Source organism: Miscanthus floridulus, chromosome 4, assembly GCF_019320115.1.
Source record: "Miscanthus floridulus cultivar M001 chromosome 4, ASM1932011v1, whole genome shotgun sequence".
NCBI classification, from domain to species: domain Eukaryota; kingdom Viridiplantae; phylum Streptophyta; class Magnoliopsida; order Poales; family Poaceae; genus Miscanthus; species Miscanthus floridulus.
The window spans coordinates 100,883,768-100,951,122 of record NC_089583.1 but is presented as its reverse complement, the minus strand read 5'-3'; the positions used below and the strand labels follow the sequence as shown (position 1 = coordinate 100,951,122).

Genomic DNA, 67,355 nt, shown 5'->3' with positions numbered 1-67,355 from the left:
TAAGGATCCCCCCATGTGCCTCTGAGGCATCAACAGTGTTTTGGGCGCCGGCATTTACCGTACCAGGCGAACATGGTAAAACCCCTTGCATGCCTCTCGGCATCAACAGTATGGCAGGCACCAACATCTGTCATATCAGAAGAAGAAGACGCAACCTCCCACGTGCATCTAACATTAAAGAGTATTGTGGGCGCCTACCATGATCTTGTACCCGTTGGCGTGGGCAACAAGACTTAGCAACATACGTACTCTCTCTCTCTCTCTCACTTGTAAAGCCATCCCTTCATCTATAAAAGGAGATGCGCTCTCTCCCAATAGATAGATCGATAAAGTTCACTAGTACACAACAATAGAACCACCAGGTTCAAACCACAAGCACATGCTCGAACACTTAGTACATAGCGGAGCTCCCGTCACTCTCGGCCCCTCAGACCAGAGTCCGACCGGACCTCTTGTACCCCCCATCTTTCTCCCTTTCGTTTGTAACCCCACTGCAAACTTTGAGCACCTGGGCTCAGGAATAAAGTCACCGACCGACTCAAACTGGACATAGGGCACGTTGCCTGAACCAGTATAAACCCTATGTCATTGAGTGCTAGGCCACACTCGATCACAACGTATGGTAAAACTACAAATATTTATGTGTCGGTCACTTTCTGCACTGACATTATATTTGGCCTTGGTAGGAATTGCTCACCAAATGAGGAGTATGTGACACTATAGTTTTATAACATTTTTACCAAAACAAATTCTCCAAGCACTTTGAATAGAAATGGTAGGACTTCTAAGTCAGAACTATACACACCTCACAACAACTTAGTCAACATGATTGTCCTATTAGAATATTTTCCCACAAGCATAAGTGTATGTATATGAAACAAATTTCATGCAAGCTTCTATCCTAAAAATGTTATGAACATGTCACTTTTCAAAATTGAATGAAGTGTGGTTTATAAATTTGCATGGAGGTGGAGCGACATTTGTTTTGCATTTTTAATTTGTTCAATGTTTTAAACTTCAAAATTTGGGAGAGTTGAGGGATTTGTTGCACAAACTATCATTGTAGAGGACGGAGTTAAGGGGTTCAGATGTGGTCTGGCTAAACTAGAAGTTCATCCAATTCTCTCTTGAGCCATTTGTCTTGTCCTTCTGCATGTTAGATTAGTCGATGTTTGTGCAACGTGTTGGTGGAAGATCTCTAATGTGTGTTCGTCATGCTTGAGAGATCTCCCCCACACTTATTGTTGTACCTTTGTATTCTTGAGTGCATTTACCGATAGCATATGTGAACAAGATTTTGAAGTAGCTGCAACGGTGGCTTGTATATGGTTCATTTTAGGTTATCACCAAGGCTGGGCCACTAGTGTGTGTGGACCACGGGCCTTAGTGATAGCAAAGGTCTAGGAGAGGAGAATGTTCTTTTCTTTCTTCTTTATATATATATATATATTTCAGCTTTCTCTTCTCTCCTCCTATCGTCTATATTTTTAGATCTCCCTTTTTTAGCAAGGCAGAGCTGACATCATTTTTTTCAACCAAGATGGTCTTTGGTGTGAATGGAACATGTGGCAAGGCATCCTCCCCCACACTTGGACTTTTGTGTAAAAGTCAAGTGTGTGAAGTTAGGGTCTCCTTAGTGTGTTCCATCATAAAAGAACTTCAATATGTATGATTGATGCAGCTCCCATGTTCTTTAGCATCATATATACCTTGTTCTTCTTGATCTCAACCTGAAAGGGTTAGCAACCAAGAATACCCGAAGGTGCATACTAACTTGACAATATGTTCTTGCTTTTATTAAAAAGGAAAGTTTTTTATGGTAATCATATATTTTTTCTATGATAATCCGGGGTATCTCCCGGTAGTGCTTGATTTATGGTCTTAAGCTTGACCGTGGGAACTTCATCTTGCAGCTATCAATGGTGGTATAGTTCCCAGCTTCACCACCAAACATTTAACATTAATGTTCAAGCTACAAGCTTAGTGCCACAGTGTTGCTATGAGATTTGCAATGTTTATGATAAACGAAAGCATCCACAACCATCCTCTTAAAAAGTTTGGAAACAAGGAGTGATGGGTGGTTGTCTTCCTTGTAGCAGTAAGCAGCACTAAGCACAACAAACTCTAGAGACTACAAACATGAGCATGAAATGTGAGAGGTCTTGAAAGAGAAACTTTTATGCTTCTTAGTCTCCAGAGTTGGTGCTTTAGAAAGGTCCATGGCATAAGAGTTTTCTTTTGTAAGAAGTATATCATGAGGAAACAATATTGAGTCTCGATCATTCTCGAGGACAACGGTTGGTTGGCCAGAGGGACATTGCTTAAGTTCGAGCGAGGGTGCTAGATGTTCTGTTTCACAAGAATGTGAAGCCAACGGGGAAATGAATTTCACCTCCTCGAACGAGTCATTGTTGGGATGCTGCTTCGCCATTGGACTTTTTGGGTAGGGGATAGGAGTAGCAACAATAGTTTCTCCCAACTTTTCATCAAGGCCCCATGGGAAGGTTTTTCTTGGATAAGATTTTCCAAAGGGTAGCCTATGAGAATATCAAACTCAAGGATGGCATAGATATGGAAGTCTATGAAAACCTCGATTTTGTCAATTATGACTAGCACGACCCTGGCGATCCCACAACACTAAAAAAATAGTCCAAAAGGACTTTTGAAGAGTTTATTGGTCGAAACTAGCGGCATGTTACCCACAAGGTTTTTCGCTCGGAATTCTGATATGATACTAGTTTCGACTGTGGGGTTGTGCATGGCTTCTATGTTTGTTCCCCTTAACGAACAAGGCATGGCCGTGGAAGGTAAAATAATCTGAATTGCTTTAGAAGAACGTTTCACTTCCATTAACCATTCCTTTGATGGTTCCGCTCTAGGGGAAACTTCCTTTGTGTGCTTTTCGTGCCATGATAACTTTGAGATATTGCCATAATCCTCGAATTTGATAAAGAACTTTGAAGGATGAATTACTCGTTCATTCGGTGTTTATGATTCGGGTGATGGCTCATGAGTCGAACCTAGGGATGGTATGTGTCTAGTTTTGACAGATGAGGACTCCTTAACACTCGACATGACTTTTTCCTAGAGGGGTTTGGTTCTTATGACGAAAGAAGTGTGTTTGTCTATGAAGTTTTTAAGGAATTCTACTTGTTCCATCATAGGTTTGTGTGTGAAACGACCTCTGGTAGTCATGTCTAGGCATATGTCTTCATCTATGTCAAGACCTGAACAAAAGAGACGCAACAATATGCCATCGGGTAAAGACAAGTCTGGGCTGGCATAAATTAACTTTGAGAACCTGGTCCAGGCTGCACCTATAGACTCCTTATTGTACTGCTCAAAGTCAAGGATTGCCCTTGATAGAGAGCCGATACGGGACATGGGGAAAAATGCAAGACAAAACTTGTCTTTAAGTTCATCCTAGTCCCTATTCGTACTTTCTATGACAAATGTGTACCATTGTTTTGCCTTCCCTGTGAGAGAGAAAGGAAACAATTTTCACCTTAGAGTTTCTTGTGTCATGCCCGAGATGCTCAGGCATGAACACATTTTCTCGAATTCTAGCAGGTGATGGCAAGGGCTTTCATTGTCATGCCCTGAGAAGGGTTGTGCCTAAACCATGGCTATCAAGCTAGGGTGGAGTTCACGGCCAGAATGAAGGGTTGGTTTTGGTGGTGGCTCACGGAACTCCCCTTTGAAGCAGAAGGATTTTGAATTTGAGTTTGCTTCATGGTGAAAAGATGAAAGAAAACTATTTTGTTTTTTATAAAAAATGAAAGATACAGATACGAGGACAAACTAGGTTCAAAGAAAATAGCAATTGTTCCTCGGCAATGGAGTTAGAAAGCTTGTTGGTATTTCTTAACGTCTATAGAATGAATTTGCAAGCATATGGAATTATCATTATAGCTTTCACCCAGAAGAATATAGGGTATCGTATTTCCACAGGGAATGGAGGTATTTCTTCTAGCTAATTCGTCCAAGGACAACACAATGATAGCTGATAAGGGTAGAGAAGGATTCCTATGGCTTAGGGTCTAAGGATAGATAAACTTTACTTATACTTGCTTACTTTGGGCACCGGATGGCACCTGGTCTGCCAAGTGATGCCGGCCTGTAGCTCTACGCCGTACCCGAACGTGGGGGATTACAAGGGATGCACAGAGCTATCACCACCTGCCGCCTACCCCTCAACCGTAGAGTATGAGGCAAACGAAGGTAGCCTCTAGCCTAGACACCACGTCTACGCTATCGACTACTACTCTAGCGTCGATTAGGGTTATCCGTCTTTATCAGGAGCCCTCTACTAGAGTATCCACCACGGGGACAGACGACGAACCCACAAACAAGTAGAAGTATAGCTTAACTAATCGAAAGACTTTTATAACCAAATGAACTATGAATACTTACTAAGATACCCGTTGAGGTACAAAGCACGTATCCGTAGAGGTACAAGCGAGGGAAGGTTACCAACAAGTCCGGCACTTCTTTCCCAAACTCTCCCTTACATCTCTCCCTACTCATTTGCTAGAGCTAGCTAGGGCCTAAGCCCATGGAGTGGGATGCTCTTGCTCTTGCTCTTGCTTTGCTCTTCTTTTGTGTGTGTTGTTGTGAATGGAGGGGGGTAGCTTCTTCTTATATAGTGCTCCATGGTCGGTTTGGCTGAGATAAATTAGGAACCCCCCCAAAACCAACCCTAGGCGCATTGATGGTACCACCAGAGGAGAGTGGGCCTGAGAGGCGGTGGTAGGGGTGCGGGTGGAGCTGCCCCGCGATCGCCTTCCTCTGGCCGTTTGCTACGTGGGCATGGACTTCTCCTGCGTTGGTGTTCTGCCCAGATACATCGGTTGTTTGGGCTTTTGGCATGATTCTCCTTATGTTTGGGCCCTAATTTGTCTAGTTGTGGGCCCCTCCCCCTTGGGCTCATGTCTGGTGTTTACAATGTTGTATTTCTCGTACACTGTAGATACATTTTCCATGTTATTCCGACATATCCTCCTTCAAATGATGAATCACCAAAACTTGTGGAAACTGTTAGTTCTAAAGCCCTATTTTTAGGTTTGGTGTCCATTCGAGTGGATTTTATGCTAGTGTTGGCGGTTAAAAGTAGGAGTTAAGGACCACCAACGGTAGCGGTCGAGGTCCTCCACGAGGATGAGCGATCGTAGGGTGGTGTCCAGAAGCAGGGCATAGAGGTCGTCGCAGTCGCCGCAGGATAGGTTGATCTCGTAGATGTCGTATCCCAGGAACCTCGCCATCGCGTCGGTGAACATGGACTTGCCCGTGCCGGGAGAGCCGTAGAGCAGGTAGCTTTTGCGCCAGACGCGGCCGAGGCGGTGGTAGTACACGTGGCCCTTGAGGAAGCTCTCTAGGTCGACGCGGATGCGGGCCTTGAGGTTCGGTTCCCCATCGCCACCGTGTCGAGCGTGGCCGAGTCGGTGAAGGGCGCGGATGTCCACCGCAATCGGCGGCTCCGCCGGCGCCGACATTGGTGTAGAGCCGTAGCTCGTGGCACCGTGCCTCCATCTCGTCGGCGATGGACTCGAGGTGTTGCAGGTAGGGCCACAACATGCGTGTCTAGATGTGGCGGCGCACATGCAGCACGAGGCGATTGGCGCTGGCGTTGGTCCACGCGAGGCGCGCGTCGAGGAAGGTGTCCCGCGCCGTGTGGCCTGGCCCCAGCTGTAGCGCGAAGTCGTTGCTCTTGGCCGCCGCCGACAGCACGCAGGCGGCGCCCGTCGCGTCGCGCGCGTGCAGCGTGGCCTGCTGCGCCGATGCCCGGCACGTGAGCATTCCCAGGAAGAGCAGGAGGAGGAGGAGGAGGGTAAGCTTGTGAAGGAAAAAGAAATATAGGCGGATTTTTACAAATATAAACATAAAACGAAGGGATATGGACTCTTTATGCACCACTGATCAAGATTTTGGACCAAAAAATACACTTTCAAACATGATGGATCAAATCGACACCGCCTCATAAGTTAGTGGACTATCCATGCATTTTATGCAAAATGTTACTGAAAATAATTTATTGAGACGGACTAAGACCGGCCGACAATATTAGTAGTGGACATACCAGTCCTTATGATCACGTCAGCAACTAACTTCTCGCCAACATCAAGCAAAGATTAGAATTACAAAATTTTATGTGTCGTCAATAAAAAAAAGTCATGAAGCTCGATATTTAACGGTAGCAACACATGGATAGCATGAAAATTAAAGTTACGGTATATTTTTATACTTAACAATTGGAGAAAAAAATATATGAAGGTTATATTTTAATTCTGTATAAGCTAGGACATTGTTGTATTTTTTCTAACAGTAACTTATAGATTTTAAAATAAACTATAGATTTAAAATTTTGTAGAAAGAGTAAGAAAACATAAATATATATGCACCATTTTCGTCATCGTCTCGCATGAACATTTAATAGTTTTTTCTCTCGTTGCAATACACGGGCATGTTTGCTAGTATTTAATGAAAGTTAAGTATGATTAACTTCTCGAAAAATAAGAACGACGGTTAAAAAGGACGAAGTGGTACTAAGTTTCCACTCTATTTTTAAATAAATTAATTTATAGAGCTATCTTATTTTTTATTTAATCGATTTTATAAAAAAGTGATATGATATCAAATTATTATCACTAGATGCACAACAAAATATATTTTGTAATATATTTATTTGATGTCATAAATAATACGGTAATGACTTTGTTTTTGTCGTGCGTGCACTTGTCAACACGCACGCACGCTCCTTCCGCCGTCGATTGATCAGGCGTGGCCTGGTTTTGGCGTTTTTCACCCAACCGCAAAGCCTGGCTCACTAGTCATAGAGAGAGGAGAGAGATCTGTCCAATTGGGACTCGCGCATCTCTCTTCGCCTCCGACACGACCGCTTCGTCTTCGCTTCATCGTTTTCGTCTCTCACCGAGCATATTTCGCCCGCGGCGACTGCAGTTCCCCGAGGCGACTCGAGGATTGCACTGCAGTTTCCGCTGGCGACCTAGATCTAGGCGGAACACAGGGGCCGCCATGCTCACCTGTAAGTTGGATCCACCCCGACGCTTGCACCGCACGCGATTCGATTTGGATTTGTTGCCTGCCTAACTCAAAGCTCTTCCGATTCCATGGTTCGCTGGGTGCGCCGTCCACTGAAGGTAGCCTAGGCAGCGATGCGGCGGTGGACACGCCGGTGCGTTAGCCGTTTCCAAATAATATACTTTTTTTTTCTACAAGTTCAGTGAAAATATAAAAAGGTTACTTAAAATAATTTATTCAGACGGGCAGAGACCGGACGACAGTATAGCTAGACCTGCGCCTCCGGGTCCTTCGCCGCTGTCATGGGAATGTCCCTGGCGTCCGCTGCCGGCAGCAGCTGCAGCTCCAGCGGCAAGCAGTTCGAGTTCGAGGAGGCCACCGTGGATGCCATCCATCTGGGCTTCAAGAACGGCAGCCTCACGTCGACGGCGCTCGTCCGGTTCTACCTGGACCAGATCGCCCGCCTCAACCCGCTGCTCCACGCCGTCATCGAGGTCAACCCGGAGGACGCGCTCGAGCAGGCGGCGCGCGCCGACGCGGAGCGCTCGGCCTCCCGCGGCCGCTGCGCCGTCGGCCTCCACGGCATCCCCGTCCTGCTCAAGGACAACATCGCCACGCGCGACCGGCTCAACACCACGGCCGGCTCCCTGGCGCTGCTCGGCTCCGTGGTCAGGCGCGACGCCGGCGTGGTGACCCGCCTCCGCCGCGCCGGCGCCGTCATCCTCGGCAAGGCCAACCCCTCCGAGTGGTCCAACTTCCGCCCCGTCAATTCCGGCTGGAGCGCCCGCGGCGGCCAGACGCTGGTATTGTTATCGTTCAAAACTTCCCATCGATCTACAGTATATAGTGATCTGCTCTATGCGTGAAATTACAGAATCCATATGTTCTATCGGCAAGCCCGTGCGGGTCGAGCGCCGGGCCTGGCGTTGCGGCGGCAGCCAACATGGCAGCAGTGACACTGGGATCGGAGACGGACGGCTCCATCCTCTGTCCATCGTCGCGCAACTCTGTGGTTGGGATCAAACCAACTGTCGGGTTAACTAGCCGATCTGGTGTCATCCCCATCATGCCTCTTCAAGACACGATTGGGTAAGGTCGTGAGGAACAGAAATACGCACCGTGTTGGCTGCCAGAGGGCAGCTTGGCCAACAGGCCGCTTGGATTGTATTGCAAAAATGACTTAGAGATACAAAGATGCTAACCACTGCATATATAGGCAAGTGGTGTACCTACTCCTTAGCATATTCTAACTGTATAAAGCAGATGCTATGATTCCTACTTGGTTGCCAAGGCACCATGATCAACTTGGTTGCCAAGGAAACACATTACAGAGAATAGTAAATATCTTATAGCAGGTAACATGAAAAACAAGAACACTAGGCTAACTACTGACAATTCTCCCCTTTAGCCTTGTGGTCCTTGGAAGTGATATGCTTGAGCCCAATTCTTCCCCTCATCTCTTCAAATTTTGATCTTCCAAGAGACTTGGTTAGAATGTCAGCCAGCTGATTAGTGGTGGATATGTGATCAGCCTTGATACTTCCATCTTCCAAGCAGTTTCTAATGAAATGGTACTTGATTCTGATGTGTTTACTGCGCTCATGAAAGACTGGATTCTTGGCTAGAGCAAGTGCAGACTTACTGTCAACCTTCAGTTCAACCACTTCCACATTCCTTCCAAGGAGGTCTGCTAGCAACCTGGATAGCCAAATAGCTTGTTTTGCAGCTGTGGTAGTGGCAATGTACTCAGCTTCACAACTAGATAGAGCTACCACCTTCTGCTTCACAGACTGCCAGCATACAAGATTGCTTCCCAGGAAGAACAGAGTGCCACTAGTGCTTTTGCTGGTGTCAATGTCCCCAGCCAAGTCACTGTCACAGTATCCAACAAACCTTGCTCTCCCTGGAGCTTTAGTGTAGTGAAGTCCGAATTCCAGAGTACCAGCCACATATCTCAGGATGCGCTTGATGGCAGCTTGGTGCTCTGCTGTTGGTCTTTCCATGAACCGACTGACAAAGCCAACTGAGAAGGCTAAGTCAGGTCTTGTGTGGACCAAGTATCGCAGGCTGCCCACCAATCTTCTGTATTGGGTAGGATCAACTTCTTCAGCCGTGCTCTGCCTGCTCAACCTCAGCCGCTCCTCCATTGGTGTATGGGCAGGGTTGCAGGCATCCATGCCTCCTAGCTCAAGGATCCTCTTGGCATAATGGGTCTGCCTCAGAGTGATCCCAGCTGAATCTTGATGTACTTCGACTCCCAGGTAGAAAGACAGAAGGCCGAGGTCGCTCATGTCGAAGACCTTCTTCATCTGAGCCTTGAAACCTTCTATGGCTTGAGTGCTGGCACCGGTGATGATCAAATCATCAACATAGACACCGATCAGCAGCAGCTCCTCCCCTGTTCCTCGCCTGTACATCGCAGCTTCATGGTCGCTTTGCTGGAAACCCATCTCCTTGAGGGTGGCATCCAGCTTGGCGTTCCAAGCTCGAGGAGCCTGCCGCAGGCCATACAGAGCCTTGCGCAGACGGTACACCATCTTCTCCTTCCCGGCGACGGTGAAGCCAGACGGCTGCTTCACATACACCTCCTCCTTGAGGTCGCCGTTGAGGAAAGCAGATTTGACGTCCATGTGGTGGACGCGCCATCCTTCTTGGGCTGCCAGCGCGAGGAGAACTCGGACGGATTCCATGCGCGCCACGGGAGCAAACGCGTCGTCGAAGTCGATCCCTTCCTGCTGGACGAAGCCCCGCGCCACCAAACGCGCCTTGTACTTGGTCACTGCGCCCCGCTCGTCCTTCTTGAGCTTGTAGACCCACTTCAGAGTGATGGGCCGATGACCGGGAGGAAGCTCCACAAGTTCCCAAGTGCAGTTCTGCTCAACTGCCTTGATCTCCTGCTCCATGGCGGCCTGCCAGGCAGGATCGCCTTCAGCCTCCGTGAAGTTGGCTGGCTCGCCGGCGTGCGTGAGATGAAGCTCGGCGAAGAGACGTGAAGCCGGCAGCGGTGTGGGTGCGTCCCCGATGATGTTGGGCATGGTACGGTACCGCAGCTGCTCGCCACCGTAGGAGGCATCAAGGCGATCGTCGTCGTCCTCGAGCGGTGATGCGAACTCAACTGGGTCCGCCTGCTCTGTTTCTGCTGCTGGTGAAGCAGAGGAAGCTGGTGAAGCAGAGGAAGCTTGTGGATCATGCTCCCCTGGAGCTGGTGACGGCGTGTGCGGCGGGGCTCCGTCTGTGTCGACTCCCCAGAACTCGATGTCGAAGTCACTGGAGGCGGAAGCAGACGTCCCGGCGGCCGAATTGGACCAATTCCAGCCGCGCCCTTCATCAAACACCACGTCGCGGCTCACCTTCACGCGTCCCGTCACCGGATCGAGGACCCGATAGGCCTTGGCGCCCTCGGCGTAGCCGATGAAGACCCCAGCCTTGCCGCGGTCGTCGAGCTTGCGCAGGTGTCCGAGCTCCCTTGTGTAGGCGACGCAGCCGAATGTACGCAGGTAGCTCACCGCCGGCGCTCGTCCATGCCAGGCTTCATGGGGGGTCTTGCCTTGCAAGCTTCTTGTCGGCGCGCGGTTGAGCAGATGCACCGCCGTCATTACCGCCTCCCCCCAGAATTTGGCCGGCATGGACCTCTGCTTCAGAAGCGCGCGCGCGGTCGCCACGACCGTCTGATTGCGCCGTTCCACAACACCGTTTTGCTGCGGTGAGTGTGGTGCAGAGTAGTGCCGCTTGACTCCTTCGGCGGCGAAGTACTGCGCCAGCTCGCCGACGGTGAACTCTCCTCCATTGTCGGTCCGCAGTACCTTGAGCTCACGGCCAGTCTCCTTCTCTGCTTCGGCCTTCACCCGCTTCACGGCATCCGCAGCAGCATCCTTGGTCGGCAGAAGCACCGCCCACATGAAGCGGGTGGCGTCGTCCACCATCAGCAAGAAGTAGCGGCGCCCTCCTGGCGTCGCCGGCGTCACCGGCCCACATAGGTCGCCGTGGACGAGGTCCAAGGGCGCCTGCGCGCGGTACTGCGCCTGCTGCGGAAATGGCTTGCGGCGGAGCTTGGTAGTGACGCAGGTGTCGCAGACTTGCTCCGCATGCTTGATCACCGGCATCCCCCTCACCATCTCCTTCTTGCCGAGCTGGTGCAGCGCCTCGAAGCTGAGATGCCCGTAGCGCTCATGCCACCTCCATGACTCGTCCTCTTTCGTGGCGGCAAGACATACCGGCCGCGCGGCCTCCAAGTGCAGGACGTACAGCCGACTGGGCCCGCGATGTACCTTGGCGAGAAGACGACTACGCCGGTCCCAGATACGGAGCACTCCATGATCAATCTCCACCCTGGAGCCTCCTTCGTCGAGCTGCCCCAAACTCATGATCGAGTTCCGGAGCGCTGGGATGTAGAAGACGCCGTGGAGGACGCGCTGATCTCCGTTTTTGGCCTGGAAGACGATGGAGCCGGTCCCCTTGATTTCCACTCGAGACGAGTCGCCGAACCGCACCGTGCCGCGCGCCGTGGTGTCGAGCTCGGCGAAGAGCTCCCGGCGGCCGGTCATGTGATGCGTGGCCCCGCTGTCGAGGTACCATCCGTCGAGCGCCTCCTCGTTGGCGCTGGTGTTGAGGAAGACTCGCGCGCGCGGCTCGTTGATGTCGAGGGAGACCGTGGCCTTGGAGCAGACGGCTTCGTCCTTCTCGTCAAGCTTGAGGAAGCCGTGGGCGAAAAACAGAGCACCATCATCGTCCTCTGCTTCTGCGACGTGAGCAGCACCGCCACGCCCTCCACCGCGCCTTCCTCCTCGATCACCTCCAACACGGTAGCCTCCTCCGCGTTGGTTGCCACCGCCACCACCGCGGTCACCACCACCACGGCGCGGCTGGCGGCAGTCGCGCGCCCAGTGGCCGCGATCACCACAGTTGAGGCAGGTGTCGTCGTTTACCCCGCGATCGTCGCCACCGCGATTTCCCTTCCCGCGCTGCTTCTTGCCGCCGCGTGGACGACGTCGTGGTTCCTTGCCCGACGCGGAAACGGCAGCCTCCTCCTTCTCCTTGGCTCGCCACTGCTCCTTTGTCAGCAGCAGTCCACCGATGGCGGCCGGTTCCGCGTCCAACGCCTCCATGTCGTCCACCGTCTTCAAGCGTCCAGATACCTCCTCGATGGTGAGGTCCTGGAAGTCCAGAAGCGTCTCGATGGCGATCCGGAGCTGAGCGTACTTTGGCGGCACGGCGCGCAGGAGTCTCTCCACCGCGCGCTCTTCATCGATGTCGTTGTCGCCGTGGAGAAGAAGCTGCTGCTTCAGGGCCATCAAGCGAAGGGTGAAGTCCTCGATCTGCTCTCCTGGACGAAAGGCGAGCTTCTCCCAGTCGCTGCGGAGTCGCTGGAGCGTGGCGCGGCGCACTCGATCGACTCCGATTCGCGCGGCGGCGATGGAGTCCCAGGCCTCCTTGGCCGATCCCTTCTCGGACAGCGGCATCTGCATCTCCTGTGGTACGGCGGCGATGATCGCCTCCACCGTGCGCCTGTCCTCATGGTATGGCAGGTCCTGGTACTCGATCGCATCCCAGAGTTGCCGCGCCTGGAGCTTCAGCTTCATGATCGAGGCCCACTCATGGTAATTTGTCTTGTTGAGCATCGGCCAGGTGGAACTTGCGCCAGAGTCCTTGTACACGGTCTGGATCACCGGCGAGCGGCCCCTGGCCCGTCCGCGGCGGCGATCCTGATCCCGATCGGGCGACCGCGTCTGCCTGCGCTCGCGCTCCGGACTCCTCCGCGGAAACGGGCGGCGATCACGCGGCGGATCCTCCTCCACCAACTCTCGACGCAGAGCCGCGGCCGTGGCGGCTGCGTTCCGAGCTGCTGCTGCTGCGGCCTCCGCGGCCTGCTGCGCCTGCGCGGCTGCGGCCTCTGCCGCGGCCAGACGCTGCGCCCGGTGCTCGGCGGCGGCGGCTGCTGCTGCTGCTCTCTCTGCGGAGGTGGCCATGCTCTTCCCTATCTCTCAACCGGCTCTAGATACCAATTGTTGGCTGCCAGAGGGCAGCTTGGCCAACAGGCCGCTTGGATTGTATTGCAAAAATGACTTAGAGATACAAAGATGCTAACCACTGCATATATAGGCAAGTGGTGTACCTACTCCTTAGCATATTCTAACTGCATAAAGCAGATGCTATGATTCCTACTTGGTTGCCAAGGCACCATGATCAACTTGGTTGCCAAGGAAACACATTACAGAGAATAGTAAATATCTTATAGCAGGTAACATGAAAAACAAGAACACTAGGCTAACTACTGACACACCGGTTATATATTTGTGAACTCAAAAGTGCTGCTTTGGACACACACACAACTTAGTGTCGGCTGAAAAGTATCATCGACTAATTTGTTGCGAGAGGAAAAACACCGTTCCTTTGCTGAAAAAGTACGGTTCATAAGAGAAGCGAACATGGCCTGTTAAGCTTGAAGCACTGATTTCTAGTTCAATGCAGAATTGTATATATGTAATAAGTTGTAAACAATAACGGTAATTTGACTTGTGTTTGTCATTGCAGACCAATGTGTCGGACAGTATCCGATGCCGTCTATGTGTTGGACGTCATCGTCGGGTATGATGAGTTTGATGCCGAAGCCACCGGAGCGGCGTCCAAGTACATCCCGCAAGGGGGTTACACACAGTTCCTGAGGATCCATGGATTGAGGGGTAAGAGAATCGGTGTCCCTGATGTGTTTTTTGAAGGATACGATGACATGCAAATGGCGGTTTATGAGAAGCATCTCGATACAATGAGGTACTCCTTCCAGCTGTGTTAATACATGGCGGTGTCTCGCAGCAAAACTATACTAACAATAGGCCAACTGTTAATACTCTATTGATTAACTTCGTCTACTCTTCTTGGAAGGCAACAAGGCACTGTCGTGATCAAGGATCTTGACATTGCAACAAATTTCACTGACCTATATGAGCAAGAGACTCTGCTCATGGCTGCAGAGTTCAAGTTAAGCATCAATGCTTATTTGTCAGACCTACTGCACTCTCCAGTCCGCTCCCTCGCACAAGTCATAGCATTCAACGAAGCGCATCCTGTAGAGGTAAACCAAATACTATTTCCGCCTTCCACTTTACAGAATCAACATGAGCGATTCCAGTTAATTTTCAAGATATATATGATCAGATGATGCTATTTCCTGTTGTGTTGGTGTTGCAGGAGAGACTCAAAGATTTTGGGCAGCCAGACCTGATTGCCGCGGAGAAAACCAATGGCATTGGCACCAGGGAGAGAGCTGCCATCCAGCGGCTCAAGGAGATATCCACCAATGGGTTGGAGAAGCTGATGAAGGAACACCAGCTGGATGCAATCGTGGCGCCCAACAGCGACGCCTCCTCTGTTCTCGCCGTCGGGGGCCATCCGGGCATCGCCGTGCCGGCGGGGTACGACGGGCAGGGAGTCCCCTTTGCGATATGCTTTGGTGGGCTCAAGGGCTACGAGCCAAGGTTGATTGAGATCGCTTATGCGTTCGAGCAAGCTACAAAAGTCAGAAGACCGCCTAGTTTCAAGAGGTAGGTAACTAGCATGATGACACGCCATAAGGAATTTAACGAAAATAATTTCAATGGAAATAAGCACCTTAAAACTCTTTGGGGTGTTATTATTTGAGGAATCGCTTGGTATATAATAGAATGGTTTATTGTGAGACCATCTCATATTTCTTTGTTGGATAAAAGCATCTATCACTATTAAGAGATAGCTAACTAGCATGATGGCACGTCATAAGGAATTTAATGGAAATAATTCCAGTGCAAATAAGCACCTTGAAAAACTTTTTGGAATGTTTTTATGTGAGCAATCACTTGATATACAAAAGAATGATTCATTGTGAGACCATCTCATAACTTTTGGTTGGATAAACCCATATATCGTCATTAAGGCAATCATGTGCATGTCAGAGATGAAGTGACCATGGATAGGCACATTTCATTCTCCAAACCAAAACATACAAGTAGTACGAAGGCAATGGTGCCAGTGGTGGAGCCAGGAATTTGCGGCTGGGTATGCCACATGTATAAAATTTCGAAGCAAGACGATAAGTTATAATGGCCAAAACAAATCCATAATAATAACCAAAGTACAAGTTCGAAACATAGATAAATCATCATTCCGCATTGGCACAAGTTGGGGAGCTTCACCATCATTCTGTGCTGGCACAAGTGCTAACGGCATATCGCTCCATTACTCTCAATCTCAACAGAATGAGCATTTGGTGTGGATGTGGAGGGTTTTTTCCCTTTGCCTTTGCCTCTGCAGCTTTCTCCCACAATGCAACACCCTTCTTCTTCATCTACATTACAAAAATTAAGAATACAACCAAGAGAATTAGAAAAAGATATTTTCATTAGCTCACTGAACCACTGAGGAGTGGATCTAGGCTCAGGGGTGTTCTGCATCTTCTCTGCTCACCTTGTTTGAAGTCGCCGAGCGCCGAGGCCAAGGGTGAGGGCCCCGGTCGCCGGAAGGTGCTACAGAAGGGGCGCCGCTGCCGCCAGTGGCCGGCTCCTTCGCACTGGGACCTGGGAGGAGGCAACCGCAGCAGGGGAAAGGGCAGGGCCGCAGGGGGCGACCGGGAGAGCCGACGAGGTGGAGGGCAGAGGGCGAGTCGACCGGAGTGGGGGAGGTGGTGAGGTGCTGCCCGACGGCGCCGGTCGTCGGAGTGTGGGAGGTGCTCCATGCTCATGCTGCGGCCAGGCGATGGAGTCACGCAAAATATATTATGGGCTTCCTTCGTGGGCCGCAGGAAATGGCTGTTCTATTGGGCCTACGAGGGAATGTAATAAGATACGTATAAGCATGCGTATTAGTGTGTATATATACATATTAATTTTGTCTCCCAAATCTTGGGTATGCCTTGGCATACAGGGGCATACCCCTGCCGCCGCCCATGAATGGTGCCGATGGAACAATCAATTTCTCAAACCAAATGCCCCATTAATATATATTGTTACATATAATTTCTTCTGTGCTATTGAATAAACTTTAAATCCTTGACATGCCACTCTGTCGAGGCATCATGCTCCACCTGTTATAAAAAAAACTTGATGTTTTCGTTTTGTCCTAAATCAAATTTTCTCTAAATTTATAGAGAAAATTATATATATTTATGACACAAAATAGGAATCCAACAATAATTATTTTGTATAAACTTGATCAAACTTTAGATGACTTAAGACAAAACTTGAACATAAGTGGCATGTAAGAAAATTTCTATTCTTATTATCTTGGTGCCTCACCAAAATAAGAACCGTGAGCTAAAAATGTCTCCGTTTCACTTTAACGGAAAAGTATCGCTTTGCATCTTCAATCGAAGATGCATCAGACAAATAACAAACGCTAACAGAATACAACTCAAACTTCAAGTGGTTTGGCATTATCGACGAATTTTATGAAAGAAATTCCATCCATACGAGGTCTTATTTGGATGTAGTTAGATTCGCATCAATCCATATATGTTGGGGTGAATTAGAGTGGAACTTGAACTAAATTTCACCCTAACACATGTGGATTGAAAGTGAATCCGATAACATCCAAAATAAAGCATGAGGTGGAAACTTGCATGTTCGTTGGCTCCGGCGATCTGCATGGAACAACCATCGTATCCTTTTGGTCCTCTCCTAGTTGCAACAATGCATAAAACCGGAGGTATTGCCAGTTTGCCACCCGGGGCCTCCCTCTCCCCGAATAATACCTGTACATAAGGTTTTCTTTTTTCTTTTGTTTTGTTGAAGTTGTCAAGCACAGTACCGCTCTGGCTCCTAACATTGTTGCCGCTATGCAAATTCCACTGGTCAAACATGTCTAGCATATTGTTTGTCATGTAATTTCAAAATTAACTTGGACGACATGCCAAAGAAACTTAGCTACAGACAGCAGAATTGAATTGTTTCGTTGCAACTATAAAAGCAGCAAGTTTTGTATATATTCTAGTCCCTTCTACAAAGGTTAGCTTCAATAAGAACCACTCTTCGTTTTAACCACCTTGAAATTACGTAGGTCTAATTTTTTTTAAGTACTTCGCGTTTAACGGCCCAACTAAACAGAAAGCCCAAAGACTGGCCTGTTTAACCATCCAGGAGCTGAGCTCCCTGAGTCTGCCGAGAAGCTGATGCTGCCGGCCCATTTCCGTTTGTTCTGATCCCGACGCATTCCAGCTGAGCGGCTGAGCGCCGGTCCGCCCGTTCCCGAGTCCCCGTCACCCAGCGCGGGCTGCGCAGCAGCACCGCCGGGTGCCCGGGCTGCCGCCTGCCGGCGACCAGCGGCCCTGCGCAGTGCGCCAGTGCCTGCCGGCGGGCGGCGCCGCAGTTGCAGCTTTGCCTCTGCGGCTCGCCTTCTCTGCATTCTCGTGGATGGAAGACAAAAAAGAATGGAGGTTGCATTGGGAGACAGTACGATTGGTCAAGCTTTCTTTTCCGTTTGCGCCGCGGGCGGCGTGCCTTTCTCCCTGTCTCCATCCCGCTCCCGCCGTGCGCCCCCCATCGCGGGCCTACGTACGCCCGGTCTACGCACCCGGCGCCATCCTGGTCTGGTCGGTGGAGTTAGGTCCGTGGACGCGGTCCACTGAACGGCCAACGCTCCGACCTAACCACATCACACTCCTTCCATAATTTCATCCTTCCGGTGGTGGCGGCCAGATGCGAGTCCAAATTCCTCCTATTTTCTCTCCTCCCCCGTCCCGTTCTCGTCCGCGTAATTCCTCTCTGTCGCCTACCAAAAGCGGAGCAACCGAGGCAAGGAAAAGGGGTGGGCGAGGAAAAGCGATTTGGCTTCTCTTCCAGTTCCGGATTCATCGTAAGGTGAGGTACCCTGTGCCTAGAATATGCATTCTAGTCTCTCTTTTTTTCTGCGATTGCTGGCTGGGGATACTTCCTACTGGGTTGCGGCCTCCTATGGTATATCTGATCCGAGGGCGGATTTAATTACTGGAAATCCTGGTGCGATTCTGGGGCGAAGAGCGGTGCCCGTGGTTGCTGTGGTAATCTTTGGCGAGCCGCATGTTTGGGTAGTATAAGTTCTAATCCTGCTGTAAGATTTGGAAGAAGGGATAGAGGAGGATGGATGAGACCGTGAAGCTAATCAAATGGGAGGAATCCAATGGTGCGGTTCGAGTAACGCATGCTATGTTATTGAATGGACAGTATGACTGTAAGAGAGTAAACTGGACAGGAATTTTACATTCTAGATGATACAATTTACTTTAGTGGATGTAGGAGAAGACCTGTAAAATGCTTGGCTGATTGTGTCTTTGCTTCCCTCTTTATGGTCTGCTGAAACAGTGAAATATTCTATTGTTTCAGCCACTTACGCTTGAGGTCCGCTGCTCCTTTGCAATTTTTGGCTACCTTATGAATAACAGTCTCTCTCTCTTTTCAGAAACAAATGACGGCAATGGATATCTGAAGCATGAAAAGACAAACCATCTCACTCTTTTAAACAGTTCGGTTAGCACACTTAATGGCTGAGGTGTTTGCATGACATTCTCTTTGAGCTTATATGGGGTAGGTGCCAAAAAAGAAAGATTTATTATCATCTTATGACACCACAAATATATTATTTTTTGCAATGCAAATATAATTAATATATGAAGCGCTTGAATTCCATCTTTTGAGCGATTCCCGCCTCAAGCATATCTGATGTTTAATTTATGCAGAGCAGTGGCTGTATTGGTAATTTAAGCAAATCTCAGTCACTTCCAGATTCTAAACTGAAACAACCCTTAAGAAAGAAATCTCAGGATTCATCTACTGGAAACAGAAGACGATGGCAATCGGGTCTAGAAGCAATGGAAAAGAATGTTAGCATATCAGTTTCTCTTGAGGGGAATATCTCGTCTATTCCCAACTCGATAGTAAACGATTCTAAAACGTCAATGGAAAATGGGGTAGATACGTCATTTATCAACCATGGTATGATTTCATTTTGAAATCTTGGTATCTTGAGTTGTTGTATTTAATGAGTTATATCTGTGATTGGATGCTTACAACATAAGTAGATTGAGAATGGTAGTTTGATTGTAAGGTAAATATGATTGTAGTTGTTTCATCCATTAGATTTTATAGCATCTTTGATATGCAGTTAATTGTGCTTGTACCAACACCAAAGTCGTACCCAAATTTTTTTATTGTTTTGAACAAGAACTGTACATATAGGCTTGTTCTTGGAATGATAAAGAAAATCACATTGGTAAAGGGGCTCATTCAGTAATCAGTACTGGTGTCATGTTAAAGTCAGTTTACAGAACATTGTTTCTTTCTCTCTTACTATCTGCAAGGGAAAGCTTTTTGTTAGCATGAACTTCTGTGGTCAGTTATTCAGACAATAACACATATGTTATAGCTAATAGACTAGTCATATAGTACCATTTTGTGGGGGATATGGATGAATGAATAGGATTTGATGCCAGAGAGTCATTTGTAACCAATTATAAACTTTGGTTCTGCAGCTGCTGAAGCATGGGCTGAGATGAGAAGACAATGGGTTGGACATCAGGCAGAAGTTCCAAGAAAGTCCCCTCGAGAGCCAGTGATAAGGTTCCTGTCCTCTTTCATTTGCCTGAATCATAGTTTTCTGTGGGACACGATATATGGAATTTAAGAATCTGTAGAGAACTAGTCTCATTGCCTTGGCTAGGTGTTTGGTAAACTAGCTAGTTTACAGATCCTGGGAAATTTCTAATTATTTGTTAAATTTCTGCATTACCCTTAATAACCTAGATAGTCCTTATGTTGAGCGCCTGATGCACTAACAAGCCGTCAGGAGCTTCCAGCAAATAAGTGATGTTAGTTCACACTGAAGAAAGCTTTATTGTTTCATGATAGTTAGATAGCTTCTTGGTTCATGGTAGGCTGCGAGCTATATTTGTTAGAGATCGGTTAGCTTCCATTCTCAACTCCACTATGTCTATTACATCGCAGTTGGTCCACAACATATGATGATCTCTTGTCGACAAGTGAGCGTTTTCCACAGCGAATCCCACTATCTGTAAGATCCCTGAGTTCAAGCTTTCCTGCTATTGGTCATTTATGTTATCAGCTTCTGACTTGCAGAACTCTTGTAGGAGATGGTCGATTTTTTGGTCGACATATGGCACGAAGAAGGGCTCTATGATTAGCTGACCTCTGGCTTTCCGCCTTACTTTTAGAATGCGATCAACTTCTTTCCCACAAAAGTTGTAATCTTCTGAAGAAATGAAAAAAATACATAGTCGCTGAATTCGTTTCAACATTTGAAATTAAAAAAAAAACTGTTATTTGAAAAGGTTCTACACTACAGTGGTTGGTATATTTGGTGATGAGTTGCCAGCGGTTTCTTCACGTTGAGAGACTCGATGATTCCTGAATGAACGGTTGCTTAAGGGGAAGGGCATTTTCTCTAATACCATACATGTGAAGTTATTGACTAGGTTCTTGTTGGGATCCCTCGGGCTAACAACTAGTTAAACTTTAGTCCTTAAGGATCTAAACAGGAGGGCTAATGAATGGGCTAAAGTTTAGCCAAAGCTCAAACTAGTTGTTAGAGCTATCAGAGGCTAAAGTTCGAGCACTATGTAAAAAAAAGTCGTCTGTACCCCCAACCCTATCCTCCAGCACGCCATGTCTCCTCTCTCCCGCAGCCACTAGAGTTCGCGAGAAAAAACATGATTCCTTCTCGCTTGGCGCCGTCGCCGAGGAGTAGGTCGGCCATCCGGGAGCGTCGCCCATGGTGGGGCTGCTGGCTTGGGGGTGCGGAGGCTACCGACCGTGGCAGGCGCGGGGCCACTAGTCGCCGGCGCGGAGCAGCAGGGCCACACGGTCACAGGCACCTGGGCGCTGGCGTGGGGGGCGACCAACCGCGGCGCAGGAGGCACTAGTTGCTGGGCTCGCGTCTAGCCGCTGGGCGCAGGCTCCAGATGCTACGCGCCGTTGGACTGCCATTGACATCGACGAGCTAGGAAACGGGATCTGGGGCATAAATGTATTGAGGTGGTACTCCTTGTTAGCCCTTGGATTACAATAGGATTGGGTTATCACTAGTCCGCTAATCACTGGTCTTAGTCCATCCAAACATGCCCTAGTTAATGTCTGAGACCCCTAGAGTTTTATCAACATTGGTTATCTACTAATCGAGCCCCCTCCCCCAAAGGAGGAGGTATTATTGCAGTCAGGGGTGGACGTAGGGACTCGTTGGAGTGGGACTCCCTTCTCCTCTCCTCTTCCACTTCTTTCTCCTTTCTTCTCCTCATCTATGGCTACAAAATTTAGAGAGGACTTTAAGGGGCTACTTGGACAATATGGAGGTAAGGAGGGCTGGAACCCCCCCCCCCCCCCCCCCCCCCCCCCATGTATGTGCAGGGATGGACTAAGACCACCTTCTATTAATCGCAAAGATGTACCCTTACATGGCTGTCACTATTTGCTTTCCTCTGCTGCTTCTTTTTCCTCTTATCCTCCTTCGCTTTCCTCTGCCGCTCGGCCTCGGCGCGGTTGGCCGCCATCACTAACGGATCCTTCGGCAGTTGGGCCGGGTGATCCATAAAGATGAGTCTTTTCGGCTAATCCCCCTATCTCAATATCAGCATCAAGGGGGCGGGAGTTCAATTAAAAAGGAGGCACGGGGAAAGAGAACTTACGAAGTCAATATACCCCGGTTCTGACCGCATTAGGGGATGCGCCGGCACCGGATACACAAAATCAAGAACGACGCCGGCATCATCCCGCGAAGGTTCCATCACCTTCTTGATGCGCTGCGCCACTTCGAAGGGGGAGAGTGCTCCCTCGACGAGTGTCGTCCCATCAAGCACCACCTCGGGCGCCATCATGTGTAGGGGAAGCGCGCGCCTCATCAGCGGCGCCACTCTTCGCATGTGGTAGGCACCAATGATCCCCGACCCCATCACGCCCCTCTCCTTTAGGATGCGGATGGTGGCGAGGTGGTCCTGGATCCTCTTCTTATCTTTCTTCGGCACCCCCACTTCCTCCATGAGTCCGGGACCTCTTCGATGAGGCGTGCGATAAACTCTGGCAAGGGAGCGGTTGCGTCGTTCCTAACATAGAACCAATGCGAATGCCACCCCTTGTTGGAGGTTGACAGACGCATCGACGGGTACTTGTTGACCCGGTTGTTGCGGAGCTGGATGCCGGCGCATCCCATTGGCACGTTCAACTCTTGCCTCTTCTCCCGCTTCTTCAGGAGGGTGACGGCGAAGAAATACCACCACAGGTCGAAGTGGGGACTAATACCCAAGAACCCCTCACATAGGACGACGAACGCCATAATGTGCTAGATCCCATTGGGAGTAAGGTGTTGTAGCTCCACCTTGTAGTAATGCAGCAACCTCCGAAGAAACTTGTGGGGGGTGGCGAATCCCCGCTCATGGAAGTGAGCGAAGAACACAACATGGCCTTCGGACGGTGACAGTGCGTCCTCATTGCCGGGCAGCCGCCACTCCTCGGCGGTGGTCCGTGCGCAAAGAAGGCCGCAACGAACGAGGCCCTCCAGGCGATGGAGGGTGACATCGGATCTACACCACGGCTCCATTGGACGATTGGGGTGGGTGGATGTGAACTTGACGGTGGCAGAGATACGGATGCAAGAGGCTTAGGCGATTGACGGCGGAGGCTGTAGATGCAAAGGTAAGGAGGCAATGTATGAAACCCTAGAGGTGAACCCCTTGGTTTTATAGGGGTGAAGGATGCGAGGAAGGCAACCGTCTTCCTAGATCTTCGTGCCTGCCACGATACGCCACAACGTCCCGTCGTGAGATATGCGCCCGCAATCCCTATCCTTTCCCTCCAAAGACGCGTCGGATGTTTCGCCTTCCTAGGCGGACCAGGACTCTTTACCAACAAAAAAGATATGGGTCAAAAAGCGTTCCTCCAGCCTGCCTGGGCCCAGGAGTTCGAGGGCTGACCCATCAACGGTTTCGATGATCATCCCAAGGCAGCCTTACGACGAAGGATGGGCCCACGAGCGGCCAAAACCTAGGCACATGAGTGCCACAAGCATCTCGACCCATGATTGAGTCTCAGCCAGGTTGACTCTTGCCAGATCCCCGCGAACGGGATACCGGGACTCCAATCGAACTATCTAGTTATCAAAACACCAAATCTCACAGCCATACCCGCGAAGGGTCTGAATTACTCCTCGAGCGATTCTATCCGAATCACCCGAGGGCTCAGGAGCTACACCCAACGGGTGCGCTCGCGCACACCCTCTAGCAAACCAAAATACCCCTAGGCGATTCTATCTAAATCACCCGGGGGCTCGGGGGCTACACCCTCTGGCAAGTCAAATCACCCCTGGGTGATTCTATTCGAATCACTCGGGGGCTCAGGGGCTACTGTCGGGGACCAAATACTGGGGTACCCAAAGAGGAGGAGCTAATAACCATCAAATATTGATGCTTCCGAACAGACAAGAACACAACTACACTTCTTGCCCAAATGACTGAAGGTTGGCTCCGTCTCGCCCGACCCCTGAGGGCTGGCTCCGCCTCGCTCGACTCCTGAAGGCTGGACTCCGCCTCGCTCGATGTCTGGGGGTAGACTCCGCCTCGCGCCGATGACTGGGGGCTGGCTCTGCCTCGCCCGACGTCGGAGGGCTGGCTTGGCCTCGCCCGACGTCTGAGGGCTGGCTCGGCCTCGCCCGACGTCTGAGGGCTGGCTCGGCCTCGCCCGACGTCTAGGGGCAGGCTCCACCTCACCCGACGTCCGAGGGCTGGCTCCGTCTCGCCCAACATCCAGGGGCTAGGCTCCGCCTCGCTCGATGTCCAGGGGTAAACTCCGCCTCGCCTGACGTTTGGGGGCAAACTCCGCCTCGCCCGATGTCTGAGGGCAAACTTCGCCTTGCCCGACATCTGGGGGCAGACTCCGCCTCGCTCGACGTCTATGCGCTATTCCTTCATAACTACGCGTGCAGATAAGGTGGGGCACTCAAGTCAACCGTAATACCGAGGACCATACCCTGCACGTCTGTAGGAAAGTATCATCGGGATATGATCAGACGGGTGCTTTAAGCCCTTCCAGGCATGTCAGAGCCCAAACAGTATTGTGGCGCGCCGACATTTGTCCTACAGTGTTATGGACGCCGGCATTTAGCCTCGGACACAAATCCTGATGGAAACATACGACAACCACTACGGTCTAGGAGGAAACCCATGTCATCTATAGTACCAACCATGGGGCTTCTACGCCGTCTGCTCCCCGTAGGGTCACGACTCGGCACCTTGGTGCGTCGCGCCGTCCGCCGGGGCGAGATGGGACGTGACCACTTGCTGAACGAAGCCAGAGCACGGCCCTATCAGGATCACCGAACGTGCTATCCCTAGCACCGTCTGCCGTGTCAGCTGGGCAGGCTCAAAGGAAAAGAAAGACCCGACACCTTCGAAGGACCTTCTTTACCTCTGGTTTTTCTTTTTCTCACATTTGTAATCCCTACTCCCCTTGATCTATAAAAGGAAGAGCAAGGTACCCCACTAAGGGGACGAATCGATTCCTCACACATCGCACCACATAGCTAAGCAGCATCCAAGCTCTTAGCATCCGTTCGACCTTTCTATCAGAGACTTAGGACCTGTCCCTCTCTCACCTATTTGTGCCCCCTATTACGAACCTTTCAATGCTAATAACACGAGCAACAACTGCAAACTGAACGTAGAGGCATTCTGCCCGAACTAATATAAACCTTGTGTCTTTTAGCACACCATCCGAATCCAACGCACAATAAATACAAATTACTCGTTGGTATTTACTCGAAACACCGACATCTTGTTTGGTGATACTCCTCCTCAAGAGCTTATCTGGAGGAGCTGGACAAAAAAACAAGCTCCTCTAAAGGAGCTGGAGAGGAGCTAAAAAGGGACAAATCTCCCGCCGCAAGGTGTTGTTTTTCATTAAAAGTAGCTTTAGACTTACACCACTTAATCGAGCTGCTCTAATATGTACTCGGAAAAATTGTTGGGACACACTGTGACCATAACCTAGTGAAGCATTTTAGGGGGTGTTTGGTTTCACGAACTAAATTTTAGTCCCTGTCACATCGAATGTTTAACACTAATTTGGAATATTAAATATAGACTAATTACAAAACTAACAGCATAAATTGAGGCTAATTTGCGAGGCGAATCTATTAAGCCTAATTAGTCCATGATTTGACAACGTGGTGCTACAGTAAATATGTGCTAATGATGGGTTAATTAGGCTTAATAGATTCATCTCGTAAATTAGTCTCCGTCTGTGTAATTAGTTTTATAATTAACTCATGTTTAGTCCTTCTAATTAACATCTAAACGTTCGATGTGACTGAGACTCAACTTTAGTCTCTATAACCAAACAATAATTTATTTTATGTAAGGATGGTAATGGGGATGTACCCGGGTATCGTCGGAACGTTCTCTTCCCCGCTACGGAGAATTCATCCCGTTCCTGTCCTCGTTAACTGTCTCAGGTATAGATTCTTATCCATCCCCGTACTCGTCGGGCATCGGTCGGGTAACAGATACCCGACGGGTACTGCATACCCGATAAATAAGGACACTTGGGGTCGCAGCTTTGCAATTGGAGACGTTTCTTTTTCATCCGGGTATAAATATCGGAGTCTCGGAGATGCCGATGAGAAGGAGTGAGGTTGCGAGGAGAACGAGCAAAGGTGACAGAGAGACCGAACTGAGGAAACGAGGGGCACGAGCGCTCGTGAGGCAGGCGTGCTTGTGCTGCTGGCGGAGATGGTGAGGAAAAATTAAACTATGGTTCCTAGAACACACAAACTATATATATGATTATTCAGATTTGAGCCAAAATACATATGTTGAGCTTCTTTGGGCCTAATACTGACAGCTCAAATAGTCGGGTTCCCCAACGGGTAACGGGGACTGGTAAATAAGGAACGTTCCCGTATCCACTATACCCGTCGGGAATGGATTCTTGTCCATTTAGATACCCGCAGGTAAAGATATGATTCTATCCCCGTTCTCTAATAGATCAAATACCCATCGGGTATCGGGCCGTTGCCACCTTTAATTTTATGCGAATGTTGAGGCTAGGGCAGCACCCATCGAAAATGGTCTAATTGATTCGATACAATTACAACCGATGTCAATTTTTTTAATCTCCGATGTTAGTTGACTAGTTGTTATAGGCTACAATCATTCAAATCCAAAATGAAAAAAATAAGAACATATCTTCAGCCCGTGTAAAGTATGTGCAGCCGTGATCTCCCAAAGTCGATACGTAGTTTAGAAGTACTCTAACCTACTAGAAGGCAACGCCGTTTCACGGTTCTTCGTCATCGCTTTCTCCTCCCCCGTCTCTTCTCCCGCGTGAAGCTTCGTCTTGGAACCGAGTGTGGATTCGCTTCCGATCTGTCCCCGGGCCGCCGGCGCTGATGGAGAAGGTGAAGAACATGCTCAAGCCGCGGCCGACGCCGCAGCAGCAGCTGCGCGAGTGGCAGCGCCGCCTCCGCAACGAGTGCCGCGTCCTCGACCGCCAGATCCGAGGTCCTACTCCTCCCCCGAACGCGCCCGCATCTCCTTCCCTTCTCTTTCCCCCACTTCTCCTTCCCCCGGTCACCAAGGGGACTGGTGATCAGGCTCACGTGGGCGGGGACTAGGTGCGATTGGGACGGCTAGGGGTTTTCAAGGATGGGTGGCCGGGTGTTGCTTGGTGCTCTGGTTTGCCCCAGAAATGGCCAAGGCGGTGACGCGATTAGCCGAGCGGTTATTCCGATCGTGGGGGCTGGGCGCCAAACCCTTAACCCTTACCTGTAAGTAATTTTGGCCCCGTTCGCTGATTTGAAGAGAGGAACACTGTTCGGCTGATTTGGTGAACAGTAAATTATGAGGGGGAGCAGCCGGCTGGTCTGGAACTTTCAGACCAGCGAGTCTGGTTTGGGTATGAATTGTTCTTACTTCGTTCTCTTTGTTTTTGCAGATGTGCAGAAGGAGGAGAAGAATGTGGAGAAAGCCATCAGGGAGGCTGCCAAGCGCAATGACATGGGATCTGCAAAGGTACGGTTAGTTTAATCTTCTTGTTTTCTGTATAAGTGTTCCTCTCTGCTTGCTATCTTGTAGCATGGATCGTTGGGATTCTGAGAGTAGCATAGTTTGTCAAGGTCAATCTAGGAGCAATGTAGATACGAATCAAATTGATCTGCCACTAAACCTAAGGTTTTAGAATTGATGTTTATTTCCTTGTGTAATGTGGATTGAGTGCTATTACATGAGCGAAAAAAACCTTACAGGTTGTCTTAGTGCAGGAATATTAAACATGTTAGGAGGAGCGATTGCACTGAAAAAAAAATACAATATCATAACCTTTGCACACCTCTTACGGATTCAATATGCTGATGCTGTACATATGATATACTGTAGCTCTTAGTATAAAGCTTCATACCTGGCAATCTAATATAATATGCATGGTTTTCTCACCACAAAGAGAGCGAATGTGAAATTGTGAATATGTTTTTCTTTAAAAAAAATTATACAGGTTGCGGATGATTGTATTTTTTCTCTATTTCTTACCTTTATTGTGTCGTGTGGTTATCTTACCTTCAAATGGAACATGCTACATTAAATCTGTATCCAATCATAGAAATAATGGAAAACATCAATATATGTTTAATCTCATATTTGACTCTGCGTTAATATGCCAGCCAAATATAATTTCTTCTGATCTTTGATTTGTTCATCATCAGAAAGAAATGCAAACTATAGTACTATACAAATAGTTACTAACGTTAGATCTCAATTTTTTTTTTTAACTTTCATGTCCCTAAATAGTTGCCTTACATGTTACTTAGAAATGTAATTGGTGGTGGTGGCAGTAAGTTGTCGGTGTTTTATTTCTCAAGAATGTCGTTGATTTACCAACTATCTCAGAGCTGGGGCATTACAATAGCAGAGAACAAAGAAAGCATACTCATGCCACTTGAAAACATGTTCCGAAGTACTGAGAGATTGTAAGTAGTTAGGGATTGAAGTGTGTCAAACTATAAGACAACGGTAGATTGCTTGTCCACCAAGTCATCATGGTGGTGCTGGTTGCTCTCAGGACTGTAGAATTAAGCACAAACCACTTGAAGTTGTAAAAATGAGTTAGAAACTATTCCCAGCAGCAATACTGTTGTCCCAGTTTTCACGAAAAAATCGTTATAAGCAGCAAAGCCGCATACTGGGGGCCAAAAAGGTCACTATGTGTGGTTATCTTGAACACCTTGTTAGTTGTTACAGTGTTACAGAGAATTCGTTGGTTCATGACTTCATGAACACAAATCTCATTCACATGTACCAGCATCTGTATGTTTTGTTCCTTCACATAGCAGGTTTCAAGTTTCAACAACAGACATATACAATGTCAATTTTCATCACTGATCTTATCTGTCAAAATAAGGCCAATAGTTTGGTGTACTATTGATGTTATGACATATTTTTCATGCCAGGCTCTTGCTAAGGAACTTGTGAGATCAAGACGTGCTGTTAATCGTCTTTATGAAAACAAGGCTCAACTAAATTCAGTATCAATGCACCTTGGAGAAATTGTTGGTATGACTTTTTTTATGAGCTTTTGTGTTGGTTTGGTGTCTGATGTTGTCCATGAAAGTGTCCTTTTTAATTTCTGGAAGAGTGATTCTGTTAGTTAATTTTCAAAGGCATGCCCTTCTACTTTATTGGGGATAAGTAATGCAGTATCAATATTTAATCAATACATCTCCCAACTAAAATTTCTTTTGTGCACAGCTTATCTTTTGCCACCAGGCATATCATCCCAGAGTGTTTTTAAACATTCTTTGTGTGATTGCAGCACCTATAAAATGAAATCACATGGTATGCCATTTGAATTTGGGTGTGTGCTAAGTTCGTTTTGCTGCAATTGCCCTGCAAACTTACAGATCAAGCAGGACCTATAAATTAACAAAGTCACAATTGGCAGCACTAAAGAATTGAGCTGCATCCTATTTAATTTCATTGTTTCCTTTGGGCTAGGGGGTGGTGCTCTCACTTTATGCTTTCCATTTCCTTGTTTTACAAACTAGTCATCTCCGCGAATGCAATTTTCAGCAACTGCAAGAACAGTGGGTCATCTGTCCAAAAGCACTGAAGTGATGAAAATTGTTAACAATCTAATGAAAGCTCCTGAGTTGGCTACCACGATGCAAGAATTTAGCAAAGAAATGACCAAGGTAATCTTTTGCATTTCTTCTTTCTTGTTCAAAGATTTAAATTCTTTAGTGGTGATAACTGAAACTAACATTTTAATGTTCTGACTCCAGGCAGGTGTGATGGAAGAGATGGTGAATGAGGCAGTTGATTCAGCTTTGGACTCTGAGGACATGGAGGAGGAAATCGAAGAGGAGGTTGACAAGGTTCTTGCCTCAGTAGCAGGGGAGACTGCCTCCCAGCTACCAGATGCTGCCAGGACACAGAAGATACATGAGGCTTCAACAAGCAGGGTTCCAGAAGAGGTAACTACCTCTCCCCTTAACTATGATTGCATGTATGTGAACATTGAACGGTGCAAAGGAGAAATGTATGCCTTTCAAGAAAGGCCTGGTTTAGTTCCCAAAAAAATTTCACCCCAAACTATCACATCGAATCTTGCGGCACATGCATGGAGTATTAAATATAGACGAAAAAAAACTAATTGCACAGTTTGGTTGGAAATCGCGAGACGAATGTTTTAAGACTAATTAGTCCATGATTAGCCATAAGTGCTACAGTAACTAACATGCGCTAATGATGGATTAATTAGGCTTAATAAATTCGTCTCGCAGTTTCCAGGCGAGCTATGTAATTAGTGTTTTTTATTAGTATCCGAAAACCCCTTCCGACATCCCCGAAACATCCGATGTGACATCCAGAATTTTTCATTTCGCGAACTAAACACAGCCAAACTATTGGATGGAAAGTGGATTTTGGGAAATAAAGATGCCATTGACTGCTGTATGTTCAGGGTGGAAACTGGAAACAATTTAAGTATTTTTACTCTTGATAGTATGTTTGGTCACAGGCGATTGATGTGGCTGTTTGAGTTTATTTTCGTCGTGGATTCTATGACTGGTTGTAATAACATTCCTCTCCCTTTATTTGTTTTGCAGAGACAAGCTGTTGCAGAGGGCGCTGATGACGACGAGGAAGACCTAGAAGAGATCAGGGCACGGCTTGCAAAAGTGAGGTCGTAATTCATATACATCTCTGAGCCTTCTAACCTGGGGAGCCCATGGCTCATGAAACATGGTGCCCAAACCCGTGTATTGTGAATTGAGTTGATAGCAGTGCAGTTTTTCTTTTAACCCTCGAGTCGACCATATATGAACTGGCAGTGTATTGTTGTATAGTAAGCAACGCGATGTGAGCGGCATGGAATATCAGAATATGGATAGCGACATGTCTCTGATTTGATGAAGGGATGTAAGATTTATTAGCAGGAAAAGAAAGGGCTGGATAACGGCGTTTGCAGTTGAACAATTGCGTGTCCCATCGTTAGTCCTTCGTTAGCAATGTCACGTGTAAGAAAACTGGGCACACACTGGAGCTAAGGCTCTGCGCTGTTGCTGGTTTCAACTTCCAACTGAACTCGTGCGCTAGTGACTTGTTTTGGTTTCAACTTCCGGTGCTCGTGCTCTCCGCCCACCGCCTCCCTCGCGCGGAACCCAGGTCGCCGCCGCCGCCGCAGCCACGCAAGGCGACCGTGCCGATCCGCCGAGCCCACGCCTGCGGATCTCGCCTGCTAGTCTAGTCCGCCGCCTAGATCTCAGCTCCTCGTCGCCGCTGCTCCCCGTCGTGCGCGCACCAGCTTTCTTCTCCTGCGGCGGCGGCCTCGGCCTCGGCCTCGGCGTGCGGACGAGAGTTTTTTTTAGAACGCGGACGGGAGGTGAGAACGCAGAATGGTCGTTTTCGTTTCCCAGGGCCTGGCTCAGAGGTGCTTTAAACCCCGTGCGGGGCTGGCTCTGGGGTTGGGCCAGGCAAATAACAGGTCTGGCTGGACCCCTGGGCGGCTGGGCCAGACAATCAAGGCCCTCAACGTCTGGGTAGGTTCTCCTCAACGTCGGGAGGTATACCTGACGCTAACACGACTGGCGGCAACCTACCCTCTTTTTGGTTCTCAAAGAAACCACTGGTATCTGACAGGTGAACCCCGTACAACGCGAAAAATCTATCTGACATGTGGACCCAGCACAGCGAGAAAAAAAATCTAGTCTACCCTACCCTATAATACACCAGTTCGAATAAATCTATAGTCACACAACAAATGTCTACTCCACAGTCATGATCTATGCTATATCTACACCTATGAATACACCCAGAAAATATAACACATCAAAACAGATACACCAGATTATCTCTTAGCCATTCTCTCTCATTACTCATCCAAATTCGACGGCTCATGTTTAGGGTGTCTGTCCTCCCGCGGACCTCCCAGGGCGTGGCGCTCCCTGCTCGCATGCGCCCAACGCAAGCCGCCCTTCCATTCCATCGCTCCGCCCCACCATCGCCCTTCGGGCTTTTTGGAATTCGACCATCATGAAAAGTGGGCTTCGGTGATTTGCCATCCCACGACGGGGTTTCACTAGCTTGCCATTATGAAACACGACCAACTCGCTAGAATGCCATTCGATGAGTTTGGAACCCTTTTCTTCCTCTTTTGCCCCTGTCCCTTACTGTGCAGGTGAAGCTGAGCCGCGTCACGGCCAAGGACGAAGCCGAGGACGCGAAGCCGGCGTCCAAGCATCGCCGCCGTCGCGCCAGGGCCAGCGCCGGTGGCGGCGGCGGCGGAGAGCGCAAGGAATCATCCGAGCGGTCACTCGCCAAGGTACGTCGGGCCCCTCCATGGTCCCATCAATCCAGGTCATGCGCCAGACGGAGGAGGAGGTGGGGCCGGAGGCAGGCCCGTCCTCGGGCCCCAGCGCCAAGCACGCCGACACGCCGTCCGACGCCGACCTCGACGCGGAGCTGGAGGCGCTCCTGCCACACGGGGCGTTGGTCGCCCGCCGAGCCGTCCGGCAATGGAGCCCCGCGCTTCAGAGCATCGCCGAAGGGTGAGGGCGCCAGCTCGAGCGTTCGGTCGCGGTCGGTGAGCAGTCGAAGCTCCGTGCAAAGTCTGTAGTCTATTTTTTTGCGAGCTGAATCATCATCATGGACAGCGGCCGGACGACGTATATGGTTCGATTTGACGTAGTTTTCGAACACCAGACAGACTTTCCTAATAAACGAAGCACATGCAGTAGTCGTCGATTCAAATCGAGATGCCATAATGCAGCTACACGATGTTTGAAATAATCGATGGAATGGGTCAATGGGAGCCTGCATTTTTTGCGTTCTTTGAAACCTGAATTCTGAATGCCCCTGAATCGTCCCTGTCGGCTGGGCCGTCCGGCGTCCAACTCTCTGTCGTTGCATCGCAGAAAGCGATCCGAGCCTCTCGACTCTGCGTACAGCGTACTATTGGTACTACTCCTATCCTGAACTCGAATACACGTGCCGCACGGAGCCATAGACCTCATGATTTCCCCGGAGGACGAACCGACGAACCCGAGCGAGCCCAGGCCCCGTGCAGCGAGCACTCCCCTCAACGCCTGCACTGCACTGGGCACAGGCGCACAGCACAGCATCCGCAAGCAACGATGCGCACGGCCGCGCCGAGATGCCGGATGGCGGATGCCCAGACGGTGGTGGCGTCCGCACCGCAGTGGTGGCGTCAGTACCGCAAGCAACGATGATCTAACTGCACAGTAAGGGACGGGGGCAAAAGAGGAAGAAAAGGGTTTCAAACTCATCGGATGACATTCTAGCGAGTGGGTCGTGAAGCCCCATTGCGGAATGGCAAATCACCGAAGCCCACTTTCCATATGGTCGAATTCCAAAAAGCCCTCGCCCTTCCATTGCTACCGCCGCGATTGACGCTGGCCGACGAGCCCTGCGCTGCGCGGGACCTGGGACGCACCATGGCGGCCCTAGACGACCTCCACCTCTCCGGCCTCAATGCCACCCACTTCCTCACCGTGCTGCGGTAGCCGTCAAGTCCGTCCACGCCTTCAACAGGGCAATGCTCGACTCGATGCGGTCACCGTGGGCGGAGAGGCGGCGGGTGGAGGTTTCCTGCATCAGCGCGGTCGACACCAAGCCAGAGAACCTCGTCGGGCTGCACCTCCACTCGGACGAGCAGTGCGCGTGGTGGTGCCGCAGGTGGATGCAGTTGGTCAAGTGCGTGTGGCCGTGGAGATGGTCGCCGCCACCGTCGCGCATTGGCAGCGGCTCGCGGTTGGGAGCCACTGCCGCGGGCATTGCACTGGTTCCGTGGTTCGTACTCTCCCTTCCCCTATCAGAAATAGGATTTAAAAATATAATATATACTGCGATTTCATCTGTGCGGTGTTTCTAATAGGTTAGTTCAGCTTCTTTGACTAAAATCAGGTTGTATTACTACTTAAACATGATACTGAAAATTAAAGATGTGGACCGAATCTTTTGTTGCTTTGGCAGGAGAAATTAACTGATGAAACATTCGTAGTTTCTATTGTATGTATTGTGCAGGATGGAAGGCCAATCCAGTTGAGTTTGTTTTTGCTATTCAATCAGAGTCTGCACAGTCTTCTCACAGTACCTGGGACACTTACCCCCACTACTGAACTTTGATATATTGCCACTACTGAACTTTGATATAGTTTGCAGAAAATGGGAAAAACGAATGAAACTATTATACAAGTTGGAAGAGTTGGAGGCCTGAGTGTTTCTGCTAGCAGTAAGGTTTAAACACACAACCATGTAGTCGGGAACCTTAGCTGGATGCTTGGATTCATTGCTGCAAATAATTACTTTGTTGGGAAGTTGTCGTGTTGTCACTTCACTAGCTAACATGATAAGCTTCAGAGGAGCTGGAGGCTGTAGATTGACATGCTGTAGCATGATAAGCTTCAGAGGAGCTGGAGGTTGTATATTAATATGCTTCAGTAGAGGAGGGAGTAGGAGCTTCTTGATTAAATTTCCAGCTTGCTCTCTTGCTGCAGAAAGGCACATTGATTCCAATACGACAATTCTGGATGTCCAGGGCGTGGTATGTCACTGAAGATTTAGTCTTTCATGATGCTTCTCTTCATGAAACTTTTAGTTGATGAGAGCTAATTTGATATGTATTCCTTATAGGGGTTGAAAAATTTCAGCAAAACTGCACGCGAATTAATTCACCGACTACAGAAAATTGACAATGATAACTGCACGTGAATTTGATATGTTGCTGTTTTTTCTTTCTTGCTTGGAATATTGTGTTAATCTGAATACCAAATGTTTATGATGCTACGTAATTAAGAAAACAAATCCTAAAATAATGGATGCTTATGATTATTGTTTTATTTGTAACAAAATCTCAGGGAATTGCCAGAATTTCTTGGTGGCACTTGTACCTGTCCTAAATACGGAGGTTGCCTTAAGGCTGAAAGGGACCATGGAAGGACCCAAACATACTTAAGTCATGTATACTGCTTCTGAGGTCAAACAGCCCAGGATAGATAAAAACGAGGATTGGAAGGAATGGATTCCCAACGATGATTCGTTTTACTCATTGCTTGTCTTCACGAGAGGTAGCACAATACTGCATGGTCTTATTTCATTAGTTTGTGAATTTATGTTTCCTTCGTCCGTTGATTTATTGCTTAGTTTTATGAATAGTTTTATGATTTATTTTTTCTAGATGTCACCGTAGCGTTAGCACGGGCAATATACTATAAACTTGAAGAGGAGGGAGTAGGAGCTTCTTGATTAAATTTCCAGCTTGCTCTCTTGCTGCAGAAAGGCACATTGATTCCAATACGACAATTCTGGATGTCCAGGGCGTGGTATGTCACGGAAGATTTAGTCTTTCATGATGCTTCTCTTCATGAAACTTTTAGTTGATGAGAGCTAATTTGATATGTATGCCTTATAGGGGTTGAAAAATTTCAGCAAAACTGCACGCGAATTAATTCACCGACTACAGAAAATTGACAATGATAACTGCACGCGAATTTGATATGTTGCTGTTTTTTCTTTCTTGCTTGGAATATTGTGTTAATCTGAATACCAAATGTTTATGATGCTACGTAATTAAGAAAACAAATCCTAAAATAATGGATGCTTATGATTATTGTTTTATTTGTAACAAAATCTCAGGGAATTGCTAGAATTTCTTGGTGGCACTTGTACCTGTCCTAAATACGGAGGTTGCCTTAAGGCTGAAAGGGACCATGGAAGGACCCAAACGTACTTAAGTCATGTATACTGCTTCTGAGGTCAAACAGCCCAGGATAGACAAAAACGAGGATTGGAAGGAATGGATTCCCAACGATGATTCGTTTTACTCATTGCTTGTCTTCACAAGAGGTAGCACAATACTGCATGGTCTTATTTCATTAGTTTGTGAATTTATGTTTCTTTCATCCGTTGATTTATTGCTTAGTTTTATGAATAGTTTTATGATTTATTTTTTCTAGATGCCACCATAGCATTAGCACGGGCAATATACTATAAGCTTGAAGAATCCAACTTTCCCGGTTCAATGCAAAAGGTCCCTTCCTCCAATTCGACCTCGTTGGACAGCGAGGATGCTGCAATAACTCCTTGTATCTCGGGCATTTCTGCATGTGCTTGGTACGACAAGTGGGGACCGAGGTTGACCCAGAGTCCATTGTAACACCTCTGGTGTTACGAGCTCGCTAAGCACTGAGATTATGGTCGGAGAGATAGATCTATAAATATAGTGAGTTAGTTACTTAAATGTCTATATGTGTTAATGAAAATTCTAACGCGAAGAGTAGAATAAGTAGTTCTAAACATTGGCACGGAAGCAATTTTTATAAACAAAAATACAATACGACTTTTGTTTAGGTAAATAAATGTTGTTCAATAGTATTTTTGATAGCTCAAGGATTAAAGTTGAAATTTAATTCCAACCTCTGGAACTAAAATGATAAGTCTGAAAACCTAATGACGATGCCATTTTGGCATTTAAATTTTGATTAAATTTCTTAAACACTAGATTCGTGTTTTTGCACTATTGGTTGTACCAAAGTGAGTACATGAGCATGGTGTAGGTCGAAGTCGTGTTGGAGATCACGTTGCTCTCGTAAAAAATGCCTAAACTTCGTTAAAGCATTGAAGTTAGTTCATAGTTAGTTGATCCTAAAGTACTTGTATTCTTTGAGCATTGAAGTTAGTATATACTGCTCGCACCCTATGGTCATTTATCTATCCAAGTATCAGTTTTGCCACCATTTATGTTATTATTGTGCCAACTACTTGAGTTTAACATGTTATTTTGCAACCTAGAGTCATTTTATTCAGTATCCGTACTCATCTCTACCTGTGATACAATTACATACTCTGTATCTGTTAAACAACCACACATATAGGATCTCTATGTGTTATTGATATGCCCATAATGCATCTATATGTGCTTCATCATTTACAACAGTAAGAACTAAGTGGCTGATGATGAGATTTTTTAAATCTGAAGGGGTAAATTTATTAAATCTAATTCTTTGCTGAATGGGTGTATGGGTTTGTGTTTGTTTGTCGGTGTTGAGGTGGCGCGGCCCGGATAGGGCGGCGCACGGTGTGGCTGGTCAGAGTTGCCAGCGCTGGAGGTGTTTCGAGCGAGGAGCGAGGAGGATGCGGCGCCGCAGATCATCAGGGGCTTGGCAATGTAATTGGCTACAAAGTTTTAGTGGAGTTGCAATGTAATTGTTGAAAAAGGAAAGAATTGGAATGAAAAAGTTGGCTAAAAAGTTTGAGGTTATCGGTTTGTGAAATATTTTTCATGTAGCAAGGCATGGGTATTTTTTTTTGTCTTTGAAAAAATTTAAGTTTTGTCAACTCATAATTTAGTTGTTTTAGTTTGTATGTCTGACACAAGGCAACGACGGTGGTAATGATGGCGACAGGGCCATGAGTTTTTTAATCCCCGCTGATGTTAGAGTTTTGAAATTTTGGGGAAAAATTCTAATCCGAGATGAAATTCCCCTCTGAGATGGCTTTATACATGTGAAAGTTTAGACAATATAAATAATAGATATTAATATGTATACATGTGAATTATTTATTTTGGTATTTAACTTTGTATTGTTTCAAAAGATTATATAAATTAATAATAATGATATTATTTGTTATTTGGTTGTTTTCATGTGCATCACTGAAATTAAGTCGTGGCGTTAGTATGGGCACTGTACTAGTAGTGTACTAATGCGGCGGTTGACTCTTCTCGCGCTAACCTCTCTCTGAAGGCACAACGAGTCTACCTGTGTACTCCGTAGTTGTGTTCATCACCTCCACACTCTCCGCCCTCGCTGCTGATTAACCGATTCACTTCCCCCACGGCCCACGCCAGGCCACCTGTCGCCGGATCGGCCATGCGGCCCGCCGGCCAGCTACTCCTCCCGCTGCTCCTCCTGGCCGCCGCCGCCGTCGCCGTCGCAAGCGGCGGTTCGTGGGAGGATGGCCACGGGAGCATCCTCCGCCTCCCCTCCTCCTCCTCCTCCCCGCGGCGGTTCCCCCGCTCCGCCGCCGTCGACCTGATCCGCGCGCTCAACCTCCACCCCGTCGACGCCTCCCCGCCGCTCTCCACCGCCGGCGTCGAGGGCGCCCTCGCCCCCGCGGGGACCCTCGTCGAGAGGCCCATCCGCCTCGCGTCCTTCGCGGACGCTGGCGACGCCGGCACGTCGGTGGAGGACCTCGGCCACCACGCGGGGTACTACCGCCTCCCCAACACCCATGATGCCAGGTGAGCGAGCTTCCCCGTCTCCACCTCCTCCTCCTCCTCCTTTCTGCGGCGATATCTGCCAGGACCATCCCTTGTTGACGCAGCGACCCATGTCGCTTTGCTCGCGCTCGTCCCGTGTAGGATGTTCTACTTCTTCTTCGAGTCGAGGGGCCAGAAGGACGACCCCGTGGTGATCTGGCTCACGGGCGGGCCCGGCTGCAGCAGCGAGCTCGCGCTCTTCTACGAAAACGGCCCCTTCAACATAGCAGACAACTTGTCGCTCGTCTGGAATGATTTTGGTTGGGACAAGGTACATATCGTTCCCCGGTCCGCCGACGTTTTTTTGTTCTAAATCAGGGTCTGAAAGAGTTCAGAACTTCAGATGTGTTCCTGTATGCTTTCTCTTTGGAAGCTCCGTGTAACATTGCTTCTGTTCGTGTGTTGGCTGGCCTCCGCAGGCATCGAATCTTATCTATGTTGACCAGCCCACCGGAACTGGGTTTAGCTACAGCTCGGATTCGCGTGACACTCGCCACAATGAAGCTACTATTAGCAATGATCTATATGACTTCCTGCAGGTAATGTTTATCTACCCTGTTCTGGACATGATGCATCCAGTTATATTTACGCCCCCCCCCCCCCCCCCCCCCCCCCCCCCCCCCCCCCCCCCCCCCCCCCAACCCCAAGTTGCCATATGCGCGTTAGTTATGTGGCTAAATATGGTAGAAGTTTGTCAGCTTCTGTTAAGATATTAGTGACATGGATTGCAATGGTACCTTGTACATGTGCTGTGTGCCTAGACCAAAAATAACGTAGAGTTCCTATAGCAAGAAGGCATGGAGTTTATTTGAACCATTGAACCAGAGTGTGAATCCTTAACTTTAGCAGCAATCTAGAAGGAATGTGTCTTTTTGGCATTCTTATCATGATTTTGCTTTCTTGCTTCCAATCATGTGATACTGGCAGGCCTTTTTTGCTGAGCACCCAAAGTATGCTAAAAATGATTTCTTCATAACCGGGGAATCATATGCTGGGCATTACATTCCTGCCTTTGCAAGTCGTGTGCACCAGGGAAACAAGAACAATGAGGGCATTCACATTAACTTGAAGGTTTTAGTTTTTCTCTTTCTTGATTGAAGTACTATGCTTTTTTCTTTGTTGAAAGACATTATGTGATGGTGTGATCCTCCTCGCTTTATATGATTTACAGGGTTTTGCGATTGGCAACGGGCTAACAGATCCAGCAATACAGTACAAGGCATACCCTGATTACGCGTTGGATATGGGATTAATTACAAAAACACAATTTAACAGGATCAATAAAATAATTCCAACTTGTGAATTAGCTGTCAAGCTTTGTGGTAAGTCCTGCTTCAATGTGTGTAAATCTCTTCTAGTATTATTAAATTTTGCTTCTTGGCCTTGCAGAATTATCAACAGTCGTCAATGTTTCTTCAGCAATTAGTTCTTAGCATTGTCGCATATTTGCTCATTGGTCCCAGTTTTTTTTTCTTTAAAAGGAAAACTTCTGCTCCCACCCTGATGCCTTATAATATGAGTTGATGAAACCTAATTCCATCTTTTGCAGGTACCTCTGGAACTGTATCTTGCCTTGCTGCGTACTTTGTCTGCAATACAATATTCAGTGCCATCAGGATAATCATAGGCAGTAAAAATGTAGGGCCCAAAATACAGATCTATTTTTGGCACCATGTTTTGGAACCTTCTAATCAGTGCTCATCTTGGCTTTGCAGTATTATGACATCAGGAAACCATGCATTGGAAGCCTGTGCTATGATTTCAACAATTTGGAGAAATTTCTCAATCTCAAATCTGTTAGAGAGAGCCTAGGAGTTGGAGATATAGAGTTCGTTTCATGCAGCCCAACTGTCTATGAGGCCATGTTATTAGATTGGATGAGGAACCTTGAAGTTGGAATCCCTGAACTCCTTGAGAGCGACATCAAAGTGTTGATTTATGCTGGAGAGTATGACCTCATATGTAACTGGCTTGGTTAGTATCTTGCAACTTATTAATAATAAACACTGGTACCCTATGCTTGCTATTTCATACAACACTGGGTCTTACTCGACACAGATAATCGTGAATTCACCATAACTTTTTCCATCCAAGGCTTATTATTTGCTCCTTCATGATTAGGTTTTGTGTGAGTTATTTACTAGGAAGTTGGTAGCATGAGTATGTGTACACAAACTGGTGGTATTGTTATCTCAGAGAAGGATAGTTTTGGATGGATAACAGTAGGAAGACAATACTGCTGATGCTGACCATCTATTCTTCCCCATTACTGTGTTTTTGTATATTGTATTCTTGCTTTGCCTGATGTGTACATAATCTTGTCTCGATTTGAGCAGGGAACTCAAGGTGGGTAAACTCTATGGAATGGTCTGGAAAGGAAGCTTTTGTCTCCTCATCTGAGAAGCCCTTCACAGTTGATGGGAAAGAAGCTGGCGTTCTAAAGAGCCATGGTCCTTTGAGTTTCTTGAAGGTTAGATCTGTACTATGCACAAAAGTGCAGCTCCCTCTGGATAATAACAGTCTTCAATTCTAAGATCAGGATCTTTTCACGAAATCTTTAGTCCATAAAACCACACATGGAAACATGGAAATCATAGAAATACAAGAAACTGAATGTACGTGACAATTGGTTTGATGGTACTGCCGTACTGCCATACTTTGCTATCCTCACGGGATGTCACGTCATATTAAGTTAATGGTATCCACTCTCTTTTGAAACTTACCAGAGGCGCTTTGTGCAACAGGTCCACGATGCTGGTCACATGGTACCGATGGATCAACCGAAAGCTGCTCTGGAGATGCTGAAGAGGTGGACTTCTGGAAACCTTTCGGAGCCATCTTCAAGCTCCCAGAGGCTTGATTTTACAATGTAACAAACACACACGCTTCTCATGACATTTCGAGGAACGTTGTCCTGCACTCATCTCCTTGGTTTACCGTATGTAGTTTACCATGTACCTCTGGATGTTCGTAGGCTCCGAAAACATCCTGATCTTGGGCTCTGAAAACCTCATCTTGCGACCATATATGTTATTTACCTTGTATGGGCGCTCTGCTCGCTGATGAGACACGGTGTTACGAGTTACGACTCGATGAACATGTAATAAAGCTTCAGAGAATTTGATAGGCCAGTATATTTGAAGAATTGGCCTGTACCTTTTGTGATGACTTGCGTCGATATTAAGATTTTTACAACGTTATGTTTTATTTTTTTTGTTGATTTATAATAGGACTATAGAAGGATTTCGAAGTAACTCCATATGACGCACTATGAAATTCATATAGAATTAGCACGAATTTAGCTGGTAGAAACTCATCTATCTACCCTACCCTATAATACACCAGTTAGAATAAATCTACAGCCACACAACAAATACCTGCTCCACAGTCATGACCTATGCTACATACACACATATGAATACACTTAGAAAATATAACACCATCAAAACAGATGCATCAGATTATCTCTTAGCCATTCTCTCTCATTACCCTCTAAATCCGACGGGTCATGTTTAGTGTGTCTGCCCTCCTTAGTCATCCCGTGGACCTTCACCCGCTCCCAGCGCCCATGTCCGCTTACCGCAGGGCACGGTTCGATTCCTCAGCGTCGTCTCTTTTTTGCGGAAAGAAAAAATAATACCACCTCTCCCTCTCTCTCTCCACCGAGGCGGCGGCAGGCACAGGGCCATCTCTATCTTCCCTGGCGGCGTCTCGGCAAGCGCCCCTCCAAGGTCACGCGCAGACTCCGTCTTCCCCGACAGGCGAGCTGCGCCCCCACGACGGCCCCCGCGGGCGCCCCTCCAAGGATCCGCATGACCTCTCCGTCACCAGGTACGCCCGCCCCTTGGTCGTCCCTTCCAGTTGTGCCAAACCGAGCACCTAAACCCTAACTTACTATTTGTGCACGGATCTGATCTGACTACCGCAGCAACCGCCGCCGCCGCCGGAGGCCGAGCCGTGGGTGCTGAAATGAAGGAGGTGGTGCTTCACGTGTATGACATGACCAACAGCGACTCCGAGAAGACGAACAACACCATCATCCAGATCAACCGCATCTTCAAGGACCGCATCGGCCTCGGCGGCATCTTCCACAGCGCCGTGCAGGTAGTTGCTCTGGATCCCCTCTCCCCGTTCCCTCGCCACCCGCTCAGATCCCAGGGAGCAACAGCTTCTCCAGATCCCTAAATCTCACGCCATTTCTTGAACCCCTCAACGCAGGTCTATGGTGGGGACGAGTGGCCGTTCGGGTTCTGCGAGACTGGCAGCGGCGTGTTCAGTTGCCCCGTGGAGAAGAACCCCATGTACACCTACCGGGAGAGCATCGTCCTCGGGGAGACCGAGAGTGCAGCATCGCCGCCGTGAACCGGATACTGCGGGAGCTCAGCAGCGAGTGGCCGGGCCACTCGTACGACCTTGTCTCCAGGAATTGTAACCATTTCTGCGACGTGTTCTGCGAGAGGCTCGGCGTCCCCAAGCTCCCAGGTAAGGACCACGGAGGGGCATTCCATTGTTTTCTTCTTCTGAATGGCGACAACCTGTGCAAGGTGTATCTCATAGTGGCATTATGTACAATTCTAGAGTTCAAAAAAACACACTGTGTCCTCGAATTGGAAGGAAGATTGCAGGCTCTGATTTAGATGGTGATTTACATTCTTGCTAGGAAAAGAATGAGCAAACTAAATGAACAAATGTGTGAACTGAATATTGCAAATAAAGCATGTGTTTGCTACCACTGAAGTATTGAGCAAATGTATGAAACTGAGTGCTGCTAGCTCTAAGACTCAACTTTGGAGCATAAGACCAAGTACAACATAGACGTTTAGCAGGCTCTTAGAGGCAGTTTCATTGTTTTCCTTGCCACTGTGGACCTGAGCACAAGATCATGTGTGGGCGACTGGGCGTTGCCACTTGACGAGGTTTTTGAGGCCTGCCTTGAAACTTACGTGTGAGACGGATGTCCCCCAAGAATAGTAATTACCTTAATTATTTCATTACCTTAGCAAAATCGTTTAGTTTCCATTTGAGACAAAGGCTCTTTTATGTTTGCTTCATGATTCATGTCCTAATGCGCCTACTTGTGTGACAATTTGAAGAGGCTGAAGATTCCTGTAGGTCAAGTCGTTGCAGGTTGGGTTAATCGCTTTGCCAACGCCAGTGATACCGCTGTGGTTGTTGTTGAGAGCACAGTAGTTAAGGTAATTTCAGAATCTGTTGCTGTGATACAATTTGCTATCTCCAATTTACTTAATCCTAGCATGAACTTATGATTGCTTCCGGCTGGACTTGATTTTTTTTATTGTTAATGTACTCACGATTGGTTCCAATTTAAGTCTATCATAAAACATCTCTTTCACATAACTATATATTTAGTATCAGCTAAGTTAGTGGTTTTCTGCTGGTGTCCTGAGATAGTTGGTGAATGGTGAATTGGAACAATAGTGCGGTGGTAAGATAGAGGAGAGCAAGGGGGAGGACGCAGCAGCAGCCGCAGAGGAAGTGAAGCCATGAAGAAGCATTTGAGTTTGCTCCATGCCATAGGTGTCTGCAGTATCTAGCTAGGCTAGATGTTCCCTTAGATTTTTGGTGTAAAATCTGATGGATGAATCACTCACTGCCTACACTAACTCTCCTTATAGAATACATAACCTGATATTCTTGTGTTTCCTTATTCTTACATAACCTGAGTGAAGTTTGATTCTTTAATCTTATACTTTTGGCTTTTGACATTATTATTTTCCTCTAGAAAAAAATCATGAGTTGACCTTTGGTGGTGTAGGTCTGGCAGCTCCATGAGTTGACCTTCAACAAGACGGTGTCGACATTGACCAGCTCAAGGTACACCTATGGCCCTTATTTCATTAGATTTTTTTTTTGTCGACATTGAGCAGCTGAACATTGATGTCATATCCTGCTTGCTTGCATAATGTTTTTTTTGGTTGAGTAAATAGATTTACTGAATTTGTGGTACGTGTACTAGATAGGTCTAGCTAACTAACCGTTATATTTCACTGATCACTGGATGGAATACTTCACTTTCCTATTATCTTGTTTCTTGCATTTACAGTATGAGATGATTGTTCACGCAGGCGCAACTAGGGAGCACTGTTTTCCTTTGATCAATATATTTGTCCACTTGATTGTCTATAGGTGACTGCTAGCCAGGAGACATATTTTGCTACTTGATTGTCTTTGATGAAATTTAAGTTTTGTTGGCTCATATTTTTGGATGTTTTAATTTGTATGTTCAAACGCTGCCGTAGCATTAGCACGGGCATCGGTGATGAAGAAATTGCCTACGTTTGTACAGAATGGTTCCGGAACAAAATACCATTGTAATGAAATAATAAGTTATTTGAACCTATTTATACCTGGTAAACTGATGGGTTTCTTAACGAAAAAAAGAAACGAAAAAAAACTTATGTTGTGCACTTATGTTGGTTCTATTGTTTCAAATTCAGGATGGGAACGATCCTGGGAGTGTTCTTTGTCTCCAGGCACTTGCAGTAACATGGATGAAATCGATTCATGGAAGGAGTTCAGGAAAGTTATGATTCGAAAATTTGTTACTTCAATCCATCAGTCAATTCAAACATTTGAGGATGGTTATGAAATTTTATATATGACCATGTATATACTTTGGAAAATTGTATATAATTTGGAAAACTATAGAAAACTGCCGTTGTTTGGTTGTTTTCATGTGCACCCTGAAATAAAGCCGTGGCGTTAGCACGGGCACTGTACTAAATATAACAGTTGAAGCTCGCCATGGCCCGACGGGGTATGAGAATTTCAAAGGTTCCAAAATAACGAGAATCACATGACACGATATAATCACTCGATGGTTACTGAACGTATTCTTTGCTGACAGCTAGCATTTTTATGATCTTTTGTTGAAGCAACAGGCAGACAGGCTCTGCTCCCATTGATCAATCTTTCCTGCAACTAAGCAGCGGTCAAACTAAAAAGGCTGAATGAAACTAAAATACGGAACGTCACAACATAAAGGAAAACCCATCAGCAGCAAACAAATGTATCCATCAGCAGCAGCTTGCAGTCAACAATTGTATGAAGTATATTAGTCATGGTACACTACTAAGTGCTAAAAGCAATAGCACAGAAATTTCGATATAACTATATTAGTCATGGTTTTTCTCATAACAAGTTCCCAACAAGTTCCTATACTGGTGCCTTTTGCTCAGATGTAGAGTGTTGGAATAGAATCCTAAACAACCAGGAAGAACCTTCTGCCATCTCTCAGCATGTTGCTTAATCTTCTTTCTTCTGCTTCTTCGAAGCGGGCTTCTGGTACAGTAGTATCTGACCCAAGAGTGTACCATTCATGATGATGCCGATTGCAGAGCCCATAATCACTTTCCAGGAGTTAAGGGTCACCAAGATATAATGACAGGTCACCAAGATATGATGACAGAAAAAGTTACATATAATTAAGCTTGTAGGAAAATTTGATACTAGTGGAAGTGAATCATTTATCCTCCTTTTTTTTGCAAAGCCCATTGTCACCGTGTTCTTTTGGAAGAGGATTGACTATTGAGATAAGCAGCTACCAAATCAAACTTTAACCATGAGGATATTGACCTAATATGGGTTGGGCAAATAGAGTTACTCTATCAACTTCCCTTCTATTAACTACCTCTAGCGAGCAGTTGGGTGCATCTAAAACTAGAATAGAAAATGATAACTGCAATCAGAATCAAGGATACCACTTAAGGGAGTCTTCTCCTGGATGCTGGTAAAAACTCTTACTGCAGGAGAAATTGTATCAAAGATTAGCGAGCTTTTCAGCACTGATTGAAAAGTTTATTGATTAAGGAAAGATGTGCATGACCAATTAATAATGTCATTAACTTAAGTCATGCTAAATATTTTCCGAATATGAACTCCACAAAGTGTCAAATGCCTATACTGTTTAATTGAAAAATAGTGTTGTACAATAGTAATATCAGCAAAGAAGATGAGCCAGAAGGTAAAACATAATGGTTTGTAACTAATTTTGGCATGTACTTAATCTTACCAATAGAACCAGCAAAGTTCATGAAACAGGTGAGGAAGCTGAGCTCGCCGGTGCCTTTATTCTGCAAAGTACATTGCATGGCCATGTTAATCACTTCATATTAACCATGGTTCTGAAATAGTGCTAAAGATAAAAGGTTATGAGAAAGTGCCTAAGAACATCCAATTCAAGTAGCCCAATCCAAAATACTGCAACAAGACAGTAAGAGCCCAAACAACTAAAGCAAATTGCTGTCCAAGATATTGGTTGATCACTCTTTGCAAGCTTCCACCAATAAAATTTTCACAACATGCTGATTGATAATAGTGCAGTTCATGCAGTTGGGTTATCAAACATCAATGTTCCAGACTGCAGTAAAATGTCCAGAGCTAATATATATTGGATGGTACAGATTTAAGCATTGGTTACCCTCACACCTAATACAGCCAACTTGCTATAAAAGAAATATAATACTGAATAGCTTTATGTAGTAAGGTGTGACAGAAATGTGACATTGTACCGTAAAATTCTTCCATATCTGTGGAACTCTAGCAAAAAAGAAGATAGCATGCTGTGAAGCCTGCACAAAATATTAGACAATAAGTCAAAGAGGACGAGCATATACACCATCATGTGTAAGTTAATACAACCAAAAATCACTCACTAGTCACTACTTACATAAAGGACTTCAAAAAGAGCAGGATCAATCTTTCCAGCCAAAACTGTTGGAGCCATTCCACAATATCTAAATGACCACTATATAGGGAAAGCAGGCCAAACATTGTAATCAGACAAAATATTAATAAAGTTTGATGATCTTCATTGAACTGCTCCATGGGACTTGGCACATCTTTATTGGCAGCACAAATGCGAAGTTAGAATAAACAGCAAGAAATGAAGGATACAATAAAGCTTTCATCCATGTTTTGGTTCCCATTGGCGGTGAGTAATAGTAAATAATCGCAACCAAGATAATTGCTGCATATCGGATAAAAGCATCAGTTAAGAGGATCAACAAAGAGAGCTACAGCAGCTTTAGAAACATATGCTGCCTACTCAAGACATGAAGTCAAATACAAACCTTGGATTAACAGAAAAGCTAGCTCCCCATAAGCTGAAAAGGGAAGTCCTTTATGAATACAATATGCCAAAGCAATTGTGTAGCCGACGACCTCAAGTTCAAAGGATGCTACACTAAGTCCTCTAACACTTCCATGCTTCAAAATTTTCAGTATCTGCAGCAGGACATATTTGTGATCATGGTGGAAACTGGAAAGTCAAAAGGAGAAGGTAACCAATTCTAAAGTACAAGAAAGATTCTGGAAACATAATCAAAATCGTGGAAAGTCAAAAGGAGAAGGTAACCAATTCTAAAGTACAAGAAAGATTCTGGAAACATAATCAAAATCTTGGGACTGAATCATATCTTCTCTTATTATGCATATCAACAACAATTCTTTTAGCCATGTATGATCATGGATTAATTTCTACATTATTCTTAATAGTTAACAACATCTTTCTCTAAGCAAGACAAGAGTCTGAAGGTTTTACAATCTCTAATCCAAGTACCAGGACATGCAGGTAAAAAATTCTCTGCTTCAACATTCATTTCACAACTTTTGCAACCCATTAATTATGTGCTACTAAAAGTAAATAAGCATAAACTGCAAGCTCTCAACTCAACCTTCTGAGGTAGTTGCAAACTAGCCCCAATATATTTGTCCAATTGTCGACTACCACTCGTGGCACGATAGCTCAGATGATCCTTGTCATTTCAAGGGTTCATGTAACATAACAAAATCATGCAACACGACAACCCTATAACAAAGGAAAAACCACATGCGCCCTTTTCTTTATTTCCTTTGCAAATTTTGGAACAACATATACCAAACACAAGTAGGCAACAGTAAGCCTACCTAATAACACAAGTTCATAACATAAAAAAATGCAAGCATATCTAGATAAACGGTTAAGAAGCAAACTCCTCCACAACTGTGAAACTGACGCTTATAATTCTTAATTTGTCACGCTAGATTCAAGCACCTGAGGGAGCTTCCCAACAGTGGAAGCAGCAATAATGGAATACCCGAGGATCTTAGAGACGAAAGGCAGCAGGTTGTTTGCGTCCAGTGGACACGATAGGAAGCATCCAATGGTCATGCGCATGATACCCAGCTTCATCCCTGAAGCCCGCCTCTTCTCTTCGCTCATCTCTATGGCCTTCAAATTTTGGTTGTCACGCAGTGACTGGATTCTTATTGCTTGTATTTGTGGACTACAAACCATCAAGAATGAGGGGTCCCTTGATAGTTTGAAGAAGGCTGATGCGGGGCTTGTAGAGGATGTTATTTGGTGGACTGACTGGGATTGCAATGCACTAGCTGTGATCCCATAGCAGAGCACGGGGAGTGCTGAGATCATATTCACTAATCAATGCCCAGCCAGCCAGCCTTGAGGTGAGGACCGAGAACTAGAATTTTCTGAGCAGGGGGAAGCTCTTGAGAGAGGAAGTAACTGCAAGAGTTCGTGCTCTACACTCAAGCAGCAGCAAGGATCACACCAATCCACCAGCATCCCACAAACAAACAAAGAATTCCAGCGGCTTCCCCCATAATTTCGACGCTCTTCTACCGTGCCGCACCAAGCTCACAGCCGAAGCCTCCAAAAACGGACCCTTTACGCAAAATTCCGCACGCCACGGTCACGCAAAGAACATGAGATTGAGATCCGCCCTCACACCCAGCGCCGGAACCCAACCCACCGGACGAGCTCGCCACAGATCGAGATGCATACAGGCACGCATAATTGACGCGTTGAAGAACCTTTAACTAGCGCCAAGGGGAAGGCCAGGGAACCTGGGGGAGCTTCACGGTGGTGGATGCGGCGACGATGGCGTAGCCGAGCACCTTGGAGAAGAGCGGGAGCAGGCAGTCCTTGTCGGGGATCTTGGCGTCGGCCAGGGCAGCGAGGACGCACCCGAAGTTCATGCCTAGGATCTCCAGCTCCATCGCTGCCACCATGGCCGTCTCTCTCCTCCCCCGTGGCCGCGCAGGTTCGCAGTCGCAGCTTGCGTCGGCGATGGAGACGAGACGACGAACAACGAAGAAGCCCACAGCCCACAAGCCACGTGCCCACCAGCGAGTCTCTTTAGCGAGATGGGCCTTTGGGCCGTTCTGTGACGGGCTGGAAGTCGAGCTGACTCGTCTCGACTCGTTAAGAGCTCGAGCCAGCAGCCAGCTCGTTTGGCTCGTGCTATGCACACGCAGGTTTTTTTTTGATAGACACGCAGGGTTTTGAAATGGAGTATTTGTTTCCTATATTTTACAACGGTCCATGATTTGTTGGCTAACTGCACACGGCCACACGGGCATTAATCGGTGCTCTGAATGATATGCCAAACTAATGTCCTGAATCTGTACGTGACATGACACCAATGCACGGTAAAAACGTGCATGCATCATCTAAAACATACGGAGTGCATGTGTAAGTTTTTGAACCATGTTAAGATGGCATTAGACGTGATAGACATAATCAATGTGTGAATGACTCCCACTCCTATACCGACATAAAAATATGCAATTCTAGAATAGTACTCGATCAAACTATTAATTAACTAAATTTATATAAAAATAAAACTATTATTTATCATACTGAATAAGTATCTTTAAATTGTAATGAAATATATTTTCATAAACATATCTATTTAGACTATATAATATTGACTCAGGTCCGTTTTTTAAAAGGGGCTCTAGTTTCTCAAGAAGCCGTACTAAATGGGGTACCAAAAATGGCTTCGCCCTAATCCATCATTAAAGAATCGAAGCCAAAACTTTTAGATACCGGTTCCTTTTCTAGAAAATACTCTCCGGAGTTGGATTGCCAATTTTTTTTATAAAGTGCTTCAACTCCACTAGAGAAATTGTTCCCTAGAGGAATCAGAGTTGAAGTCAGTTAGGAGGAGCCAAAGCCTTGTGAAACTAGCCATCAGTCAAACTTAAATTAGTTTGAGTCTCACCAAACCTAAAATGGCATCTTTTTCGAGACAGAGGTAGTATAGATCGAGCATGAGTCACCGCACATCGGACGTGGAAATCATATTACATAGCATAGTACAGATATGACAGCCACTTAAGTAGACACAAATACGTGAGATGTACGTGAGCATATGTTGCGGTTCTAATCAAATGTGGCGAAAAAACGCCTAGCAAGATTGTATGTTTTTGTTCTTCATCGTCATCGTCTTCTCTCTTTGTTAGTTTGTTTTTGCGAGTAAGTTTGAGTGTAGTTAATAAACTTGATTAAAACAAGATTGAAACTAGCCTACCTCTCAATGGTGCACTACTTTTTATTTTCAACATGATCGGTTAATATTGCCTAATGTTCGAAGAGTAAAATACACAAGTGACTCCTGAACTTTCCCTTGGTTATCATTCACATCCTCTAACTCAAAAAATGTACTTTCATGTTTCCTAATTTGTCTTGGGATGGCATCCAAGTCTCAAACTCTCATAATACCATTTTCAGATCCCTACACTTTGTCGCGGGGTGTAATCTAGGTCTCTAAACTTACATCAATGTCCAAATGGGCCTGGCCAGCTTGAAGGTACAAGACATGGGTGGTAGGTGCTTGGCTGCAAGATCTACTTGGTCATGGATGGTAAACAGTGGTGGATGCAACATAGAATGCAAGGAGGGGTTTGCTTCTTCCTCGCCTTTCTTATCCTCCCTTTTTCCTCCCATTCTATCTTCTACGCCCCTATTCTTCTTCCTTCTTCTTCCACAAAATGGAAGGGGGGCTCAAGGGCGGTTCCATTATGCGGGAGGCGGTAAGTGGCTTGAGCCCCACCCACCCCACAGCTGGATCCGCCCCCTGATGGTAAATGTCTTATTCTTGATCAGGGTGGAAACTCACAAGCAAAGCAGCCATCGAGTCCTCCACCTTTCTCTTCTGTCTAAGGAGTAATGGCTTTGGCCTCACACGCTCCACTATTAAGGATGTTGTGGCGTTTGAGTTAGAGGATGAAGAACTAGCTTTAGGCTCGCCCTTTCAACTATTAAGTATGTTGCAGCCCTCGAGGTGAAGAAAGAAGTTATAGGGGTTGAGGGAATTAAGGATAGTGTTGCTATAGATTGGAGCATGGAGAGGAGGGGGAGGAGCATGGAGATGGAATACCAGATGATGGCTTGTGGTACCCTCGTATGGAACCCCCAGTCACGGGATTCATCGTGGCATCTTATGTCAAGGTTGAAGACTATTTAGATTTGTATTACACCTTGTAACAAAGTTAAGGGACCTGCAAAATTTTTTTTTTTGAGAGTGTGGCATGGAGGCAGCAAAAAATCTTCAAGTAAACCTACTTTTTATTTTTTATTTTTGTAGATGCAAATTATTAAAAACTGGTGGTGATGGGTTTATTGTTTTTCTTCCATATTTACTGAGAAGGCTGTGAAAACCTGTTTTGTTTTATTTTATTTGGGTACGGTTGGAGATGCTGCGTTATGGTATTTTGGGATCCTGTTGCTTCTTCAACTCTTCTGCACGAAGGGCCAAAGGGGTGGGGTGTCCCTTACTGCGGAAATGACCCCAACCCGATGGAGAAAGTCACACACTGTGGACACCAGAGAAAGTCACACACTGTATGACGCTAACAAATAGAAAGAAGGCAGAATTCAGACAGGGTATTGGATCAGAGATGCAGAGGAGCCTACGTATGCCTATGGAAATGGAATACACCGATTTGTGGAAACTGGAACGGTTCAGCACGCGAATGTTGAAAGCGACACCGCATACAATACAATCCGCAACTAGCGAAACAAACAGGGCCTTCCCAACTAGGGGCACAGTCGTCACGTGTACATCTTGCGTGTTAACTTTCAGTTTTGCCTTTTTGACGTGAGGTTTCGTCATTAATTAACCTTTTACATGAAAAACCAATGACTTCTATCATGTCACGATCTCAACAACAGTCAAAACCTGCACTTGCACGAGTCTTACAGTATGGTGTGCTCGTTTTTTTTACATCCCCAAAGGACACCCAATATTAAAGTGTTTATTAAAGAGTTAAATGCACCAGAGATCCATTAACTTGTAAGTAAGTTTTAGTTGAGTCCATCAACTTTCAAAGTGGCTTTTTGGATCCATAAACTTTTAAAATTATTCGCTGCAGTCCATACCTATTTATTTAACCTTAAATTCAAAGCATATTTATAAAAAACCCCTTCCCACGGACATGCAGGTGCATGCATGGCTCCCAGCGCCCTCCTCCAGCCGCCGCCGTGCCCCCAGAGACCGGCGAGCAGGTGCATGCATGGCTCCCAGTGCCCGCTGGCCGAAGCCGCCCGCCCGCGGCCTGCCTCCGTACCACAGCGCAAGCGCCATGCTGCCCGTGTTGCTGAACTGGCACAGGGACAGGCAGAAGCCAGAGTACCACGACTCCACCCTGTTGTCCTTCCGCGGCGCCTCCTGCGCGGCCTCGTATCGGCGGAGCATCCGACGCTGCGACGAGAACGCGGTGATCGTCCGGTGGTTCACGACAGCCTCGCTGGCGAGCTGGCTCCATTGCACCTGCGCCTTCTTGGCCTTCTTGGACATGGCGGTCATGAGCACCTTCTTGAAGTAGAAGCTCGCGATTATCAGTGGCTGCATCGCCATCATGACCACCGCGAGCCGCCACGACACGGCGAGGGCCAGAGAGAAACCTAGCGCCGCATTGGCGGCCGCCTGCACCAGGAGGCACATGCTGTCGCCGACGAGGGATCGGACCTTGGTGGCCTGCGTGGCCAGCCGCGCGCACACCGCGGCGCTCGAGTTCTCGTCCTCGTCGAACCACCCGACCTCGAAGGAGAGTATCTTGGCGAACATTTGTCCACGGACGCGCTCTGTAAGGCGCTCGCCCATGACGGCGAAGTTGTAGTGCTGCACGATGTTCGCCGTGATGCAGATGATGGCAATGCCGAAGAAGACGAGGGAGTACAGCCTGTTCAGAACAAAGTTCAGACAAACGTCACTGACATCGCCATGTCACTCTGCAATATGTATCAGCGAGCACAGACGGACACATCACACGGTACCTGGTCTTTGAACGGATGAGGTGATCGTCGCCGAGAAAATACACCTCCGGCAAAGCTCCGAGGCTGTAAGAGTAGAGCGGCAGCACCGCACCGAAAACGATGGCGCCGGCGCACCCGAGCAGAGCTTGCTTCCATTCCGGCCGATTCATCTTGAGCAGGCGGAGCTGCGAAGGCTTTCTGCCGCGCGCCGGGTCGTGGCCGTCGCGCCCGTGGTCTACCATTTCCACGGAGCGTTCGACCGACCTGAACGACGGGCACCGGGCTTTGGTGGAAGTCGCTGGGCACTTACATGATCTCAACGCTACGGAACGACACCCTGCTGCTCTCCGGCTCTACTTCCACCACTCGCTCGCTTTCCTCCCTCGCCACGGGCGCCTTCTGCAGCAGCGCCATCCGTGCGTAGACGCCGCCGCCTTCGCCGGCCTCCGTGCCGAGGAGGAGCTTGTCGTGCGTGCCGCACTCCACCACGCGGCCCGCGTCGAGCACGGCGATCATGTCTGCCTTGCGGATCGTGGAGAAGCGGTGCGCCACGACGACGGTCGTCCGGCCCACGGACGCCCGGTCCAGCGCGTCCTGCACCGCGCGCTCCGACTCGGAGTCCAGCGCGCTGGTCGCCTCGTCGAGGAGCAGGATCTTGGGGTCCCGGATGAGCGCGCAGGCGATGGCGATGCGCTGCTTCTGCCCTCCCGATAGCTGCGTCCCGAACTGCCCGACCTGCAAGTGCAAGCAGATTCATTTACTGAAGTGTGATCAAACGGCTAGTTCATTTTGTTGCCAGAATTTGAAATGTCTGCATACATTGGTTTCGTATCCACGACGATTTGCTTCGGCGAGGCCGCCTCGTTGCCGAACAGAATGTTCTCCCTGATGGACGTGGCGAACAGCACAGGCTCCTGGCTCACTAGGCCGATCTAGCTCCTGAGCCACTCCACGTTGAGCGTGCCAATGTCACTGCCGTCCAGCAGTATCTCGCACGAGTCCTGGATGTACAACCTCTGCAGCAAGGAGATGATGGTGGACTTCCCGGACCCGCTCCCGCCGACGAGGCCGACGGTGGCGCTCTCAGAGATGGTGAGGCTCACGCCGTCGAGCACCCGCGTGTCAGGCCTGGACGGGTACGAGAAATGCACGTCCCTGAATGTGATCTGGCCCCTGATGTCCTCCTTGGTGGCGCCCTTCTTGCCCTCCGTCTCGAGACGCTGCAGCTTGTCGATCATCTCGCGCATCCGTGCCGCCGCCGTCGCGGCGTCGACGAAGTAACGCAAGTTTGGCAGAGCCATCATGATGGACCTGCAAACCTCAGAGCAGTGCCATGTATGTATCAGGCCAGCCGCATGCATGCAGTTATCTGATTTTTCTGAGAATGAACAAGGCACGGCGCGGGCGGCTTCGGCCAGCGGGCACTGGGAGCCATGCATGCACCTGCTCGCTGGTCTCTGGGGGCACGGCGGCGGCTGGAGGAGGGCGCTGGGAGCCATGCATGCACCTGCATGCGTGTGGAAAGGGGTTTTCTACAAATATGCTTTAAATTTAAGGTTAAATAAATAGGTATGGACTGCAGTGAACCATTTTAAAAGTTTATGGACCCAAAAAGCCACTTTGAAAGTTGATGGACTCAACTGAAACTTTCTCACAAGTTAATGGATCTCTGGTGCATTTAACTCTTTATTAAAAGTCAATTAATGGTGGTAGCAATGTAGTAGCTATCATGTGCCCATCAGTCTCAGGCTCGTAGATTGCATTCTCCGTTCTTCTGTAACACAAGTCGTGTCTCTTTCTCTACGAACAGCACGACGGAGAAAGCGTGACAAGAACTTGCATTTGGTGCATGGCACACTGCTTGGGTTACCGTTTCGTCCATGCTTTGTGACTAAGCATCGAACGTGACAGGACGTCTTTCCCAAATCATACTTCAGGGCCAAGCTTTGGGCCCCCCTCTTCGATTTCTCACAAGGATTTCGCCATCTGAAAATCAATGGCAGCGGGTGGTGATTGAATAGCAAAACGTTAAGCATTTTCAGTTTCCACAATCCAACCTTCAGTTGCAAGGTTATACTCCAACGGTCCTGGCATTAGTTGCCTAGTAGCAAACAATTGCATTAGCACGTCAGCATCAGGGAGCTTGTTAGTCAGTCCATTGTTTTCGAATGTTAGACAGACACACAGTTGTTGAAGCACAAGGCCATAATTTAGGGAACTTGTTAGTCAGTCCATTTTCCAGATGTACATATCAAGCTATTACTTCGACAAAAACATGCAGCTGAAAGCATAGCCCCACATAAGTAAGACTGGAGAATTAACAAAAAAGAGAAAACCTATGTATACAGCTATACTTATGATATCCAACAGGAGCACGGGTATTCACTATGAAAATACACCAGGTGCCATGCTGCAAGTTTATTTACATATGTATATGGTCTATATGAACACCGGCCCGGCATAGCGGGCAGGACGCGTGCCGAAGGAGCCAATTGTCGATGCACCGCACGTGGAATATGTGTTGGCACTGAGGCAGGGCCCTCACAAATTGCTGTGCTCCGAAATCCTGGTATCATTAATTTACCATGTCATCAGTACAAGACAAGGTGCTAATTGCTCTTGTGCATCAAGAGATAGATAGAATACAGCATGTCAAAATCACACTAACCTGGAGACAGACTGAGCAGCAGCTGCTATCAGTTTCCTGATCACAGTTGCTTGCAGCACTGAACCTCATCTTTGGGATCCTATCAATCAAATCCCTTGACATGCCTCCTGTACTGCCAGTTTCAAAAAGGTCATTGTTGTCGATGAATGGTGTGCTCATTACACTCATCTGCATAACACAAACCATTTGTCAGACCAAGTATTAGCAGAAGCAGCTCTAGTTGCAATTACGTAAACTTACAACATGCAAATCAACATGAAATGAAATATGGTTGTTGTAACTTCTAGTTATTTCTTCAACTATCTGGTCCTATGAAAGCAGGTGGAGTATGTGCATAAGAAAAAATATTTATCAGGTTCTATGAAATCATAAGAGTGTGTGCACCAAAGGAAACACTTTCAGGTCCTACAAAAACATATGGTTTGTGTGCAACGACCATTTGCATGTAATAGAAAATAACGCAGCTGTGTATCACTTTTCTTGAAAGAAACAATTTAACTTAACGCCAGCCTGCAAGCATTCTTCTGAATGCATAAACTCCAATAATATGGTTTTTTTTTGTGTTACACCAGTTTCAAGATTTGAAAGCTAATAATAGTATTTTGCAAGATCTCCTCCAAGCTGAAGTTACGCATGGTGACTAATTATACCTGATAATCAGCTGACCAGAACATAAAAAAATCCATGGAACACAACACTTGCTTTCAGATACTACCTCCCAGATCTGTTACACATCCCACATTTTAGGTGCTGTAAATAAAATGTTTCTGGGGTTGATCTCTAGCACTAAAATGCAGATCCAGATATTTCTATGACTAGAAACTTCTTCTAGCAGGGAGTATGGAGTGCATTATTATGCACATAACCATTTAATGCTGAGATACCCATACACCATTAATCCTATGGTCCGAAAATATTTCTTGCATTAATTGTTCACTAGATTTATTTTTCTAAAAAGAAACAACTGCTAGTGGGGTATCTACAACTTGAGGGTAGTATGAAGAAGCCTGTACCTGGCTTTGCACTGCACGCTGTAGCGCTGGGCTGACTTTCTCCCACACAATTCTTCCGCTGAAGAGGCTAGAGATGATGTCCAGCTGAGAGAACCGATGCAGAACAAAAATTAGAATAGATTCTGGTGAAATAAAACTTTAAGGCACACGGCAGACAAACATGGTGTTGGTATTGTCATTAGAGCAGCAACTACTTAGAAGAAGACATAATTTGGTTGAGCAAAGAAAAGTTGCTACTCAGTTGTGCCAGTCTTGCTTATCTTTTTTTTTAAAAGAAAAGTTTACACCAGTCGACGAAAAGGGAAGTATGCTGGACACTAAATTAGGTATATGAAAATGATCTTTCACCTCCCTCCCTCCTTGAATGGGAGAAAGTAGGCCACTAGATTTTTCTTGCACTCACCACAAAGAGAATGCTGTATTTTCCCGAATGGCTGGACCTCCAAATCTCGATGCAGGACTCAACAGCCTCAATGGAGAAGACTGCTCCAGAAACTGCTCCGACGCCAGCCCCGCGGAACATGCCGCTTTCCGTGGACATCCCCATGAAGGCACCGATGAAGATCCCGACGAGTGAGCCCACTGCAGCCAGTACAAACGAATCACGATCAAAACAAGGTGGAGCTAAAATTTACTACCATTCACAGTAGAATTGTACTCCTAGTCCTAGCTAGCTAGCAGGAGTGTTGCACACAAGTTCAATTGGTCGGCATGGGAACAATCCCGTGAAACAAACAGAGGAAGGAAAAAAAAAAGATGAATCTTTATGAAACCTAGTGCGACAAAGAGGTACTGCTACAAGCTCGCTCACAAGGATGACGGAAAGTGGCAAGGAACCTACAAGATTTGTGGTTGCAAGATTGAATTCGTTCCCAATTTGAGGAAACAGGGGCCAGAAAAGGGCGAGAGGCCCAGAGAGAGAGAGGGGGGGGGGGGGGGGGGGGGGGGGGGGGGGGGGGGGGGGGGGGGGGATGGGGACGCGAGCAGAGAGCGTGCGCGGCGTGTGTGAGCAGCAGTAGAACAGTCCGGCGGTCCTGAAAGGCCTGAAATTAAGGCTACTCCATTGACCCCCGGTTTCCCGAGCGAGGAACCCACGGATCAATACAGGCCAGAGACCGGAATCGAGGAAGAATGACAAGGGAACTTCCCTCAAGTGATCAAGCGGGGGCTCGGGCAACGTACCGACGGCGAAGACGCAGGTGAGCAGCGCGCCGAGCGCCCACCCAGCGGCCCGCGCGGCGACGGCGGCGTGCCTGGCGCACGCCCGACGCAGCGCGTCAAAGCGGCAGCAGGGGCCGGGAGCAGCGGCCGCCCGGGGAGAAGAGGAGGGGGAAGGCACCGAATGATCCATCGCTGCGACGGGCGAGCTCGATCAATCCGGGGAGCGAGCCGGGCATGCTAGGGAGTATGGAGGGGGCACGGTCGCGCGCGTATATATATAGGAGGCCCCGGAACCGGAAGGTGCCGCGCCCGCCCGCGCACGCGGGAAGGAGAAGCAGGAGGAGGGAGAAATCTTGAGGGTTAAGCCGGAAGGGGCGAGCGAGTCCTAGCGCGAGAAGACGAAGGGGATAGAGAGGGAGCGGCCATTAATGCGAGGGTCACGGCCACGGGAAAGCGGGCGGAGGCGGAGGAGCGGCCGCCGTTTCCTGAGCCGCGTGGACGGGCCGAGCGCCGAGCGCCGTAGAGGGTGGGCCGGGTCAGGCCTGGCTCGGTCCGGTCGTGCGTTCGACTTTGGGTCCATGACCAATGACCAATTGACCATGCATAATTTTTTTCTTTTCCTCTAATAATAATAACAACAGTTGACAATTTTATTAGCACTTATATAATTGCAAAATGTAACCATTAAATTAATCACGACGCGTTTCTAAAATATATATCGGATTTTTGGCGCACTTAACAATTTTTGTTACATTAATATTAACATAAGTAGTTGGCCAAAGCAAATTGATACTTTGTAGTTTGTACTACTACTATATACATTAGTAGCAGTACAAACGGAGGATGCTTTAAACCTGTTCAAACTTGTTGTTTGGCTGATAAACCATAGCTGAAAGTACTGTTGGCTGATTTGGGGTGAGAGAAAAATACTACTCATTGGCTGAAAAAGTACGGCTTATAAGCCAAACAAGCCCAAACAAACAGAGTGCAAAGCTTTAAACCTGTTCTCGTTCTTTTTCATGATTTCATCGGTCAAGGAAATTTAGACACGACTGAAGACTGAAGAGGAAGCTTCTAAAGGAAAAGTCAATATATCAATAACGGGTTATAAATCGCAAAGGTCAGTCGCGTCCTCAGCATAATGGTTTGTTTGAATTGAAAATTATTATTTGATGGATGAGTTTTCTTTTCTCACGATTTTGTTTTTAACAGGAAACCTAGTTCCAGAATTCATTAATTATTTCAGAAAATCAAACCTCCCTGCTGCCATGACATTACACAATGATCCGCGGAGTTTGCATATATACTTGCTCCACGCACTGCTGATATCATGGCAGACACCAACCATGATACGTCGCAGGACTTATTTTACATTGTAGCACAGTATATGCATTTGGTTATGATAACTAAAAATAATACTCCATCCATTTCATAAAATGTATGTAAGGTATTTTAGTTTCGCTCCAAATTAAACTTATCTAACTTTTTTTGTGTGAGTAATCTATAATCTAACTTTAACTTGGGACAAAACTAAGACACCTTATATTTTCATACAAAAAATTTGTGTTTGTACACATAAATTTCATTACAAAGGAAACCATTGATGCCTTCACTTGGAGGATAAAATTAAAATTACATACGTGAAACTTCTTGAAATACTATACATGATATGATATTGGAAGAAGTTTGGTCTCAACATTTACATTATGATCGGAATTCGACTTTGGTCTATGAACCTAAATACTGGACAACTTTGGGCACCAAACCATTAAAGCTAGACAAAACAACACCCCGCTCAATGCCTTTGTGTTTTGGTGTTGAAATGTCTAAGTAGTCTTACTCACGCAACAACAATCAAAATGAAGGAAACAAAATATAACGAGACAATCTCTCAACAAATAATGGTCGCCACGACACTTTGTCATCAATATGGTGGCATATCTTAGGTCCTGTAGCTACAAGGTGTTGGTCCGGCCAGTTATATGATAAATTTGGCATAAAGTGAGAAGGGAGAGAGAAGAGGGGGTGGAGGGAGGAAGAAATCGGCTTGAAGAGTTATATGTTCATACGTTGTCCCTAGTGCCACATGGATAATTAACCACACTGGCATATGTTTTGTCACGTGTGAAAAATAAAACCAGTACGGATTGGTTGTAGGACAAAAAGATTTTTGGTTTAAATAATTGGAGGGTTTAAGTTTTCTTTATTTTCAGAGATAAAGCGACACTTGAGCAATAGCTTCAGGTTAAAAATTCGCTTTAAATTATAGTTCAGTTTAACTTTGTCCTAAGTCACTGGCTTACTGCTCTAGTTTTGACCACGTGGTTATATAAAAGATGCATAAGTTCCATTAATCTCAATAAAATATGTCTTGATGGAACATTTATTTGAACTTGTAGCTGCTAACATTTTTTTTTTCTAAAAACTTGGTCAGAATAAACAAAGTTTGAAGATCTAAGTGGACTATAATTTAATAAAATTGAAGGAGTGTATTTCTTAATTTCTTCCAAGCATGATTTCCGTAGGGTCAAATTCATTAGTCATTTAATTGGAGGGGGAGGGGGGGGGGGGGGGGTTAGGCCGAAGGCATGGTATGCATGTCAAGAAGAGTTGTACATCAGTACATGTACTACAAACAATTAGGATCTCACCCACCGATTGTCACACCTAATTTTAAGGATAAAATTGAATGCACTAACTCATGTGTGCTCAGGGATTAGTCACACACACAAGCTGACAAATTATAAAAGAGTATCATCACAGTGTATCTTACGTCACAGTAATAACATAACTTAGTCTTACACATCACAGCGGAAAATAAATGATAACTCTCTCTTGTGGAACACCATCACAGGGAAGGTCAACTGGTTGACCACAAGCCTAATAATCCTCAGGAAATTCCTCATACCCGTTGTCATCTGTTACCCATCCGGGATTTTTATCCAAATAAAGAAAATAAACAAGCGTAAGTTCTTCCCGTACTTAACAAGATAACATGGGGTTATGTAGCTCAAAAAGGACGACACTGGTTTACTGCAGTTAGCACTTTTAGTAAGTCATAATTTTATTACCAATTATTATCAAGTTATGCTTAAGCTCCCATTTATACCCACATAATCAGATATCAGAATCATTTGCATCATATTATCATCGTAAACCGTCATAAATGAACCACAATGAGTAACCAATTATTCTGTGAGTTTTCCGGGCCGCTCGTGACCGTGAGCACGGCTGTTATAACAGTTTGTAACCCTCTGCAGAGGTGATGCACATTCACCGCGAGTCGTGATTCCCATATGTCCGGGTTAATTACTCCCATGTCACTGCCAAGGTGAGCGGACAGGGTACACTATGAAGCCATTTTATAGGTTTCTCTAACAAGTTAGGACCACTAGGTTTCCTCGGCAGGCAGATGTAGGAACCCCCTTTCCTATGGCACATATCCATCGCGGCTATACACATAGGAACAGAGGTAGCCCTATATCCAACGTGGCAAGCCCCTTTTGCGCCATAAAGGTAACCTCTAACAAGCTAGAAAAGGTCTTATTACTGAGCTAAAGTCAGAGCCATATGACTCTCACGGTTGCACTGTCAGTTCCAACTTTTGCCGACAGATAAGTCCTTATGGAGGGCCGGGAGCAACATGATCAAAAGTCATTTGCACTTTCGCCCTATGGATCAGTTGTTACAAATCATGTTATACTTTTAGTTCCATAGAACCATTAACCATCGTATAGATTATGTTCAGTTAGAGCACTAGCAATCTATCCATATGCAATTAACCCATAGGAGTCAAGGGAACAAGTCATCAAATGACTAGAATGTCCTTATGGTTATCAAAGTTAGACACATGCATATGAGTAAATGATTAAAGTGAATAGGACATCAAGGTAGGCCCATGCTATATTTGCCTTGGTTCACAAACTCTTGCTGGTCCTACTGGTCATCGAAGAACTCTTGATCTCCAACGTTCTCCTCACCGTCTGAACACGACCAACACGGCAACACACAACATTCCAGGAACATTCATGCAAAGCAAACAATTCTACAATTAGAATAGTACACCAATAGCATAGAAAACAAGATAAAATGTTTATGAAAATAATATATGTCTCGCTACGATCACGTCAATGCAAAGTTCACAAAAATCAGAGCTAAAACACGAAAGTTATGAATTAAACGGGGTTTTCTATAGCTCTTTATTTAATTAAACCTAATCATGAAATTTAAAAGTTGCAAACTTGATTAACAGTGGTACTAACACGTAGATTATGCAATTATGAAGCTAACACAATTTGAACAGATCAATTCGGAGCTAAAACGAAGTTTTTATGAGCAAAACAAATCTAGTGGCATTTCTATAAATACTGAAAACGTATTTTGAACTAAAACAGTGCACTTTACGTTTTCAAAACGAGAAAGCGTACTCTGGAAACTACGCTAGGGACGGCGGGTTCAATTCATCCGAAACCGAGGGACTCTTAAGCAAAGTTACACGCGAAAGGGTATCTTCTAATCCTGGCCGCAGATCTGGAGATGGACAGCTTGGATCGTCTCTGGGGAAGGAAGAGAAGGGGGGGTCCGGTCGGCACAGTGACACCAGCGGTAAGCTCCATGGCCGGCGGCGTGGAGGTCACCGACGCGCGCGGTTAGGGGCCTATGGGCCACGGTTCGAAGAACCGAAGGCACCGGGAGATGGAGGGGGTTCTCGCGAACCCGTCCAGGCCAAGAAGGCGGCCGGAGGGCGCGACTGAGGCGACGGTCGCCATGGCCGGCGACCGAAAGCTCGCGGTGCACGCAAAACGGCCACAAGAAGCCATGAAACGAGAAATAGACAGCACAGGGAGAGAGAGGGGAGCGAGAGGGTTCTCACCGTGGGGAAAAACGGGGCGGAGGCGGCTCGGGGACGGTGGTTCGCGCGGAGAGGCGGGCGGCGGAACCAGCGATCCTCGGCGCGGCGGTTACCTTGGGCACGGGCGACGTGAGAGGGAGAAAGGAACGGCAGGGAGAGCGGGGAAGGGCTCGGTGCTGTTTTGTAGAGGCCGGGCGCTCGGGAGGATGTGCCCACGACGTGAAGTGGAGCGGCGGTTGCGGCTTGACCCATTAGATCGGGCGCGGGGCGAGCAGGAGGTTGGGGGCGGCTCTGACGGGCGGGGCTGGGATAGCAGCGGCTAGGCACGGGGTGGAGGCGCGGCAGCGGTTGCTGCGGAGCTGGGCCGACGCGCTGCTGGGCCGCGCGAGGCTGGCTGGCACGGAGGAGTTGGGCCAGCAGCCGGTTGGGTCAGCGGGAGGGAGAAGCCGAGTGGGCCCAAAAGCAAGGGAAAGAAAGGGGAAAACGAGCGGGCCGGCTTGGGGAGAAAAAACGGAGCTGGGCCGAAAGTGGAGAAAAGAAGGGGAGGGAAAAGAATTCATTTTCTTTTTCCAAATACATTTTCCAATCTCATTTTCAAGTTGAATTTGAATTCAATTCAAATTCTAGTCAAAGTCAATCATTACAAAAACAAATGTGCAGCAGCATGAATGCATCAACATGTTACTAACCTTATATTTGATTTTATTTTCACAAAAAATATTTCTTTCCTATATTTCAATGCTCACATAATAACATAATTAAATCGAATTTTCTTATTTCAAAAGACTGAAATTTTGGGTGTTACAATTCTATCCCCCTTAAGATGAATCTCGTCCTCGAGATTGGTTGATCGCTTACTCGAACAATTGCGAATAAGATTTTCGCAAATCCTCTTCTCTTTCCCAAGTAGCCTCATCCTCTGAATATCAATTCCACTGCACCTTGCACATCTTTATAGTTCGGCTTCTCGTAACTCTCTCTGCAGTTTCCAAGATCTTTATCGGATACTCTTCATATGTAAGATCTTCCTTAACAGCAAGTTCTTCCAAAGGAATCTGCTCTTCTGGCACCCTCAAACACTTTTTCAATTGAGAAATATGGAACACATCATGCACACCTGACAAACTTTCAAGCAGTTCCAATTGATAGGCTACTTCTCCACGTCTCTCTTAGATCTTAAAAGGTCCTATATACCTTGGTGCCAACTTTTCCTTCATATTGAATCTTTTCACACTTCTCATTGGTGACACCTTCAAGTACACATAATCACCAACTTCGAAAGTCAGCTCTCTTCTGCGAGTATCAGCGTAACTCTTCTATCGGGACTGAGCCACTCTCAAATTGTCTCTAATCATTCTCACTTGTTCTTCTGTGTCTCTAAGGACATCGGGTCCAAACACTTGAGTTTCACCAGTCTGATTCCAGAACAAAGGCGTTCTATATTTATGTCCATACAGCGCCTCGAAAGGTGCCATCTTGAGACTCTTCTGATAACTGTTGTTGTACGAGAACTCTGCGTATGGCAGACTCTTATCCCAACTATTACCATACTGTAGTGCACAAGCTCTCAACATATCTTCCAAAATTTGGTTGATCCTTTCAGTCTGTCCATCTGTTTGTGGGTGGTAAGCAGAACTGAAATTCAACTTTGTCCCCAAGGATCTATGTACTTTATGCCAGAATTGCAATGTAAACTGAGTGTCTCTATCCGACACAATTTTCTTGGGAACACCATGTAAGCACACTATTCTTTCCATGTACAACTCTGCTAACCTTGCACCCGTATAGGTAGTCTTGACTGGTAAAAAGTGAGCAACCTTGGTGAGTCGATCTACTATTACCTATATTAAATCATAACCTCTTTGAGTGCGAGGCAAACCTACGATAAAATCCATACCAACTTCTTCCCATTTCCATTCAGGAATCTTCATTGGTTGTAACAACCTTGCAGGTCTTTGATGCTCAGCTTTCACTCTTTGACAAGTGTCACACAAAGCCACATACTCTGCCACATCTCTTTTCAAACCATACCACCAATACTTCTCCTTGAGGTCCAAATACATCTGGGTACTTCCGGGATATATGGAATAGGCAGATTCATGGGCCTCTTGCAGAATCGCATCACGGATAGCCTTCACTTCAGGTACACATATCCCTTTTCTGAACCAAAGAGTACCATTCTCATCCATCCTGAATCCTGGTGCCTTTCCAAGCACTACATTCTCCGCTATCTCTTTTAGTTTTTCATCCTCCAATTGACCTTTGCGTATCTTTTGCTCCAATGTAGGCTCTATCACCAATTCCATTGCATTAGTGACAAAACTCAAGTTGAGATGCTCCATTTCAGCACACAACTCTGCTGACATAAATGTCACCCCAAGTCCATTAGCATAACTTTTCCTACTAAGTGCATTAGCTATGACATTTGCTTTTCCCGGATGATAATGCACTTCCAAGTCATAGTCTTTGATCAATTCTAACCAACGACGTTGTCTCAGATTCAGATCTGACTAGGTAAAGATATACTTCAAACTCTTATGATCTATATAGATATCACTCTTATGCCCAATTAGATAATGTCTCTAGATTTTCAAAGCATGAACCACAGCTGCCAATTCCAAGTCATGAGTAGGGTAATTCAACTCATGCTTCCTCAATTGTCTAGATGCATATGCCACCACTCTTCCTTCTTGCATAAGAACACATCCAAGGCCCAAACGGGATGCATCACAATATATAGAGAAGTTCTTGCTTAAGTCGGGCAAAATCAATACTGGAGCTGTAGTCAATCTCTTCTTTAGCTCATCAAAGTTTGCCTGACATTTCTCAGACCATACATATTTAGCATTCTTTTCCAATAGTGTTGTCATGGGCTTAGCAAGCTTGGAAAAACCTTCAATGAACCTCCTGTAATATCCAGCCAATCTCAAAAAGCTACGAATCTCACTTAGATTGATTGGTGGCTTCCAATTCAACACATCTTGTACTTTGCCTGGATCCACTGCTATTCCACCATTGGAGACAACATGACCCAGAAAAAAGACCCCCTTCAACCAAAACTCACACTTGTTCCGCTTAGCGTACAACTTATGTTCTCTAAGCTTTTGCAAGACCAACCTTATATGTTCAACATGTTCTTCTTCGGTCTTGGAGAATATCAGTATGTCATCAATGAATACCACCACGAATTTATCGAGAAACTCCATGAACACCTTATTCATTAGATACATAAAGTATGCAGGTGCATTGGTCAATTCAAAAGACATAACAGTATACTCATACAAGCCATACCGTGTAGTGAATGCTGTCTTAGGAATGTCTGAGTTTCGAATCTTAAGTTGATGGTATCCTGAGCGAAGATCAATCTTGGAGAACACAAAGGCTCCTCTCAACTGATCAAACAGGTCATCAATCCTAGGCAAAAGGTATTTATTCTTGATTGTAACCTCATTAAGTGAACGGTAATCCACACACATCCGTTGACTACCATCCTTCTTATCCACAAAGATCACAGGTGTCCCCCATGGGGAAGAACTGGGGCGTATGAAACCTTTTTCTTACAACTCTTTTAGTTATTTCTTAAGCTCTTCTAATTCATTAACCCCCATTCTATATGGACGTTTAGCTATTGGTGTAGTTCTAGGTAATAATTCAATAATGAATTCAATGTCTCGATCAGGTGGCATACCTGGCAAGTCATCGGGGAAGACATCTAGAAACTCCTCCATGACACGATCCTGTTCATTGACATCACCATCCAACTGATTCACAGTGGCTGTTGGCTGAGCTTGCACTATCACTTCTACACAGATTATATCTCCATTGAGTGATGTTACAACCACAGATTTCTCCTGACACTGAATTACTGCCCGGTGTTGTTTCATCCAATCCATTCCCAGAATAAGATCAATTCCCGCTGTTCTCAACACAATTGGTTTCACTTTGAAGTCTACCCCCCTTAAGGAAACGCTAGTTGAGGGACTCCAATATGAAGCGGGCATACTACCTCCCGGTGAATTTACTAGTATGGGGTTTTTCATGGCACACAAAGGTATGCTATGCATTCTAACAAATGCTTGGGAAATAAATGAATGCGAAGCACCGGAATTAAATAGTACTATAGCAGCGATAGAGTTGACACTGAATGTACCCAACATGACCTCGGGCGTCTCCTGAGCTGCATCAGATGACACATAATTTACCTTCGCAGTGTGAGGTGGTTGGGCGTTGAACTTCTGATTGCCAGTCTGGTTCTGAGGAACTTGCTGGTTCTGCTTCTTTGGACACTGATGAGCATAGTGACCTACTTCTCCACAGCGATAGCATGCATTGGGGTTATTGGGTGCACCACTCTTCACTGGAGCATTGTTGGTCATTCCCTGGCGTATTGCTGGATTGCCAGTCTATTGCGGGGGACGCTGATTACCATACTGTTATTGGTACTGAGGGTGTTGCTGGAACTGGTTATGCTGAGGATACTGACCATGGTTTCCCTGGTTAGATTGTCCTTGATTCCTTTGCTGAAAACCCTGCTGGGGATAGGCACGTGGGCATGTGTTGCTTCCAGAAGCTTGCCCTTGAAGCCTCCTCTTCTTGGCTTCCATCTCTTTGCGCTTATCGTCGATCACAATAGCGCGGTTCACTAAAGACTGAAAGTTAGGGTAGGTGTTGGACATCAGCTGGAGCTGCATTCCATCATAAAGTCCCTTGAGGAAGCGGCGTTGCTTATCCTTGTCCTCAGCTACATTATTTGGAGCATAGCGTGATAGTTGAGCAAACTTGTCACGATACTCCACCA

The 67,355-nt window shown here is 46.8% G+C and overlaps 6 protein-coding genes, 2 long non-coding RNA genes and 2 pseudogenes across 11 annotated transcripts; 7 read left to right on the top strand and 3 right to left on the bottom strand.

Annotated features, from left to right (window-relative positions):
* Nucleotides 1–6,856: 6,856 nt before the first annotated feature.
* Nucleotides 6,857–14,901, top strand: LOC136550152 (probable amidase At4g34880). 2 transcript variants are annotated; one of them, XM_066541642.1, is made up of 7 exons: nucleotides 6,857–7,042; nucleotides 7,162–7,192; nucleotides 7,280–7,841; nucleotides 7,913–8,127; nucleotides 13,570–13,806; nucleotides 13,918–14,107; nucleotides 14,224–14,901. In XM_066541642.1, exons 3-7 carry the CDS (start codon nucleotides 7,341–7,343, stop codon nucleotides 14,578–14,580), a joined length of 1,500 nt encoding a protein of 499 aa, XP_066397739.1. In that variant the 5' UTR covers nucleotides 6,857–7,042; nucleotides 7,162–7,192; nucleotides 7,280–7,340; the 3' UTR covers nucleotides 14,581–14,901. The 2 variants fall into 2 exon arrangements, with proteins under 2 accessions (XP_066397739.1, XP_066397738.1); XM_066541641.1 differs by having other exon boundaries at nucleotides 7,158–7,192.
* Nucleotides 14,902–17,415: 2,514 nt separating this feature from the next.
* On the top strand, nucleotides 17,416–20,440 carry LOC136552335 (uncharacterized). Of its 2 annotated transcripts, XM_066543873.1 has the most exons (6): nucleotides 17,416–17,861; nucleotides 18,439–18,563; nucleotides 18,716–18,971; nucleotides 19,508–19,595; nucleotides 19,980–20,046; nucleotides 20,123–20,440. In XM_066543873.1, the coding sequence occupies exons 2-6, from the start codon at nucleotides 18,537–18,539 to the stop codon at nucleotides 20,174–20,176; spliced, it is 492 nt and encodes a 163-aa protein (XP_066399970.1). In that variant the 5' UTR covers nucleotides 17,416–17,861; nucleotides 18,439–18,536; the 3' UTR covers nucleotides 20,177–20,440. The 2 variants fall into 2 exon arrangements, with proteins under 2 accessions (XP_066399970.1, XP_066399971.1); XM_066543874.1 differs by lacking the exon at nucleotides 17,416–17,861 and having other exon boundaries at nucleotides 18,721–18,971.
* Nucleotides 20,441–26,271: 5,831 nt separating this feature from the next.
* LOC136552334 (vacuolar protein sorting-associated protein 24 homolog 1-like) lies at nucleotides 26,272–30,502 on the top strand. Its single transcript, XM_066543872.1, has 6 exons — nucleotides 26,272–26,536; nucleotides 26,970–27,046; nucleotides 28,477–28,579; nucleotides 29,096–29,217; nucleotides 29,308–29,499; nucleotides 30,133–30,502. Exons 1-6 carry the CDS (start codon nucleotides 26,425–26,427, stop codon nucleotides 30,214–30,216), a joined length of 690 nt encoding a protein of 229 aa, XP_066399969.1. The 5' UTR covers nucleotides 26,272–26,424; the 3' UTR covers nucleotides 30,217–30,502.
* Nucleotides 30,503–33,962: 3,460 nt separating this feature from the next.
* Nucleotides 33,963–35,725, top strand: LOC136552332 (uncharacterized). Of its 2 annotated transcripts, XR_010782809.1 has the most exons (4): nucleotides 33,963–34,088; nucleotides 34,402–34,611; nucleotides 34,722–34,866; nucleotides 35,180–35,725. It is a non-coding gene; the product is annotated as an uncharacterized lncRNA (long non-coding RNA). The 2 variants fall into 2 exon arrangements; XR_010782808.1 differs by having other exon boundaries at nucleotides 34,722–35,725.
* Nucleotides 35,726–37,272: 1,547 nt separating this feature from the next.
* LOC136550148 (serine carboxypeptidase-like) lies at nucleotides 37,273–40,967 on the top strand. Its single transcript, XM_066541638.1, has 9 exons — nucleotides 37,273–37,784; nucleotides 37,905–38,073; nucleotides 38,222–38,341; nucleotides 38,730–38,873; nucleotides 38,974–39,124; nucleotides 39,352–39,440; nucleotides 39,518–39,776; nucleotides 40,139–40,272; nucleotides 40,547–40,967. Exons 1-9 carry the CDS (start codon nucleotides 37,414–37,416, stop codon nucleotides 40,673–40,675), a joined length of 1,566 nt encoding a protein of 521 aa, XP_066397735.1. The 5' UTR covers nucleotides 37,273–37,413; the 3' UTR covers nucleotides 40,676–40,967.
* Nucleotides 40,968–41,460: 493 nt separating this feature from the next.
* Nucleotides 41,461–44,353, top strand: LOC136548924 (uncharacterized; annotated as a pseudogene).
* Nucleotides 44,354–44,818: 465 nt separating this feature from the next.
* LOC136550150 (mannose-P-dolichol utilization defect 1 protein homolog 2-like) lies at nucleotides 44,819–49,001 on the bottom strand. Its single transcript, XM_066541640.1, has 8 exons — nucleotides 48,669–49,001; nucleotides 46,895–47,048; nucleotides 46,719–46,791; nucleotides 46,492–46,558; nucleotides 46,334–46,393; nucleotides 45,835–45,895; nucleotides 45,524–45,565; nucleotides 44,819–45,172 (listed from the first exon to the last, which is right to left on the bottom strand). Exons 1-8 carry the CDS (start codon nucleotides 48,831–48,833, stop codon nucleotides 45,069–45,071), a joined length of 726 nt encoding a protein of 241 aa, XP_066397737.1. The 5' UTR covers nucleotides 48,834–49,001; the 3' UTR covers nucleotides 44,819–45,068.
* On the top strand, nucleotides 47,035–47,982 carry LOC136550151 (uncharacterized). Its single transcript, XR_010782163.1, has 3 exons — nucleotides 47,035–47,173; nucleotides 47,319–47,394; nucleotides 47,847–47,982. It is a non-coding gene; the product is annotated as an uncharacterized lncRNA (long non-coding RNA).
* A 3,017-nt stretch (nucleotides 49,002–52,018) lies between the features above and the next one.
* LOC136548923 (ABC transporter B family member 15-like) lies at nucleotides 52,019–54,362 on the bottom strand (annotated as a pseudogene).
* Nucleotides 54,363–55,050: 688 nt separating this feature from the next.
* LOC136550149 (NEP1-interacting protein-like 1) lies at nucleotides 55,051–58,119 on the bottom strand. The gene is made up of 5 exons (XM_066541639.1): nucleotides 57,727–58,119; nucleotides 56,948–57,126; nucleotides 56,545–56,628; nucleotides 55,532–55,699; nucleotides 55,051–55,429 (listed from the first exon to the last, which is right to left on the bottom strand). The coding sequence occupies exons 1-5, from the start codon at nucleotides 57,893–57,895 to the stop codon at nucleotides 55,286–55,288; spliced, it is 744 nt and encodes a 247-aa protein (XP_066397736.1). The 5' UTR covers nucleotides 57,896–58,119; the 3' UTR covers nucleotides 55,051–55,285.
* Between the last annotated feature and the right edge of the window lie 9,236 nt (nucleotides 58,120–67,355).

What these genes read in the sequence shown, in the direction of transcription:
- LOC136550152 (XM_066541642.1), top strand. Translation starts at nt 7,341, where the DNA reads ATGGGAATGTCCCTGGCGTCCGCTGCCGGCAGCAGCTGCAGCTCCAGC. An exon ending in AAGCATCTCGATACAATGAG is followed by an intron (nt 13,807 to 13,917) that starts GTACTCCTTCCA and finishes TCTTCTTGGAAG; the next exon opens with GCAACAAGGCACTGTCGTGA. An exon ending in ACGAAGCGCATCCTGTAGAG is followed by an intron (nt 14,108 to 14,223) that starts GTAAACCAAATA and finishes TTGGTGTTGCAG; the next exon opens with GAGAGACTCAAAGATTTTGG.
- LOC136552335 (XM_066543873.1), top strand. Translation starts at nt 18,537, where the DNA reads ATGACATTCTCTTTGAGCTTATATGGG. An exon ending in TACGTCATTTATCAACCATG is followed by an intron (nt 18,972 to 19,507) that starts GTATGATTTCAT and finishes TTGGTTCTGCAG; the next exon opens with CTGCTGAAGCATGGGCTGAG. An exon ending in CACAGCGAATCCCACTATCT is followed by an intron (nt 20,047 to 20,122) that starts GTAAGATCCCTG and finishes GAACTCTTGTAG; the next exon opens with GAGATGGTCGATTTTTTGGT.
- LOC136552334 (XM_066543872.1), top strand. Translation starts at nt 26,425, where the DNA reads ATGGAGAAGGTGAAGAACATGCTCAAGCCGCGGCCGACGCCGCAGCAG. An exon ending in GCACCTTGGAGAAATTGTTG is followed by an intron (nt 28,580 to 29,095) that starts GTATGACTTTTT and finishes TGCAATTTTCAG; the next exon opens with CAACTGCAAGAACAGTGGGT. An exon ending in CAAGCAGGGTTCCAGAAGAG is followed by an intron (nt 29,500 to 30,132) that starts GTAACTACCTCT and finishes TTTGTTTTGCAG; the next exon opens with AGACAAGCTGTTGCAGAGGG.
- LOC136550148 (XM_066541638.1), top strand. Translation starts at nt 37,414, where the DNA reads ATGCGGCCCGCCGGCCAGCTACTCCTCCCGCTGCTCCTCCTGGCCGCC. An exon ending in CCCAACACCCATGATGCCAG is followed by an intron (nt 37,785 to 37,904) that starts GTGAGCGAGCTT and finishes CGTCCCGTGTAG; the next exon opens with GATGTTCTACTTCTTCTTCG. An exon ending in ATTAGCTGTCAAGCTTTGTG is followed by an intron (nt 39,125 to 39,351) that starts GTAAGTCCTGCT and finishes CATCTTTTGCAG; the next exon opens with GTACCTCTGGAACTGTATCT.
- LOC136550150 (XM_066541640.1), bottom strand. Translation starts at nt 48,833, where the DNA reads ATGGTGGCAGCGATGGAGCTGGAGATCCTAGGCATGAACTTCGGGTGC. An exon ending in CCACCGTGAAGCTCCCCCAG is followed by an intron (nt 47,049 to 48,668) that starts GTTCCCTGGCCT and finishes GTCCTGCTGCAG; the next exon opens with ATACTGAAAATTTTGAAGCA. An exon ending in GAACTTTGCTGGTTCTATTG is followed by an intron (nt 45,566 to 45,834) that starts GTAAGATTAAGT and finishes TTTCTCCTGCAG; the next exon opens with TAAGAGTTTTTACCAGCATC.
- LOC136550149 (XM_066541639.1), bottom strand. Translation starts at nt 57,895, where the DNA reads ATGGATCATTCGGTGCCTTCCCCCTCCTCTTCTCCCCGGGCGGCCGCT. An exon ending in AATACAGCATTCTCTTTGTG is followed by an intron (nt 56,629 to 56,947) that starts GTGAGTGCAAGA and finishes CGGTTCTCTCAG; the next exon opens with CTGGACATCATCTCTAGCCT. An exon ending in AGCGTGCAGTGCAAAGCCAG is followed by an intron (nt 55,700 to 56,544) that starts GTACAGGCTTCT and finishes TGTGTTATGCAG; the next exon opens with ATGAGTGTAATGAGCACACC.